Below are 72,089 nucleotides of genomic sequence, written 5' to 3' on the forward strand. Positions count from 1 at the left end.
CGCTATTCCTACAGGAACCCAAGTTGAAGTCGCCTATAAAAGGAGGAAGAGAAGACAGAATTAGGGACACTCAAACAAACAAACAAAAGCAAAAACTCTGCTCAAGCCAGATTTGCCTTCAACGAAGCTGTAGTCAGCCCAAGCCTTCATCCCATTCGGGATAAACCTTCCCAAACCCCTGTAATAGCTCTGCTACCTTGTTCATGGTGGTATCGATTCATTTTGTATCCTCTTCTCCCCCGCCAACCCCTCTAAAGCTTTCAGACCTCTGATAGAGCCACAAAGATAGATTTTGTAAGAAGTTCAGCCTTGGCCGATAAGGTTCAAACTTACCCGACTATCTTTGCTCTGTCTTTGTCTTTTCTTTCTTTTAAAAGCACAATAACATGTTATATATTCCCAGTTATATACAAGTTATTTCTAGCAAAGTCATAATGAAAATGAGTCTTCAGCACTTGAATCCGATCTGAATCGCATCAGAGTTCAAATTAGATCTGAGGCTTAAGCCCGCGGGCATGTAATTTAAAGATCAGTTGAAAAAGTCCTTGGTCTCAAGGCAGAAAAAAAGAACTCTATGTGGACTCAACCCATCCACGACAATCCTTGATAAGCGAGAAGTCCAAAGTTACTTGGGGCGCAAGTAATCAATATATTTCTTCGTTTTGTTGCTATTATATCTTGATTCATAGAAAAGGCTTAAACACAAAGTGAATTCTGATAGAAAGCCTCAAGGCCTATACTTAAGGCCCCACGAAGGCATCTATTTAGCTTCATTTTATGTTGCGGTCTAGTTGGTCCGAGTATAAGGATTAATTCTGATGGGAAGCCTCAAGGCCTATACCTAAGGCCCTACAAAGGCACTCATTTGGGTTTATCCCACCTCTTGGATTCAGATAATCAAAGGTATAACAGTGATAAGACTCTGGCAACCATAAAATACCAAATATGATACATCCAAGCGCTGGTTTAGTTTGACAGGAAGCCTCAAGGCCTATACCTAAGGCCCCACAAAGGCACCTGTTATATCTAAACTGGTTTCTCGGGCGTACACATATTCAATCAAAGCTTAACACCCATTCAACATCTGCCATACTGAAGATGGCAGTGGCACGCCTGAGCACGATAAAGTTAATCTTGATTGTGAGCCTCAAGGCCTACACCTAAGGCCCCACAAAGGCACCCTTTCAAATTAACTCTGTCCTTCTCTTTCAGAACTGCCCGACGAGCCTTGCCCGAAGTGTATCTTGCCCGACCAAGATCTGCCCGACGAAGACTTGCCCGAGCAAGCCCGAGAAGAAAGCAGGAGTACGACAGATACCCTCAACCGACGCCATTCTCCCAGGGGAGCTGTGTGCTCGTTCGCCAGGAGATTCCTGCGACGAACACCTATAAACCCAAGACCAAACAGAAGTCTTCTTCTTTGAGATCTGTAAATCTATGCGATGGCTAGCATGGCTTCTTCTTCAGCCAACCTACCATCCTCTTTAAGCCCCACCCCCACCTCAGTAGTAGCCATCTTTCACAACAAAGGACAACCATTCACAATTCTTGCAGAAGAGAGAGATTGGTGGTGAGTCGCTAGAGAAGAGAAGGATTGGTGGCAAGGTTGGCCCGTTGGGGTCACTGGAGAAGAGAAGCCATGCTAGGAATGGCGTGGAAGATTCGCGGAATTGCTAGAGGAGGAAGATGAAGTATATTTGGTCAGGCATTTGAACTCAAGTATACGACCAAGATAGTTTTAGACTGTCAAACTAGAACAGTAGTAATGAAAATGGATTGAAAACTTTAAGTTTTAAGGATAAAGATAAAATAAATGGTAAAGTAAATAGTACTATGATTGACTTTTTAATGTAAAAATATAATTTTTCGTTAAAATGAACAGTACCGGAAGTTTTTCGTTAAAGTTCTCTATTTTTATTGACATACAATGCCAAGTTGCAAAAGCTTTTGCTTAATCAACCAAATTATTATAAGAAATAACTAAACAGCTTGAGCTCAATTTCCAACTCAAATTTCTAAGCTCGTTCAATTTCGAACTCAAATTTTTAAGTTCGTTCGAGTTTGGCTCGTATAAGACACATGCCAAGCTTAACTTGAGCTCGAAAATATAAAACAAACCAACAAACACATGAGCATAGTAATATTTGATTCAGCAAAAACCTATAATTTATTCTCTTTCAACATCAATAATTATTTTATTTATTATGTCGTCTACTATAAAAATAAAATTACTTATTGTACTATTAGTCAATTACAAGTGGTTGTGCATTCAGTGTAGATTGGCTTTACTAGTGAAGATGAAGATGGAGAGAGTCCTTTTCTTCTTCTTTTTTCTTTTCTGAAGAAAACATAGTCCTTTTTCGTGCCTGTACCATCTGCAAACTATATATATATATATATCATTGCAGTAACAACATGACCAAATCTTATAACATAATTTCAAAATAATATAATATATGAAAATCCTTGCTTGCTTTTCTGCCGTCATGCTAATGTACCAATGAGTACCAATCAACCATCATTATAATGGGTACCTATCAATACAGTCATTCCATGGATTATCATCACCACCTTGATCTAAATCCGAAACTGCCTTCCAAACAAGACTTCCAACCTTGAACCCTGTCCCAAACGGCAACATCCACACCCTATCTCCTTTCCTAACTCTCCCCTTAGCCTCAAAATACGCTAATTCTTAAAACACAAGACTACTTGATGTGTTCCCGAATCGGTGCAAACTCGTCCGAGCCGGCTCAGTCAACTCGTCACCCAACCTCAACACCCGCCCGACCTGCTCAATCACCGCTTTCCCGCCCGTGTGAATACAAAAGTGATCAAACGCCTTGGTGAAATCCGGAACTATCGGTTTCGACTTGCTCCCCGACAATGCACAACATATTATGGAGTACACGTAGAGACCAAGTTGACTCAGTGCTAGGACTCGGGGTGCAAGAATTTTGATGTGCTCACATAAAGACATGCTTGCAACCGCTATTAAATCTTTAGCAAGGGCAACCCCGGTATTGCCCTTGTCGTCCTCCTCTTGAAATGCTGCTTTGTAGGCTCGATCACTCGCTCCGTGGTGAGTACGAAGGGAGTGAATGAGTTCCATCTTTGCAACTCGGCGGCAACCCGGGTCGTTTGTCATCAATGCGGCAGTACAACTGATGGGAAAAATGCAATTGGTTACCAGCATTGGCCTGTTATCACCATAGTACCAATTCAAACTAGTAGTCTCGGTTGCGACTACAAGGGCACAACCAATTTTTTTACTTTGCTTCAACACATTGGCGGCTAGATCGATTGATATTACACCGGAACTACATCCCATGCCACTTAAATTGTACGTTTTTACGCTGGGTTTTGTTAACTACATTGCAATATTTGGGAATCGAAGAGAAAATCAAGAAGAAAAGATGGATGAACACAGAGATATTAGAGAGAGAGTTTAGAGAGAGAAATAGGATGTGTATTAACGATACTCTGTTTTTATAAGAGAAATCCTAACTATTTTAACAAAATACTTACTAACTTACTAAATGTATAACTTAATACTCCCCCTCAATCTCAACTGGAAAAACCCAGTTTGAGATTGAAAGAACATCTGCAATCACTACTATGAAACCATAAAACAGAACACAGAGTTGAACCATCTGCAATCTTGCTATCCCACTTCATCCAATTTGAGACATCTGCTTGATCTTCATAGCTGCAATAATGGAACCCATAAGGGATTTGGGCGTCTCTGTAGCACTTTGACTGAGCACCACCTAGAGCTCTTGCCGTAGCAGTAGCTGCAGTAATAGCTATATGGAGACCAATCGGCTGATGTTGAAGAGATTGCCCTCCCTTGCTTTTGAGGGTCAACATTAGCAGTCAGTCCTGGTCCACCACGACCCTGATCTCGACGTCTATTAGTGCCTTTGTCATTTTCAGCAAAATCCACTTGTAATTGCTGGCCATTGATCTCATAACCCTGAAAATTACGACAAGCACTTAGAGCAGTCTCTTCATCCTTGTACTCACAAAACCCGTAACCCTTTGGTTTTCCAGTCTCTCTATCAATAACTAGTCTGAAAGATACAACTGGACCTACCTCCTGGCAAATTTCTACAAGTTGTTCCTCATTCTCATCCTTAGTTTCTTCACATGACCATACGACAGAGAGTAAGCGCATATACTCAAACCATATCACCAAAGCTTCTAACTTTCCCAAGGCTTTAAATCAAACAAGTATACCCCATGACCTCTTTGTAGTTGTTGACCAAAAAGTTAATAACTTAAAAAAATAAAACTTTCCAGTTCTAGTAAAACACGTGATATACCACTTGTGTTCCTATCACAATGAAAAATTTCTCCATGATGTGGGTGAATTTGGTAATGTTGTTAACTCAGGTGCAACATTTTCCTAAGCAATTGTGAAAGAATGAATTATTCTAACCTTAAAAAGTAATTACCTAGGTACAGTTCATTTCTCTTTGAACTATAATAACGTAATGTAATTATGTCTATACACAAATAATTGGAGGATGTTCGTGAGTCTCTCAGCTTGTTCGTATCAAAGTTTCACATTTTTTTACCAAACAGTTTATTTATGACGAAGAAATAAAGAAGCAACATACCCTACTGTCAAAGTGACGTTTTGGGCTTGATTGCAAATTTTGGAGCCCAAGATAGCCTATTCTGGATTTGGCCCCCTTCTGGAGATGTGTTTAGATTGTTCTAATCTTTAAAACAATCTCATGGGCCAGATTTGGTGGAGATTTAGGTCTAAAACATGGCAGATTTGTTAAATGGCAGATTTCTCCATTGTTTGACTAGGAGATTGTTTCCTAGTTTAACTTAATTTATTTTGTTTCCTAGTTTTATTTTAAGACCATCTTCAAATGAGATATCAAAAATACCACAAAAACATATAACAGTAACAAATAACATACCATTTTCACCAACCGAGATGTCAAAGTTGACATATAAAAGAAGGCTAAGCTGACATGGACAAAGAGATGTCAAATTTGAAGTTTCCTTAAAATATGATTTTTGTTATTTCCAAAGGCATTCAACTTACCTCACCTTAAATGCTAGCACATTTAAGTATTATTTTATTATTTTTAAACCAATAACAACCCAACTTTTATTATTTTTATTTAAAATAAACATAAATGAATCATTAAATTTTGGCATATAGGGTGGAAGTGAAATATTGACAGTATGTTAAATTGTCAAGCCAGCCATCAAATTGAAATTTGATGTTTTGAGTTTGACGTCTCATTTGGAGATGCTCTAAGACCTTTTCTGGTAGGGTTCTATTTTGTAGTAGTATAAATAAGGCTATTTAGCCATTAGGGTTTTGGGGGAATGCACTGCTTTGGAGAATTCGGCTTAGAGGGCCTTTGACAATTGAAGTTTATTTTCTAGGTGTTTTTGTCCAAGTTCTTAATAATATTTTGTTTTATGATTGTTCGTAATTAGTCTCTTTTGCTAGGGCCAGACCATGAGCCTTAGCAAAAATATGTAGTTTCTTTTCAATTTACTTATGATATTATACATGCATGTTTTGAATTATTAATCCGTGTTTGAAACTAAGTGTCTTAGTGATTTGCAACCATTAGTATGTTTAGAAAAGTAATTTGATGCAATTTTGGTCGAAAGGGTTACTGAAATTGGCGATAGCTTCTTGTGGTTAATAATTATAAGTTCACTTAGAACGAGAACCACGTCTTAAGAGTTGCATGGTTTTTCAAAGAGTTTTCACAAAACTAAATGAGTCTTTCATGTTCATATTTGATTCGAATGTCCGGACATGTAGCTTGTTAGATATACGTTTTATGTTGGAGGTTCCAAGTAGGACATAAATTAGGAAAACTTAACCTTCAAAATACACATGGGTAATTCTTAAGTAATTGGAAGAACTACGTAAGATTGTTAAGGTGACAGCGGAACCTTTAATGCTTTTACAAATTGATTTTCAAAACCATTTTATTGTAGTTTATTTTACTTACCAATTATTTAATTGTTTTTATTTTAAATTCATTTTTATTATTTTAAGTCACAAAATCAACTTTTTCCAAATCTTATTTTAAATAGTTAATTAAGAATTAGTTTAAATACGAGTTATTCATGGAAAATGATTCTCGCCGGATCCTTTTCCTAGGGATCTCGTGATCGTGACCGTTCATCGTACATCATACGGTCAGAAATCATTTCAAAATTTAAATTTTAAAATTAAATATAAATAGTACCTAACGAAAACTGACTGCACGATGTACGATGAACGATTATGGGATCATTGCATGAGCATTGTTACTACAACTAGCTCATTCTCTTGCAAGTATTTTTAAGTGTTTTTATCCCTACTTTTGCATGTAAAATCCTATCACTTTCCTTAAAAATGAGGTGATCCAGCCACACCTTCCAATATGGCTACCTTGTTACGACTTCACTCTAGTCACTTAGCAGCACATCAATTGGCAAGGCTGAGTTTGACACTCAATATCAAGTAACTTGGTTTGATGAACCTTCAGATGTAATTTATGATATTCATTTTTAGGATGGCAATACTTTAGAGTGAACTGCTAATTTAGTCTCTGAATTATCATCTAAGCAAAAATTAGGTGCCTAAACTATTTTTTCAGAAAAATTAGTCTTTGAATTATAAAAATCTGCCAATTACATCCATAATATTATATTCGAAGCTACTATATTTAATTTTCCGTCAATTTAAATCATGTTACTTGCATGTGATACACATTGGAGGGTAGATTGGTAATTTTTCATAAAAAAATAGTGTGTTAACTTTGGAGGGTAAATTAGACGTTAGATTCGCAACTTATATGAAATGTTAAGGGCTCATAGCCGAGAAAATGACAATATTACACTCTAAAGTGTGTCAAGTTGATGAAAAATAGGATAAAATAGCTTGGAATATAATAGTAAAGATGAAATTAGTAGTTTTTAATGAATTTAGGGACTTATTTTATCCATAAAATAATTCAGGGACCTAGTTTTCACTGAGGTTATAGTTCAGGGACTAAATTGGCACTTCACCCTACTTTCTATTTTGGTTGGAGTGGGACACTCTTTTTCCCTTCGTTCGGATTGGAATCCTAGGCAAGGTTTTTATTGACGCCCATTTTTAGCACCTTATTTCACTACTTGTACGTGTTCCTTTTCATCAATGAATACAGTACTTCGTCTCAAAAAAACTATAACCTTTTCAGCCACTTAGTGCTACAATGTAGTGGGTATTCCCCCTTCACTTGTAAGTTAGAGGTCTAGATTCAACTATCGCCAAAGGTCAATTTGAACCATATAATTGTTAGCCCACTTCTCCACCCTCTTAATATATAACCTTTCCATTGTTATGTAAAATTGGACTGTGTTGACGCACAAAATCGGAGGGGTCTTGGAACAATGTAAATTCGATCGTGAATTTGCAAGAAATGTAAATAACACAAGAGGTATCGTGGTTCACCCCAATGTTTGAGCTACGTCCACACTGATTATTGTATTTCTGAGGGACAAAGAGCTCTGAATATGAGAGTGAGAGCTTTGAGAGAGCTTCTGAGGGTGAAAGAACTATTCCCATAGCCTAAGAAATGGCCTTAGAGGGTGAGAGTGATGCCTCTCCTAATTGTGAGGGTGAGGAGTCCTTTTATAGAATAAGGGCTCCTCACTTATTACATATTTGCCCATTCTTTTATTACATAATTACATTTAAGTCCCACGAGTATTTGTACGAGATCTAAATACGGATGCCCTAAGTATGGTATAAACAGTAGTCCCCCAAGTCTTTAGTCAAGATAGTCTTTTGGTTGGAGACTTGAAATTCAGTCCATGTGTGGACCGAAGCAACTAGATGTTGTCTTGAACTGATGCTCGATATGAGGCAGTGCTCAATCTGAAATTATGCTCAACTAGGAGTATCACATGCTGCGAGGCTGCTCGGCTCATGACTTATGTTGCCTTGGTTGGCTCGGCTTGTGGCGTTGAAGGTGAGAGAGTCCCTTTTATAAAATAAGGGCTCGCTCCTCAATACATGAATGATAGGCTAGAGTTGATGCTCTCTAATGATGGTGAGGGAGTCCCTTTTATAGAATAAGGGCTCGCTCCTCAATACATAAATGATGGGTTATGAGTGATGCTCGCGGTGATGCGGTTGCTCAGCTAGCGGTGCTGCCGTTGCTCAACTAGCGACGATGCTCTCTAATGAAGGTGAGGGAGTCCCTTTTATATTATAAGGGCTCGCTCCTCAGTACATGAATAATAGGTGCTCTCTAATGAAAGTGAGGGAGTTCCTTTTATAGAATAAGGGCTCGCTCCTCAATACATAAGTGATGGGTGCTCTCTAATGAAAGTGAGGGAGTCCCTTTTATAAAATAAAGGCTCGCTCCTCAATACATGAATAATGGGTTAAGTCCCCCGAGTATTTTTCATGAGGCCTAGTTGTGGCCCAATATATGGTACATAATGTAGTCCCCCAAGTTTTCGGTCAATAGAGTATGTTGGCTGGAGACTTCAAATTGAATCCATGTATGGGCCGAAGTGGTGGTTGTTCGAAGGTGATATTTGTTTACCCTGCACTAAAACTTTGTAGGTGAAGCATTGCAAGTGAAGCTTTTGAAGCTAGAGCTTTGTAAATGAAGATTTTGAAGTTGGAGCTTTTGTAAATGAAGCTTTCGAAGCTAGAACTCTGTAAATGAAGCTTTTGAAGTTAGAGCTCTGTAAATGAAGCTTTTGAAGTGAGAGCTTTTGTAAATGAAGCTTTTGAAGCTGATTGACATGAGTGAAGCTCATGAATGTTTATGTTGATTACCATGAGTGATGCTCATGGATGTTGACATGAGTGATGCTCATGAATGTTGACATGAATGATGGTCATGAATGTTTATGTATGATTGACATGAGTGATGCTGATGAATGTTTATGTATGATTGACATGAGTAATGCTCATGTATAATTTTGAAGTACTGGACGTACTTTTAATCATCTGGTTGGTGGTAAGGGTGCCGAATAATTTTAGAGTCATAGGGCTTGGTTCTTTTGGGCGTACAGGCCTTCGCCCTCCACATGATATTGCAGCCCATTATTTTGGACCTTTAGTTTTTTATTTTTTTTTATCACCCTCTGATGGGGTTTATACAGATGTCTCCGAAAGATAAGGAAAATGAATTACATCATTCAAAATAAATAAATATGCCCCTTTGCTCAATGGGTTACGCCTATAATTTTCTTTTCTGCATGCCATCCCTACCACAATTATGTCTGCTTCTTTTTATCTTCTTTTGCTTTCTGCTTTTACTTTGTTTTTTTGTTTTGCTTTTGCATGTAGACGATTAACCTCTTAGGTTTACAAACCTAACCCTAGTTACATGCTCACCATAGCTTACATGATTAAAGCTAAAGTGAACAGTCTACCCATGTGAAGGAATCTGAATAATTTCCTCACTTTTGATGTCGGCATGCCATGTCTCCTTGTATTCTAAGTGCGTGACTTCTTTTTCTAAAATGGCATTGGATTTGCCAACTTTAGCATCCTTGTGATTCTCGGGGTCTTCAAAAGCAAAGCCTCCATTTCTTCGTTGATTTTCCAACTGTTGATGCCTTGAAAAAGACTATCTTCCTCATCTACTCCATCGCATTTGACCTGGTGGTGAAAGATGCCTGTGATCAGGATATCAAGGATGCATACGCAAAACCATTGGAGGAGCGACACTTTCAAAGACTCAGAGGCCTTCTTAAGCTCAATTTTGAGCTCTATCATAGTGGTGGCCTCACTATACCGAATTACAGACGCCAAGGCTCGATGGAGATTGAGGAGGATAATCAAGCTTTTGAGAGCAGAATCCCATCTGGGTTTCGTCATTTTTCTCTTCTCGAAGCTGAACCCTTGAGATCTATCTGGCATGATCTGACACAAGGACCTTTGGATGGTGGACAGTACATCTCCAGATATGCCCCTTGGGAGTATGGCAAATATGTAATTAGATGTCACAGTTCTTGATTCCTCTTATATATGCCCCTTCATCAAAGCTGAAGAGAATCTGGAGCGTTGGAGCCTCGGGAATCTGGAACGCCGAGCCTATGGGTCCGCAGGCGACTCAGCTGCAGACTGGAGCTTCGAGACATTAGCCAGGTCAACTTGGCATTGCCGGCACCAGAACCTCACGAGGCCATGAGGAACGTTGATGATGGCCATGCAATTAGCACAGGGAAGCTGGTTCTTCGAAGGATCAACGCCGTGAGGCGCAACGTGGGGCAGAGGGGGTGGCAGAGGAGGCGGAGCGCGGGTTTGGGCATGCCTGGGCTTGGATCATCAACTCGGATTCTAGCTTCTTGGTAAGATTTGATGCCAGACTTCTAGACGATAGAGTCGGCGAGCAAGGGGTTCTTGAGGATGTGTTGTCCCTTGGACTTGTGGAACGATATGCCTCCTTGGTAGGGCATGTGCCTGGCTGGCCTCGGACGTGTGTCAACTAATTTATTCAATGCCATCCACAATCTTCAACTACAGTGAGTGACTTCCTGAATTATTTTCCAACTCCAAGGTCGAGGCTTTTGATTCTCCTCCCAGCCCAGAATTTGTGCTGCTAATCAATTTTACGATTGACCCAAGTCCTCCAGAAATGAAATAAAAAATTGTTGCTTTTTGTTGTTTCCTTCTCTGGGTTGGAAAAAGGTTTAGGCTTTTGAGTTTGTGGCGTGAGGATTCTGAAAGTTTACAAAGAAATCGTATGAAATGAGGAGATGGGTTTTCTGTAGATTCACGGTGGAGGTGAAAAAATGAAAGAGAACCAACACAACTTTTCGTATCGATTCCCACAGACGGCGCTAAATGTTGATGCACAAAACCGGAGGGGTCTTGGAACAATGTAAACCGACCGTGAATCTGCAAGAAATTTAAATAACACAAGAGGTATCGTGGTTCACCCCAATGTTTGGGCTACGTCCACATTGATTATTGTATTTATGAGGGAGATAGAGTTCTGAATATGAGAGTGAAAGCTTTGAGAGAGCTTCTGAGGGTGAGAGAACTCTTCCCATGGCCTAATAAATGGCCTCAGAGGGTGAGAGTGAGGCCTCTCCTAATTGTAAGGGTGAGGAGTCCTTTATAGAATAAGGGCTCCGTACTTATTACATATTTGCCCATTCCTTTATTACATAATTATATTTAAGTCACCCGAGTATTTGTACGAGATCTAAATACGGAGGCCCTAAGTATGGTATAAACAGACTGTATATTTTAATTCTCATAGTGTTTTGTGTTATTAACTATAACCTTTCCATTATTATGTAAGACCGAACTGTATATTTTATTGGGGTCCTTTGATATGGGTCCAATTGGACTAAAAATTGGACCTATTTCAAAAGTTAAAAGTCACTAAAAATTAGACATATTTCAAAAGATGGGCTATAAAATTGGATCTCTTTCAAATTTTCCCTATTTTATTTATCATAGTGTAACTTTACCTTTCTTGTAAATCCAATGTTAATGTGTTGTAGTTTATTTAGACGAAAATAACAATTACTACGAAAAGCCCAAAGGGCAAGAAGAGCTAGCAAATCTCCTAACCAAGTCGGACTAGCCTCCGTAGGTAAAGAGCGATGCCACACCACTGGATTAAAAGATGACTACCCCACAAAATTAGCCTCATAGAATGCATGAGAGAACGAAATACTCTAAAATCGACATGCCAACTTTTTTCACATTATGGATAATAGTAAAAAGATGCCAAGGAGAAGATTCACCATTTATAGCATCGACAAGGATCTTCAAATCCCCCTCCACCCCAGCTGCAAAAATCCCTTGTCTAATGCCTTCTTAAGACCATCCACATGAGCTTGTCCCTTAACCACAAGAATGTTAGATTTCCCAATTCTCCTAGAATCATCTACCAAGGGAATCCCCACATCATCATGAGTGACATAGGCACAAGCATCTCTATTAGCAGCAATAACCGATCAATCAAAATTGAGCTTCTTCATAGCATTATCAGGATGCCTCCACCTAATTGCAGTAGGTTTGGACAAGGTGGGAGACTTCGAACGATGGTTTTCATGTAAGAAGCTTCTTCTAATAGACAAAGCTTTCAAAAAGGTACCTCTAGCATTAGGCCAAATTTGATGAAAGATCCAGTTATTCTTATCATTCCTATTTTGAAATAGTTATAGAAGAACTTGCTCCTAATGGTGAAGCCATGTATTGTTAGGGTAGGGGCAAATTTAAAAGAGTCAAGGTTAAAAAAATGTAGATAACCAAATTGATGAGTCGATTTCATTCTATATATTTTACCCTATTCTTAGTATAATTTAGTAATTATTTTGGTAAAATTTTGATAGTTTGTTTTATATTTTTAACATAGGACATTCGACTTCTTCTGGAGAGAAACGTAATCAAATGGACGAATTTTGGATTAATTCAAGTTGGAGGACGTTCATGTGTTCCTTAGCTTGTTTGTATCCAAATTTCAGCAATTTCTACTTAGTGGTCATTTTCTGGTGATTAATTAAAGGAGCAGTGCACGTTGCTGGAAAATGACGTTTTTGGGTAATTGCGATTTTTTGGGCCCAATATGACCTTTGATGGGTTTGTGGCCTTCTAGAGAAGTGTTCAAAATAGTCCAAGCTTTAAATCCAGCTATCTTGGGTCGGTTTTGGAGCTAATATAGGTCCAAAATGTGGCTATGCAGAATTTTGGACGAATTTACCAAGTCAATTAGAATTATGTTTCGTAATTTATTTTAATTTATTTGGTTTCCTAGTTTTATTCTAAGACTTTTTACTAGGAGGATTTAGTTAGAGTAGTATAAATAAGCCTTTTGGCCAGCCCTAGGGATTTCAAGATTTATACTTTCAAGGTGTTTTCATACTTTTTCTATTTCAATAAAGACTTTGTGATTTTTATTATGAATGTGCATAACTAATCCTCTTTGCTAGGGTGAGGCCAGCTTTAGCAAGAATATGTTGTCTCTTTTTAATTTGTTTATGAATTTATGCATGCATGTTTTGAATTGTTAATAACTGGTTTAAACTATATATATGTCTTAGTGATTCGCGACCATTAGGATATTTAGAAAAGTAATTTGATGCAATTTTGGTGGAGTGCTATCCCTAAAATTGACAAGGCTTCTTGTGGTTAATATGTATAACTTATTAGGATGGACGGCACGTCTTAAGGGTTACATGGTTTTTCAAAAGGTTTTCACAAAACTTAATGAGTCTTGCATGTTCACATTCGATTTAGCCACCACAAACGTGTTGCATGTTAGATATACTTCTATGTTGGAGGTTTCAAGTAAGATATACTTTAGGAAAGCCTAACCTTCAAAATATGCATGTGTAATTCATAAGTAATTAGAAGAAATACATTGGATTGTTAAGGTGACAGCAGAACCCTAGTGCTTTCTTTTGAATTCAAAAAATTGTTTCCTTTTTCCTTCTTTAAAATTGCAAATTTTAGTTAACGCTTTTAATTAAATTCGTTTTTCTTAATTTAGGACATTAAATCACTTTTTTTCCAAAACTTTGTTCAAGTAATTAGTTGAGAATTTGTTTCGCATTAATTTATTTAAATAAATCCATGTAGAGAACGACCTTACTTGAGCCAACTATATTACGATAATCTTGTTTTTCTTGCAAGTATTTTAGGTGTTTTTAACCTTTTTTTGTACAGGCGGTAAAAATCATATCACAAATCCTTTAGAAAGTAGACAATGTTAATGTCGTTCATAATTTATTAATACAAATAAGTTATAATTGTTGCCAGCAAGATTTCATGTCATGAAAACATCGCATAATTAGACAATATTAATGTCGTTCATAATTTATTAATACAAATAAGTTATACTTGTTGCTGGCGAGATTTCATGTCATGAAAACGCCACATAATAGGCTCATTATCAATAAAAGCAAAGTCATCTCTCTCAATGTAAACAACTGTGCTATCACTCAACCAGTAATCTTTCATTTTGTTGCGCAATGGTGTTTGCACAATATATAGCAAAAAACGTTCTCTCCATCGAAGCAGTTGCAATTGGTAACACCAAAGTCAATGTAAGAAGATTATACACTAATTTGTAGCTTACACACCTCTTGGTCTTCACCAACTCCTTTGAAAGATCACTAATTCCTTTCAATGATGAAAACTCACTATGCATCTTCATATCATGAATATAATTGTCAAGTTGAATTGGAAGATTCATGAGGTCCACACAATCAAACCTGATTATAAAATTGGGCGAAACGAACTATTTTTCGTTGCTCAAAAGATGCAAAATCATTCACCGAATTCAAACATGCCATACACATATGCAACTCGATGTTTACCTCATTGAAACGATTATTCAATGTGTTGCTTTTGTGTCATCAATCTCTGGGTTATTGTGAAGCTTTACTATGAAGACTTCCTGCTTTATCAAAACATATTTGAAAAAATATCAATAACGGCAAAATCCAGCATCTTTTATCATACTATACTCCAACCACTCAAAATTATCAAACTAATGAGTGATAATTGATTGTCTCTCCCCATGACTTTTGTTGGTATTTTGTGGGTTTTAGGTAGACAATGATCCTTTTGTAGTTCACGAATTACTTTGCTGACACACCCTGACCTGGAAAGGTCAAAGCATGTTGGCCATCACCGTGAGGTGACGTAACCATAAAGGTAAGTGATGAAAAAGTGAGTAAATTTAAAACTAATTAGAACTAATTATACTAAACAGTGAAAGAGTGCGCAATCATGGAACCCACTACAATTATTCAGAGCTTAATAGACAGTGAGACTACAGAAGAGTAGTCAAAGTAGCTAAAGTATACTTATTACACAACAGTGATAAGTTCATACGTCTAAACATAAGAGAATGTCAGAACTACTGTGATTCCTCGAGTGCCACAAAGAGTACAGCTATTTAGGTCCTGGAGGGGCGAAAAACAAAGTTGAGTGAGTCAGCAAAACAATGCTTATACGAAATCCTTTATTTTCGAATATACTAACCCCTCGCCGTAAAACAAGTATAGTTTCCTTAAAACATACTACGTAGGTATGTAAACGATAAAACAACAATATTATAACAGTATTATAACCAGAAATATGCCAAGTCATGATGTATCAAATGCCACAATAATATAATCATGTGAAAATCAAGTATAACTAAGTGCTCATCCATCTAGGCTAACACACGAGTTCGAACAGATAATTTCTGACACGAACAGGACTAGGTGTAATCAATATGCTCTAGTACTATGATCACGTGAAGACTGGTGCAGAAGCACGGTCACATATAAGTCGGATTGCCTAATGCAATCTACTTGACAGGACTACCACCTAACTTGGATCCAAGACGAGCGAACGATGCGATGTGAACATACACATGAATGACTGGCCCTAGCCCTGAGGCAAGTACTAACACCAGTGCAGCAAGATAAGCATGTACAAATATATACAAGAATGTCATGACAATAATATCTCAACCATATAGCAGCATTTATCACAATTAATATCACAAGAACGATACTTGGCAAAATAAGCGTAAAAGTGAAGTAAATACGCATTTATGGAAACTATAAATATGTATAGGTATAAAAACAAACTGCCCACTCACAAGTATGTCGCTGGGTTGTAGCCCCCTGAGCTTAGCTTGGCCTCAAACATCCTTGAGATACGTTTCCCCTATATGTGAAATAACTAAAATAGAATTAATTAAAGCACATATACGGAAACTTAAATAAAACCCTCATAGTTTGCTCAAACCTAGGGTTTAAATATACCATCATGACCTACTCGATGTCACGAACATCCCCAAATTTTTAAAATAATTTTTTGGATGGTTCACGCGCCCCCACACGCAGTCAAGGGCACGGCCAGAATCGCCCCCACACGCAGGCCAATGCCGTCAGTTAGCCTGATGCCGTCAGTTAGCCTGATGCCGTCAGGAATATTCTACGGAATATTTCGTTAAATGCTAACAGAAATTAACAGCGTTACCTGACGCCGTCAGAATATTCTGTCACTTTGACCGAATAATCCGTCTCTTTCTCCAGCGAGCCTCGCCGTCTCCGCCGTCTGGAACTCAACTTCGTCCGATTTGTGGAAAAATTTCAAACGCACTATTCTCTATCACTTCTTAACCATTTTTGACGTACTTTATATGGATTTGAAGCTCGTGAAGAGTAGAATCGCATTATACCTGTTTGGAGTCCAAAAATGGACGGAGGTCGCCGAAAAAAGCATAGAAAGTTTCGGCCAAAAGTGAACTCTTCGAAACTCGATCATTTCACTTCCAAATTTCTCCCAAATTGTTGTAGGAGCCTCAAGGAGTTGCGTAGAAGCTTCCCCAAGCTTCAAAACTTCCTAACTTGCTCAAAAACACATCGAACTCAGTTTGCCCGAGTTCGGACCTCACGAGTTCAACGTTGAAAACTCGTCCATTCCAGGTTTCAAGAATATGTTTATGTTTGTGAGGATAAGATGAACACGAATATGAGGTTCTTGGGTTCGATCTGTGAGCTTTGAAGCTCGATTGAGGGTTTGTAGAGAAGAAGAAAGTTTCAAGAGGGAGAGAGAAAGTTCCTTTCTCTGATTTCTTATTGGGTGTTGTGTAAAAGGAAGGGATGGGATTGGTGAGAGATTGAGGGAGTTGATTGGTGAGAAAGTGAAATAATGGAGGATGGTGCACATTTTGGGTTTAAAAGGTAGATAGGGATAGGTTTTCAGATTTTCTACTGTAAGGAAAATCAAAATCTATCCGAAGTAGATATTTCTACACTGGTAGAAATTATCGTACACTCGTAACAACGTGTACAATTTAAATGCAATAACGAGAAATAAAATAAAAGTGATATAAATACGTCCACGTCACTTGCCAATAAGGGCATAACCGTCAATACACATACTAGGTAAGAAATTACATAGGAAAATTAGGGATGGGTCGTCACATTTGCGATAATTAAGCTCATAATCAATCAATCGAGGTCTAAGTCCAATGTCTACAGAAAGATTAGCTAATATTTATCTAACTTAGTGACCTGACTTTGTTGTGAACTACCCAGAATATTTAAAGGAGGATTTGGACTAACCGGAATATTTGAATGAGAACTACTCGGGATATTCAAATGAGGATTCGAAGGAGGACTACCTAAAATATTCGAAGGAGGATTTAAGCATTGCTTCTTATAGTATCGTTCCATTACTGTATAATGAGGAAAAACAATGGGTCTTAGACTTTACTATAACTAATAACTATTAATTAATCAAACAAAAAAATCAATTCAATTAATTAATCAAACAACAATTCAGTTAATTAATAATCAATTCAATTGACCAATAATTAATAATCATGTATATTAAACAACAATGCAATTAATCAATTCAAGTAACTAATCAAACAACAATTAGTTAATCAATAATCAATCCAATTAACCAATAATCATATATCAGTTAAACAAAATTTTATGTTAAATTATCAATTAGGGATTTAAATTTGAAAAATTAGAGTTTTATCTCAAAATTTATGATGGCCAGTGATGGGCCAGGTGGCAGATGACAACATGGAGCCGGGGAGGACTACGGCGCATTGCTAACTTGTTGGGGGTAGTTGTGGGCTACAATGGCTTGGCTAGCTACTGCAGTGCTGCTTCCAATGGCAAACTCAACAGCACTGCACCGCTATAGTGGAGGACTAGAAGGGAGCAGCGCCATTGCAAAGCAACACCAGTAGAGTAGAGGGGCATATTTTTGGGTCTTAGGAGTATTTTACGATGATGGGAGATGTGGGCGCACCTCATTTTTTTCTTGTCTCATAATGCAACAAGGTCTCCCGAGAAAGCCTAGAGCGAAAGAGCCTGCGATTAAAGACAATTACTTAGTGTGACACCTACGAAAATAATGGCATACATGACTTTATCTTTTTATTAAAACTCTAATTTTATTTTATAATGGATATTTTATTTTTTATTATTTTTAAAAATTATTTCTAAAAGATAAAGGAAACATCAATTTAATGTTGCACAACACTTAATTAGGCTAACTATTTTGCATTTTTTGTTTTATGAGTTTATTTTCACAAAACAATGCTTCAACACATATTTTAGACCAATTTTGTATTTGTAAAATGATAAACTATCTTGCAAAACGTTAGACCACCTCCAACTTTTAGGTTAAAACCTAAAATTTTTGGCCCAGAAATAGCTTTTCTGCTCCAACCCTTCTAGCCTAAAATTTTAGCCCCATATTATTAAAGAATGAACTTAGGCTAATTTTTTTCCTTAAATTAACTTTAAAAAAAAATTATGTAGACTATCGTAAATTAATTTTATGAACATTTTAATCTAAAAATATTTAAATTATGATAAATATTGAAAAATTACTAAATCGATACATGAAACTCATGAAACACTATGGAAGAATGTGGAAATCATGATAGAGATGTATAAACACAAAATACATGAAACACATAAGACACATAGAACACTTGTGAAACACATGATAGAGATGAAGCACACATAGAACACATGTGAAACACATGACACACACAAAACACATACCAAATACATACAAAACACATGAAATGCATGAAACACAAACCTACACATATGAAACTTGTCACGCCCCGACCCGCGAATAAAGACTATTCACGAGCTAGGGTGTGCACTATATCTTAGCTATAGAAATTAATTCTACAACCAAGATATGGTGGAAAATAAAATAAAATTATAACAAATACACCATACATCAACAAAATCTTACATAATAAAAACTTGAGTTGACCACATATAATCTATTGAATAAGCAGCAGAAATAAAATATTAGTATACAAAATTAATTCATAGCAAAAGTACCAACTAAAAATAATAATTGAAATGAGTAGCTCTTGTAAAAACATAAAATGTATTCAATGAGATGCATGAATGTACTCACTCCCTTCTAATCCCTTCAACACATACCTAAGGCACCCAAGCCTGCACATCTTATACCATGCTTATACCACTTGACTCCGGATATATCAGAGTACGAGTTAACTCCCATTCATCCCTTAAACCCAGTTTTTGTAATTAAACTCTCAATTTCCACTTTATTATACAGGCATTTTCCCCGATGCCCAATTGTATATTCAAGCCCTACACCCTACGCCTAACATATACAAGATTTCATTATTTTATAATCAACCAATTTTATACTCAAGCCCTTCACCCTACGCTTGACATATACACGGTTCATTATTATTCAAGGCAAACTTCAGCCCTTAAATATCCTCACAACTTAAACACTTTACACAAGTGAGCACTTGACACGACACAACTCTTTTTCTTGCTTTGCAATGCATATGTATATGTCATGTTCACATAGATATCAATACTCACATTTTCTTTAACAAGCCTGTAAGCTTCAACATAAATCAAATTGATTAGTAACAAGAGTAATATAATCATAATATTAATAACAAAATAATAATCTTTAAATGATAAGTAATATGTTACCATTTCCTCATATTTTTATTGTTTCAATTTCATTTCCTCCCTCTTGTTCTCTTTCTTCCTTCACCACTTCCCCTTCCTCTTCTTTAATATAGCTGAAATTCTACACATGTAATAGGAGTCAGATTGCTGAAAAACTTCCATGAAAGTGAGGGAAAGAAACTAGAGATGTTGGCCATGCAAAGAGTTTGGCAGAGAAGGCTAGCTTAACCGAACATCAGCGGTTCGAACTGGGGTACAAGTCAGCACATAGATTGGATTGTCGTGTTTTTTGGATATGTTATAGAGGAGATGATAAGGGACAACATTTGTGAAGGAAGTGTGTCAATCCGAGCTATGAAAAATGGGATTTTGGTGCTCATAACATGGTTGTCCAGTTTTCTGCGGGTTAGAGACTGAGTTGGTATTTTAAACATATTGGAAGATAGCACAGTTGGAATTTCCTGAAATTTTGATATGTCATGGTAGAGAGATATAAAAAAACAACTCTCATGAAGAAAGTATTATGATATAATCTATGGATGATAGTTTTTTGGTCTGTTAAATAGGCTGGACGAATTTCTAGTTTTTGTATATCTTTCTTTTGATAGATGAAAATGATGGTAGTTTGAAGGAGAGATTTGTTGGATAAGGTCTCATGTATTTTCTAAGATTTGTCTCACACTTTTTGTACATCATTCTCAAGGGAAAATAAATGGAGATTTTTGATGGTTTGGTGGAAGTACTTCTCATGTCAATGATCTCAAAATGTAAACGCATAAACATACAAGATTTAAGTGGTTCGCCAAATCTACTACATCCACTGAGGTTTGCTTTCATTGTATTTCACTATATATATGAGAGACTTTACAAATACAATGAAAGATGGCTTAAAGTCTTAACAATATGTAAAAGAAAGGTAATTGGGTAATATGAAAGGGAGGATGGCTTTTTATTGGAGTTGTTCTTTTTCTTCCTTTTCTTCTTCTTCTTCCTCTCTCTTCTCTCTATGTCTTCCATTTGGTGAGTGCTCCTTCCTTTATAGAGATTGTATTGTATCTTCCTCTCCAAAGAATCTCCACAAGTGTGCCAATAGAAAGAAAGCAAATGTTGTGCCAATCATTAGACATAAAATGTGTTCCAATGACAAAGCAACAATTGTTGTCCTAATCTATAGCAATGAAATGTGTTCCAATGGAAAAACAACAAATGTTAGAATAACCATGAATTAATGAATATCATGCAAGGTGTTCCTTGCATCCAAAGGCCACGTCCAAACAATTTGGAGGATGAATCCTCACCAATTATCAACCATGAATTAATGATAGCAAAACAACAAATGTGAAGCTAATCAATATCATGCAAGGTGAACAAAGATTAAAAAACTACGTCCAAAGTCTAAGGGATATGAATCCCACCCATTCTCACCTCATTGGAAGATTTGGAATGATAAATTTAAAGCATTGAAGAGAGAATATGTTGGAATAATTAGGGTCTAATTGCTATATTAAATCTCATGGAAAATCAAGAAATAATTCATGCAATAATCTATCAAAATAATGCATGCACATGAGTAACTAATGTTAAACAAACATGACATAATGGATTAGAAAAACCTGAAAATACGGTCGAGGCAAGTGTTGGACACTTTGTCCTTAAGACAAGTTTACGACCCACTATGGTGCTCATGGTTGATCGGTGCATGTCTCCCAAGATACAACGACCACGTCCTTGTCATAGTAGCACTCCAAATCACAAGGCTCCATGAACCACGATTGTGTTGAATACTCTTTCATATAAATTCAATGAGACTCTCTAATATTTAGTGCACTATATGTATGATTATGTAAAACAATGAAAAGTCATCTTGTGATTATAGGGGGCTTCCCTATTTATAGAATGTGAGATACCTCTTTGGAAAGCTTGTGACTATTCATGAAGAGTCAAAAGTTGCAACACTTCATTTAAGTAGACATATCTTTCTACCAAAAGGCTCCACTTCTAATTTCTATTCAATTAATAAATTTAATATAATAATATTATTATTAAATTTTCCAACAATCCCCCACATGAATGGAAATTGACTCAATACCATGCAAATGACAATGCAGACACTAGAGAGAGAATTCAGTAGGAAAAGTACCGCATCGGGATATGTGGCTTTTGGCTTTGAACCGTCCGTAGTGAATTACTATCGGATTTACTTGGCTAATCAGTGAACGCGATGTCTTGAACTGCTCAGCCGTTTGTGTAAACCAAGACAATAGTAATCACACAATACCCTTCCAGACACCTCGTGGTTGCTCGGTTGTGTTCATTTTGGCCCTGAACAATTCTTGGTTTCTCATGAGTGCTTTTAGATAACTAAGCCCTTCAAAAAAATTCTCACAGGAACGACCCCATTCCTCACTCAAGATAGGTGACTTCCCATTAAGAGTATCCTGCATTAATACCCCACTTGTTATTTCCAAGTATAGGAATCATTAAAAGCAAAGCTTATCCTAAACACGCTGCAAATATCACTGTTTCATCATAGGACATGGGTAGGAGGTAATCTCCGCAGTGCTCCCATTGAATCATCCACAATTCGGTTGTCCCTTTGAACCTAGATCTTGGGATCTCCAGTCAGCTAGGTTGGGTTGCCATTATGGCAATTCTTAAGATGTAGGCTTTTAACCCATTCCCCTCGATGATACAACTTACTCTCTAGTCAAACCTTTAAAAATTAGATCCATTAGGTTGATGACTATCACTTATGGTGCGCACTTTCATTTATGAAATTATATTTCATTTGAGAGTAGTTGTTTTCCAATGTTAAGTCCTTCAAAACATATGTTAGGACTTAAAAAGTAATTTGCTAACACTCGGGTACATTCCCCCACATTTAAGGTATTTTTTTTTTCCGGAAGGTCTCTAACCTTTCAATACCTTAAAAATTCAATTATAAGAGTAATTGTTATCTCTTTCTAGAAGCAAGTTACTTTTACTTTCTTTTAAGTATATTTCATTCTAAAAAATAGCTAAGCAACTCCCCCACAATTCACACACATTGTGGTTGCTTTAATGCTATTAATAACTCTTTCATCATACATCATACTTGAGAAGAAAGCTGATGAAAATAGACATTCTATATCATATCTATCTTCACCTGTTAGGGCTCTGTCTTGACAACTTTCAAAGTTCCCATTGTTAAAGACTCATCTATAGAGTGATTTAAGTCTTTCAAATGGACCTTGCCCCCCACAGTCTAATTGTCATCTTCCAGAGTTGAATAACTCATGCAAAATGAGTTTAACATGCTTCTTAAATAAATCTCATATCTCAAAATTAGATAAGCTTCCCCCACAATTCTTTGATAATTGTGGTTAATTTAACATCATTGTTATCACGTTTTTTTATTTTTATTTTTATGAAGTAGGAAACAACTAAGACCTTATATATCTATCTTCTTAGGCCTTCATGCCTCACTAGCCATTATGGAAAAAGCACTTCTTGGCTTTCATCCTTTCCACACTATGACTAACATACATGACCCAATGGCCATGACCATTAATATGCTTACTTAATAAGTATCATCATGCATGTCTAATACAATTATGCGAAATGCCCCGCACATTTTTAGTGTCGTCTTTTCCTTTGTGAAAGACCCCCAATTTCAAGATTATTTCTCTATATTGATATCATTTTGAATAACACTCAATAATATTCATTTTCTCCATGATTGACATGGCAAATGCATCACTCTCCTCGGCAAAGAAGCAAAACATATAAACTAAATGCTTCTCAAGAAATCTTCCAGAAAGTTAAGTGTTGCATCATATATGACTACAGTCATATAATTGTTCGTAATAATATGATGATATCATTCTAGGCCTCTTGAAATTGATAAATTAATCTCTTTGAAGAAATCAGATAAATGATTTTTCAACATTATTATCACTATATGATAATACATCCAGTCGGTATGTAGAAGTTAAGGTCGTACCCTTTCACTGTCAAAAGCATTACTTCAAACGGCATGCTTTTTCCTTGGAATCTCATATGGCAGATTCCACTTTGTGGTTCCACCACCATACAGAAACTATTCATTTGTCAATTAGTTGCATCTTTTTGCATCTTAACCGTCACATGGTTCTAAAGGTCACAAAATTCTTGACTCAAATGAATATAGAACCGTCAAGCCGCGGTCTCACCGATTTCTCTTTTATCTAGAATCTCCAACTGGTCAATTGTGATGGAGTTCTACATATACCATATATATTTTACAAAACACCCAATGATTCATTTCAGGACTCCACACATATGAATGCAACAAATCAAGTCAAGGCATGCATTTGAATGTCCATGTCTATCTTGACACGAGTTTAAATGCCACAACTTACGACATCAAAAATGAAAGTGGACATGGGTTTGACTGGTTCTTGTTTGAATTCAAACAAGAATTTCGGAAGACATACGATTAAACATATATCCATACTAATGAAAGAGACTCACGACTTCTGAAACCCGCTAATTCATTTGGAAAGAACCAAATGACCCATATTGAATGATCATGCCTTTTCGTTAAATTCTTATCAGGAATATGAACATAGTCATGATATATATCATTGTAAGTTTTATTTATATCTGTTGAACACGAATATCCAACAGTGAGGGATGCAACCGAACACCACACTGAGAATATTACATACCAAATTTGGTAATCTCTCTCATGTCTTTCATGTACCAGTTTTGTACAATACCCAAGACACCAATTGTGTCCTTTGATTAACGATGTAACCTTTAAAAGGGTTGCATTAGTTTCAAAAGGCACTTCGAGACTTCCAATTGGTCAGTCGAAACCAACCAAGAATACATAGATGTCTGTTTATATCTCCAGACTTAAAAGAAAAGAAAAACTGCAAACTTAAAAAGTCAACAAGTGTAAGTAAATCTTTCAAGTATATACATAGTATCCAACCATAAAGCAGGATTTGATACATTGAATCCTGCTTTGTAATAAACATGCATACCATAACCATATATTAATCATGCATTTGCTCTCATATAATCATATACTATTTATAATTTCAATGACAAGCGAACAACATACAAAATAACTTTCCATGTAATCGAATACCATATTTTCTGTCCGTACGTGATTTTCTCACAAGCAAACTTTATTTCACCAACCTTCGGTAGCAACTAAACCTTAAACTTGTCTTAAGATTGTTGGAATAATTAGGGTCTAATTGCTATATTAAATCTCATGGAAAATCAAGAAATAATTCATGCAATAATCTATCAAAATAATGCATGCACATGAGTAACTAATGTTAAACAAACATGACATAATGGATTAGAAAAACCTGAAAATACGGTCGAGGCAAGTGTTGGACACTTTGTCCTTAAGACAAGTTTACGACCCACTATGGTGCTCATGGTTGATCGGCGCATGTCTCCCAAGATACAACGACCACGTCCTTGTCATAGTAGCACTCCAAATCACAAGGCTCCATGAACCACGATTGTGTTGAATACTCTCTCATATAGATTCAATGAGACTCTCTAATATTTAGTGCACTATATGTATGATTATGTAAAACAATGAAAAGTCATCTTGCGATTATAGGGGGCTTCCCTATTTATAGAATGTGATATACCTCTTTGGAAAGCTTGTGACTATTCATGAAGAGTCAAAAGTTGCAACACTTCATTTAAGTAGACATATCTTTCTACCAAAAGGCTCCACTTCTAATTTCCATTCAATTAATAAATTTAATATAATAATATTATTATTAAATTTTCCAACATAATATAGACAATTAATTGAAATTTCCCTAGGCTAGTGAGTAAGCACTCTAAAACAACAACATATTGCCACATGCATGCCAATACAAACACATACCTAGTCTATGGCTCTATATAGACTCACACCTCTCAAATGTTTAGGGGTGAGTAATCTCTCTACATTAACTCAACTTGCCAACTCACTCCTACTTGGTAAAAATATCAAACCAAACTCAACATTTAGCCACATGTATAAGCCAAAGGCTTCCCACATCCACGCCCTAATTATTAGCTTCTATTACTTACCAACTTCCACCTTAACCTATCTAGAGTGGTGAATAACCCCTCCTCTTTATTCTCTAATGGTTGCCAAACGCCACTTAGCCTTTGTGAGATAAGTAAAGCCAAACTCATGCACTTAGACACATGCACATACGCTATATAGACTTCCACTCCACATTTAGAGTGGTGAGTAATCACCAAATCATTAACTCCTAATGTTACAAACTCTCCACCTCACCTTTGAGAGAAATTAACAAAACAAAACTACTCATTTAATCCAACCTCAAACTCTCGGCCCTTTGTGAGGAAAATCAAACCAAACTCATTTAATCTCCCTTCCAATTCAAACTAAAAATATCTCTAATTACATATGAACACAAAATAGCTAGTTTTTGAAATAATTTGTAGCAAAAAATTTTACATTGAAACTATAATTTACATATCGAAAATAGGTTATTGTACGTAAAAATAATTACCCACATACACACATATATATAACCCTTTTTTTTTAAATACGGGGTATTACAAAACTGAAACCTTCAATCATTCTCTATATAAACACTGGTTGAATATCAAACCATCACACAACATATTCACCAATCTTTCAACTTTCAAAGTGTTTTTATTTCCTAAAAATCCTCAATATCTCATCAATGGTTGATAGAAGAAGGCGTAGCTTGGCAATGTAGATGGGACAATACCAAGCAAGCCTTGACAATGTGGATGCATAAATGATCAACGTAGAAGCCGAATTTGCAAACTGGCTTATGTAATATGAGCATCATGCTAAATCTAGTTATTGTGGTTCTGTCACATGACGTTCATTTGTGCAGTGTGGTAAAGAAGAGTGTCATGACCGAATGATGAAAGATTATTTCATCGAGCGTTCGAGATATCCTGCTCATGATTTTCGGAAGCGATTTCAGATGAGGAGAGAACTTTTTGAAAGTATCTTGAATGTAGTTGTTAATCATGACCACTACTTTGCAAGGAAGATAGATGTTATAGGCTGGCAAAATCTATCCCCTCATCAAAAGCTCACATCTACATTTCAGATGCTAGTTAATGGGTGCTCTGCAGACTCAACTGACGAATATTGCTGACTTGCAGAGACTACTGCTATTGAGAACCTGAAGCATTTCTGTAAGGTAATTGAAGCCATATATGGAGCCACATACCTCCGCAAGCCAAATCATGAAGATTTGAATAGGCTTCTACGTAAGGCAGACAAAAGAGGCTTCCTTGGCATGATAGGAAGTCTCGATTGTATGCATTGGGAGTGGAATAATTGTTCTACTACTTGGGCTAGCTAATTCAAGGGTCGTCATAACAAGCCAACCATCATGCTCGAGGCTGTGGCGTCTTACGACACATGGATTTGGCATGCATTCTTTGGCGCCCATGGATCAAACAACGATATCAACGTTCTTTGGTTTTCTCCTCTGTTCGATGATGTTGTCAATGGATGGGCACCAAAATGGAGGTACACGGTAAATGGTAATAGGTATAAGCGAGGTTACTACCTAACTAATGGTATTTATCCTAGTTGGTCCACCTTTGTCAAAAGTTATTCTCATCCTGATAGTGCGAAGAAGAAATTATTTTCGCAGAGGCAAGAGTCTTACATGAATGATGTGGAGAGACCGTTCGGTATCCTACAAGCTTGATGGGCCATTGTTAGAGAGTCTGCATGATTATGGCATACCAAAGACCTCCATCTAATCATGATGACATGCATAATTTTCCACAACATGATTGTGGAAGACGAGTACATTGAAATTGAAGAAGATTCAGACAAAGATGTTGATTATGACCAACCAACACATGCGAGAGCTATGTCAAGAGATGTTGAATATCTCACTGCAACCACATATAAGACCCGACAGGATAGGGGCACATTGAGTGAGAATATGAGAAGTTTAAATAGAATTCAAGCTCCTTAAGGTCATGACACACTCCGCAAGGATTTGATTAAGCATATATGGTGCTGAGAAGGTGAATGTTGATGATGTTGGTGTACTAATGTGTTCTTGTGTTAAATTTAAGTGTGTTATGTTGTTATTTTATGTAATAATTTTAAGTGTACTATGTTGGTATTTTCTAGTAATAAATTGAAGTGTCTTCTTGTGCAAAGTATTTTGTCTAGTACATTGTCAAAATTATTGAATGCCATTTGAATCATTGAAGGCATCTATTATATATCAAAGTGTGCAGTAATAAGTACAATAATTATTGAAGGTGTCTAGATTAATAGAAACAATAATCAATAAGCCATAAATTTAATACACACGACAATTAATAAACTACATAAACTTAATACAAATGACAATTCATAAACCACATAAAGCACATAAACTTAATACAATCGATAATTCATAAAATACATAAACTTAATAATGATATCCACCATCTTGACTTGGTGGTGGATTTGGAATATAGCCTTGAGATGAATCATCATCTTGAATTATACTCCTTGTGGCATACTTTCTCAAAATTTCCTTTTGTTTACCACGTAAAAACTTCTTCCTCTCTGGAGTGTATTTGTTGAGGTCCTCCATCATGAAATTAATTTCAAGCCTCTCTTGCTCCCTATCCTCTTCTTCCTTTATGGCCAAATGCATTCGGGCCACTTCTTCTTGCCAAGAGCTATGACTTTCGCTCAATCTTGCAAATCCGGTAGCAATGTGTGCACTCATCAGATCTTGGCTCTTCTTGGGGGCCTTGCAAAAAAAGAAGTTGGGATCAATTCATGGACACTTTCATTGACACCTTCATCTCCACCATTTGTCGGTACGACTTCACATTGAAATAATCTTCCCCATTGTTGGTCAACATCGATACCCCACCTCAAACAATGCTTGTGGACGTCCCAAACATGATGCAACTTAAAAGGTTGATTTTTTGGTGTTACTCTTATCTTGTAAATTTCCATTGCTTTGTTACCCTAGGCAAAAAATACATAAAAACAATTAGTTGCAAAATAATATTATGTACATGACAAATAAAATATCAACAAAAAAAATTCATAATTTATGCAGCACTCCTTCCATTAGCCATGCCAACCACAACTCTCTCCAAGCTCCCCTTTCATAAAGTGCATGCTTTGTTGATAACCTTCCACCGATCACAAACACACCACCTTCCTTCTCGCCGCCGTTGCAATTTTCATGGAACTTATCAATGATTTTATCCCACAAAACCTTTTTATTTTGATTTGTGTCAACTGCACCATCTTCGCTAATAGAAACTCATGTCAAGCATAAAGCAACATTTTCCTCACAGGTCCAAATACGACCTTTAATATGCTCTCTTGCCATCTTGAAAAATTTGGAAATGGAAAGAAATCGTAGAAAGAAAAATTGGAAGACTTGTAGGAGAAAAGTGAGTTTTATGTAGGTGTTTGAACAAATACATAGGTATTTATAGAGTTTTTTTAGTGAATTTTGAGTTAAATAATTTTTTTTAATTATTTTAGTCGTTAGATTTAAATTTCAACCGTTAAATTTTTTTTTACCATTAGATTTGATTATATTCGATCTCAGCCGTTGGATTTAATGTATTTTAAAATTAGATTTTTTTTATAAAATAAAATTTGAATATGGACCGTTGGTTGATCCAATAGTCCAAATATAACAGTCGTTGGATGAAAAAAAAAAAGTCGTTGGGCTCCTGATGGTGGTCGACAGCAGCCCTGACAGTGGGTCCCACCATGTCTGGCTCTGAAGGCTTGGGCTCGCGTGGGGAGAGTGGGGCGCGTCCATTGGCCAAGACTAGGCTGGGTATCTTGGGTGGTATTTAGGCCTCTTTTGAATTTTAGTTTTTAGCCCACATTTTTAACTTGGGTTGAGTTGGATTTAGAAGGAAAAAAGCTAAAATTTAGCTTTTAGTCCATGGTTAGGTTTGGTCTTAGCAAAGTGCTATTTCCGCAGAACGTGGCAAAGAAGGATTTTCACCCCTAATTGGTGAATGGTGGGTTTGGGGAATAATACAAAACGCGGCGTTGCATACGAAACCGATTAGAACACAAAAATCTATCTGAAGGGATAAACCTGGCCGGGAAAGACCAAGCTGCGTAGAATGGTGGGTTCCAAAAGGTCCGTTAGACATAGCTCAATCTCATGAGGTGCCCAAGATAACGAAACCAGATATGCTACTCCTTGCTCACCCCTGTAAGTCTTTCTCCTTCCCCGACTCGTCACTTCATCTCGACAATTTCAACTCACAAACCTCAGCATCTGCAAAACCTTCAAGTTATAGCTCCTTTTCCCCAATTGGGTTGTCGAAAAGTCTGAAACTTTGTAGGAATTTTCCCGTTTTGGGAAGTACCCGGATTACGTTTTGCTCTAGGAGTGAGGTGTATGATATTTTTCCAAGTACCCATTTGGAGAACAAGTCTGAAGGGGATGGGGTTGGAGAGAATGAAGAGCTTGAGCTGCTGGATAAGCCTTCCCATGTACCTATAAGTAATGGGTCTGCTTTGGAAGTGGATAAAGATTCCGAAAAACCGGATGAAGAATCGGAAATGATTGATAAAGACGAGGCATTGGCGCCTTTCTTGAAGTTTTTCGCGCCGAGAGATAGTGCGGATGGAGAGGGAGTGGAAGGAAAGGGAGGGGAGGTTGGAGTTTTCGAGGAAGAAAGTGAATTGGATGGTGATAATGAGGAGGCTGAGAAGGTTAATGTGGAATACTATGAACCGAAACCGGGTGATTTTGTGGTTGGAATTGTTGTTTCAGGCAATGAGAATAAACTTGATGTGAATGTCGGAGCAGACTTGTTGGGTACAATGCTGACTAAGGAAGTGCTGCCTTTGTATGACAAAGAGATGGATTACTTGTTATGTGATACGAATTATGATGCCGAAGAGTTTATGGTTAGAGGGAAGATGGGAATTGTGAAAAATGAAGCTGTGATGGGGGGACCTGTGCTGGGAGGGCCCGTTGTTGAAATCGGAACTGTTTTGTTTGCTGAGGTTCTTGGAAGAACGCTCAGCGGTAGGCCTTTGCTTTCAACAAGACGGCTCTTCAGGCGAATTGCTTGGCACCGAGTGAGGCAGGTCCTTTTCTCACTTTTTTTGTTCTTTTTTCTGCTCATTGGAACGGCATTGGCAATTTATATGGTGAATATTTGTGCTTGCTGCATGACTTCTTATGTGAATTCTGAATATGGTGCCTCTATTGCTGTTATGTTTGAGACCATATTTATTAGTTAATAGTTATTCGGTACTCTTAAGTCTTTTATTATCATGACTTCATGATACTTGATTTTCTCTATGTAACGGCTACATTGGTGGTAGCATTTAGCTCATTACACTCTGACTGGTGACGTTGGATGAAAAATGTAATCCAAACCTTTTTCTTAAAGCTTTTCGACATATTTTACAGATAAAGCAACTCAATGAACCTATTGAAGTTAGAATTACAGAATGGAATACTGGAGGCCTTCTGACAAGAATTGAGGTTTGTATCTTTGACTTTTGTGCGTGTGAAATTGCGAATATATAATTGTTTGAAAACTAACATTTCACCATTTGGTTCATCAGGGTCTGCGAGCTTTCCTTCCAAAAACTGAGTTAATGAGTAAAGTGAACAACTTCACTGAATTGAAAGAGAATGTAAGTTGCTGGTTTTGAGGAATGAAATGTATATCTTTTTTTATGCAATGTTCATTAGGGAACTTTTATTGGCACTCAAAAAATCTAATTGTGCACTCCCCATAAGAGTATTTTTCTTTTTAAACATAGAAAGTTTGGAGTCCAGAATTAGATTTTTGGAGTGCCAATAACAATTCCCTGTTCATTAATCAATACTGATATCATGCATGATGTATCCGCTGGAACTATTTCTTTCTACGACACTTTATCAGTTTCAAATGAAGCTATTTCTTTGAGATGCCAATGGTATAATTAAGAGATGAAAATATAAGAACAATAATTGGAAAATCTATGTAGTTAGATAGTCCAACCAGCCAGAGTTATCATTAACATCAATGCAGCTTGTGAATACTTGAAGCACTTGAAATCAATGGACACAATCCATTATACCCTGTTTCTTTACAGCCAGTGTTTCATAATGATAAGTGCGTGCTTTAGCCCTAAAATGTAGTACCGGCCAAAGTGGGCAATGAGAATACTTAGACATCCGAATTTCAGTAGCAGCCCCATATCACTTGAGGCTTGAAAAGAAAATATATAATCTTCCTTGTTGATATTTAAACTGTGGTCAAGGATATCTCTACAGATATCAGGAATTTTCATTTAAAAGTCGTTTTCTTGTTTTCATCGAGATTTCACATTTGTTGATACTTTTTGTCATATATTTTCAGCAGATATTGTAGTTAATGAATTAGTCCGTGATGTGTTTGAACTTAAGTGAAATTTTTAAATTCAAGTTTGAAAATCGTCTTTTTGGTGAAGCTATTTGTACAAGTAATGAGGCTAGGAATTGCAACAGGCAGGGTAGGCAGGGTAGGCCGGGTATTCGCATCCCACCTCAGCCTCTAAACAGGGCACCAACAACTTTTCATTGTTTAACTTTTTCCTCCCTTAGATAGTTGCATATGTTTGATTTGTTAATCTGATTCTTACACATGTTGTTTCCTAATGGTGTAGGTGGGTTGCCGGATGCATGTGCAGATTACTCGAATAGACGAAACTAAGAATGACTTAGTTTTGAGTGAGAAAGAAGCTTGGGTCAGTTGGATTTCGACATTAAATTTATTCATGTTTTTTGTTGCTTGCAATGTTCTCTAATTGTTTGTTCTGAGATTCTGTGATCTTATTTTTCATAAGAACTGACATTGGTTTGCCATATAATGTTTCAGGAACTGTTATACCTTAAGGAGGGAACACTTTTAGAAGGAACTGTCAAGAAAATCTTTCCATATGGAGCCCAAGTGAGGATAGGAGAAACTAACAGGAGGTAGAATGACTTTCAAACTTACTTTAAAATCAGACTGGGCGAATAGTTTCCCTGATTTTTCCACTTTTGAAGAAGCGCTGCATGTGTGGAGTACTTTTGAAAGATTAGAACACCACAAAATGGAAATAAAATAGCATGGGACTTTCTCTTAAAAGGTATCTAAATGCATGAAAAAGATGATACATAATATTGATCTTCATAATAGAAATTAAAATTTTGACCTTTAAAATGAAAAGCATGAAATTTTGTACTACTCTTACCCAGCGGTGGCTTCTCAGAATTGCCTCATTCTGGAAGGTTTCAGGACTTCTGCTGATTTTGGAAAGTTTATTCTGGTAGTGAAAACACTATGAAATGTATCACAAAGACCATTGTGGAAAAGAAAGTACGAGCTATTTGTTTTCTGCTTCCTCTAATATAGATATATGTAAGGTGAAAATAACTTGAAATGAAGATAGTATCATCATTCAGAATTATTGAGGCACCTGCTAGGTTTCGTTGTCGTTATATTTTGTTTCAAGACTTCCTTTTCTTTTGTCTGTGTATAAAAGTTCTACGTTGTTGTCCTTTCCTACCTAAACCAATTCTGGTATCCCGTTGGATCAATATTTTATTGAACGCTGTTTGTTGATTTTAAAATGACAAAGTTGGTTGCTCGTCTAGGAGTTAGAGTTTAGATATATTTCTGAAGAGTTTAGATATATTTCTGAATGTCAACAGGACCTTGAAGGAAATGCTGATCCAAAATGATAAAATGAAAAACGCATCGTTTAATCCACATAGCTTTATCATCGCGTTGTCAATTAAATACATAATATAGCTCAGGCTTGTTCTAGTTGACTGTTATTTACTATACCATTTCCTTACCATATCATTTTTTGTCCTAGATTACAGATGTGTTTAACAAGTGAAGTTTATATCATAAATTTACTTATGTTTGTTGTTGTTGTTGTTTGTCACTGGTGGATAATCGTTTTGAACCTTCTTATTGTTTCCCAGTGGCTTGTTGCATATATCAAACATCACTCGTGCCCGAATTACCTCTGTCAGTGACATACTTAAGGTTAATGAGAAGCTCAAAGTTCTGGTTGTGAAGTCGATGTTTCCTGACAAAATATCTCTCAGGTATACAAGGGAAGGGGATTCTTTCATTTAAATTCATCCATATTGCATACATTTTTGGTGGAGAGAATCTCCTTAATTTTTTCTCTTGTAAAGGCATAATCCTTCTGGCTACTACATACCAATTTTTAAAAACCAGACCTAAGTGAACACTCCAATATACTAAGCAGGGAACTGGTCATAATTCCCCATACCTATGAACTATTTTTTATCAAAACATGCATTGAACCGGATTGACCAAGGTGTGACCTTTTAACCTGGTGACTCGTTCTGGCTTTTTATGACCAAGACCAGATCTCTACATGCGACATAATGCATAAGGGGCCATGGGAAATGGCCTAATAAACAACTGAAATATTTCTAATTGTGTTTTGTCATCCTTGATGCACCTCACTTGGTTTAGGTCCCTTGTCTTCTTTTCCCTTGCTCTAGCTAGTTTATAGATATCCAACTCTCCTTCTTTGGTATCTAGTCGTTTATACATATCGTCGTAAGCCGCTAACTTAGCTTCTCTGACAGCTTTCTTCGCCTCTTGCTTCGCTTTTCTATACCTTTCACCATTTTCATCGGTCCTCTCCTTGTATAAGGCTTTACAACATTCCTTCTTAGCCTTCACCTTTGAATGAGGAGGTACAAACAAAGGTGAAGGCTAAGAAGGAATGTTGTAAAGCCTTATACAAGGAGAGGACCGATGAAAATGGTGAAAGGTATAGAAAAGCGAAGCAAGAGGCGAAGAAAGCTGTCAGAGAAGCTAAGTTAGCGGCTTACGACGATATGTATAAACGACTAGATACCAAAGAAGGAGAGTTGGATATCTATAAACTAGCTAGAGCAAGGGAAAAGAAGACAAGGGACCTAAACCAAGTGAGGTGCATCAAGGATGAGGATGGAAAGGTTCTTGCTACAGAGAACGCGGTTAAAGACAGATGGAGAGGTTATTTTCATAATCTTTTCAATGAAGGACATGAAAGGAGTGCTTCTTTAGGGGAGTTGAGTAACTCAGAAGAGTGTAGAAACTACTCCTTTTATCGTCGAATCCGGAAGGAAGAAGTGGTTGTAGCTTTGAAGAGTCATTGAGCATAGATTGAGGCAAGAGACACGGGTTTCGGACAACCAATTCGGGTTCATGCCAGGGCGCTCAACCATGGAGGCAATCTATCTCTTACGAAGATTGATGGAAAGATATAGAGATGGGAAAAAGGATTTACACATGGTCTTTATAGATTTGGAAAAAGCGTATGATAGGGTCCCAAGAGACATTCTTTGGAGGATTTTAGAGAAGAAAGGAGTACGAGTAGCATATATCCAAGCTATAAAGGATATGTATGAAGGAGCAAAGACTGCCGTAAGAACTCATGAAGGACAAACCGAAAGCTTTCCCATAACTGTAGGATTACATCAAGGCTCATCCTTAAGTCCTTACCTTTTTGCGTTGGTAATGGATGAGTTAACAGGACATATTCAAGATGATATTCCTTGGTGTATGCTTTTCGCAGACGATATAGTGTTGATAGATGAAACTCAGGAAGGGGTAAATGCAAAGCTTAACCTTTGGAGAGAAGTGTTGGAATCTAAAGGTCTTCGCCTAAGCCGATCAAAGACAGAATATATGGAGTGCAAGTTCAGTGCAAATGGAGGCCAAAACGAGTTAGGGGTGAGGATCGGAGATCAAGAAATACCAAAGAGCGACCGTTTTCGTTACCTAGGATCTATCTTGCAAAAGAACGGAGAATTAGATGGAGATCTCAACCATAGAATACAAGCTGGATGGATGAAGTGGAAGAGTGCATCCGGCGTGTTGTGTGACCGCCGTATGCCACTGAAGCTCAAGGGAAAATTTTATAGGACGGCAATAAGGCCGGCAATGCTGTATGGCACAGAATGTTGGGCGGTGAAACATCAACACGTACACAAAATGGGTGTAGCGGAGATGAGGATGCTTCGTTGGATGTGTGGGCACACGAGAAAGGATAAGATTAGGAATGAGGATATCCGGGGTAAAGTAGGAGTAGCCGAAATTGAAGGAAATATGAGAGAAAATCGGTTACGGTGGTTTGGACATGTGCAAAGAAGGCCTACTGACGCTCCGATTAGAAGATGCGACTATGGGACAGAGGTTCAGGGCCGAAGGGGTAGAGGAAGACCTAGGAAAACTTTGGAAGAGACTCTAAGAAAAGACTTAGAGTACTTGGATCTAACGAAGGACATGACACAGGATCGAGCACAATGGCGTTCTAAGATTCATATAGCCGATCCCACTCAGTGACTTGGATTTTCCAAGTCTCCAACCAAGAAGTTTTCCTCACTCGGGAAATTAAGGGAACACTACCCCAACCTACATGCTCCACTCAGAAAGCTTCAACATACAAGCTTCAACAAAAGAAAATTCAAAGAACTTAGCGAAGAAGGCTTTGGTGTATTTAACACAATACGTTGAAATGAAGGAAAGCTTATTTATTGATATCCCCGATAAGCTACAAATATGTACATATACATGAGTCAAAATAAACACACAAGAGGGAGCCTTCACAAAGGTTGCTTAGGAGAAGTCTCAGCAGTCGGTAGAGCCCCAGAAAGAGAAGGCACCGGAGGGGGATCATTTGGAGCCTCAGTACTGGACAGAACCCTAGAAGGAGGAGGCATCAGAGGTTGATCATTTGGAGCTTCATTACGCGGTACAGCCCCAGAAGACGAAGGCAATAAATGCCTTTGGAACAAACCCACAAATCTCTGATGATCAAGTAAAACCTGACCATCAGTTTCCTTCATCTGGTCAAGCTTCCTCTTCATGTTTGTAGCATAGTCATGTGCGAGCCGGTGCAACTGTTTATTCTCATGCTTGAGCCCTCTAATCTCCTGTTTGAGACTCATCACTTCAGCCGCCAATGATTCAACTTGGCGGGTTCGAGCAAATAGGCGTTGTGCCATATTAGACACAGAACCTGCACACTGAACACTGAGAGCCAGCGAATCCTTAACAGCTAACTCATCAGACCGTTTGGACAGTAGTCTGTTATCTTTGGGAGTGAGAAGGTTCCTGGCCACCACCGCAGCGGTCATATCATTCTTCATCACGGAATCCCCAACGGTAAGAGGACCAGTTGGGGAGACGAAGGATGGGCGCCATATGTTGTCTGGAGAAGGCGGGGCTGCCTCTTCAACAAGGTTCAAGTCAAAACGACGGTCGGAGGGGCCAGACATTTTCAAAGGTGTTGAAGAGAGAAGAGGTCGGACAAATCAAGATCTTAGAAGTGCAAGAATGAAGCTTCTACTGGTGGAGATTCAAGTGTGCTTTGGAACTTAATGCCAGCCCCTATAAAAATCTGCACTCGACGGAGCTTCAGAAATCAAAGAGGCGCCTGCTCAGAAATCGAAGAGGCGTTTGCTTTCTCAAAAGTTGGGCTGCTTAGAGATCACGAGGGTTGATCTCAGAAATCGAAGAGCCGTTTGCTTTCTCAAAAGTTGGGCTGCTCAAAGACCACGAAGGCCGATCTCAGAAATCGAAGAGGCGCTCGCTTTCTCAAAAGCTGGGCTCCCTAGAGACCACGAGGGCCGATCTCAGAAATCGAAGAGGCACCTACTTTTCCAGCCTTGTCAGCACCTGTCACACGCACACTCAGCTTTGCGGAAATTATGGGCATTCTGTCAAAGACTTCTGGGGAAGTAGAAAACACATGAATCTTACTGTTCAATCACCCACTTCCCACACGCAACAATAGCTCATGGGTACCACAGATAACTTTGCCAAAGTTCTTTGCCAAAGTTGAGCACGTGAAGCTTGCAGCTCCCACTACATCGCTCTGACCAAGAAGGGTAAAAGAATAGCAAAGAAACAGCACTAACAAAGTTTAGACCCATAAATTTTGAAGGTCTAGCTACCATATTATTACCCACAAGGGTAAAGGAACAGTACCACTGCTGGATAATTGGAAAGTCCATGTATGTCAACCTCTGTGCTTCGTGGCAAGGTAGACTAGCAAACATGCCTAACCTTTACTCACATTCGAGAAAACACTCCCAATAAGATTGCTTGCTCCAAAATCGAAGAGGCACCGTCCTCCGAATCTAAAGAGCCAGACTCCCAACATGACTACTTTCTTAAAAATCGAAGAGAGGGTAAAGGAACAGTACCATTGCTGGATAATTGGAAAGTCCCTGTGTGTCAACCTCTGTGCTTCGTGGCAAGGTAGACTAGCAAACATGCCCAACCTTTACTCACATTCGAGAAAACACTCCCAACAAGATTGCTTGCTCCAAAATCGAAGAGGCACCGCCCTCCGAATCTCGAGAGCCACTCTCCCAACATGATTACTTTCTCAAAAATCGAAGAGACACTGCTCCCCGAATCTCGAGAGCCAGACCCCCAGCATGATTGCTTTCTCAAAAATCGGTGAGGCACCGTTCTCCGAATCAATCGAAGAGGCGCTCGCTTTCTCAAAAGCTGGGCTGCTCAGAGACCACGAGGGCCGATCTCAGAAATCAAAGAGGCACCTACTTTTCTAGCCTTGTCAGCACCTGTCACACGCACACTCAGCTTTGCAGAAATTATGGGCATTCTGTCGAAGACTTCTGGTGAAGTAGAAAGCACATGAATCTTACTGTTCAATCACCCACTTCCCACACGCAACAATAACTCATGGGTACCACAGATCACTTTGCCAAAGTTCTCTGCCAAAGTTGAGCACGTGAAGCTTGCAGCTCCCACTACATCGCTCTGACCAAGAAAGGTAAAAGAATAGCAAAGAAACAGCACTAACAAAGTTTAGACACATAAATTTTGAAGGTCTAGCTACCATATTATTACCCACAAGGGTAAAGGAACAGTACCACTGCTGGATAATTGGAAAGTCCCTGTGTGTCAACCTCTGTGCTTCGTGGCAAGGTAGACTAGCAAACATGCCCAACCTTTACTCACATTCGAGAAAACAGTCCCAACAAGATTGCTTGCTCCAAAATCGAAGAGGCACCGTCCTCCGAATCTCGAGAGCCAGACTCCCAACATGACTACTTTCTCAAAATCGAAGAGAGGGTAAAGGAACAGTACCATTGCTGGATAATTGGAAAGTCCCTATGTGTCAACCTTTGTGCTTCGTGGCAAGGTAGACTAGCAAACATGTCCAACCTTTACTCACATTCGAGACAACACTCCCAACAAGATTGCTTGCTCCAAAATCGAAGAGGCACCGCCCTCCGAATCTCGAGAGCCAGACTCCCAACATGATTACTTCCTCAAAAATCGAAGAGACACTGCTCTCCGAATCTCGAGAGTCAGACCCCCAACATGATTGCTTTCTCAAAAATCGAAGAGGCATCGTTCTCCGAATCTCGAGAGCCAGATACCACAGACCACTTTTTCAAAGTGCTCTGACAGAGTTAAAACATGTGAAACTGGCAGCTCCCACTACCGTGCTATGACCAAGCAGGGTAAAGGAATAGCATTACTACTTGTTGTTAGGGAGACTCCTATATATGTCGACCTCCATCCCCAACGGACAGGCAGACCTGCAAAAATGCTCAACCCTTCATCATATCTGAGAGGGCACTCCCAACAAAGCCTTTCGAAATATTCAGCTTTCTTTCCCCCCGATAATACCTCTGCAAACAAGCTATACTAGAGCAAGAATATCTCATATCATCAGGGTTAAAAGCAAGAGTATCCCATATCATGCTTTTTCCCTGTTTTTTCTTTTGGCCTTGTTTTTACCTGCAAGACAAGGAGAAAGAGAGCAATCAGTCAGCACTTGGAATCAAGCTTCCAGCCAGGAACTGACTGCCTGGAACCCCTTACTTGATTACTTACCTGGCATTGCTCTCGAGTACTCATCTTCAACATCTTATGTTTCCAGGGAAGATTCCGCATCTGCTTGAGGAACAGATAGGGCAAGTGCGAAGGATACAAGGAAGCATGTGGAGACAAGCGTAACAGCACACGTGCCGATACATCCATTACTCTGTCAAAAGCAAAAGTATCCCATATCAGCAGGGTGGAACGTACTCTAGATTTGATGGACTTGTTTTGACCCTCAAATTCTTCAGTCGGCCTTATACTCTGGAGGAAACCAGAAAACCCTCCAGCTCAGTTCAAGAATAAGCCTGTGGAAAGTTACTTCTTCAAAAGCAAAAGTATCTCATATCATCTCTTCTCATTTTTCTTCTCTTTATCCTTCATGCTGCTGCAAGATGGGGAGAAGGTGAACAATCAGTCGGAGCTCTGATTGCTTACCTTGTCTGTCACCTCTTTCAGCAGACCCCCTAGCTAGGCGACTTGGGGGACTCCTACTACATGGTTTGTATCGCGCTTGACCAAGCCTGAAACTACAAGTAAGCTTCAAGTGAAATTGATACATTACCTTGTGCATCTCCACCAGTTAAAGATACCACCCCTGGATGGAGGAAGAGTACTTCCAGAGAAGATGCCACATCTACCTATGAGACAGATAAAGCAAGTCAAGACGACACCACACTCCGATACTTAGAAGTTTCGTGATTACGAGATCATTCTCCCACAATATTTCCTAATGTCATTTGTACTAAATCATTCACTCGTACTCACTAAAGGAGAGCTTGAACCTATGTACTTGTGTAAACCCTTCACAATTAATGAGAACTCTTCTATTCCGTGGACGTAGCCAATCTGGGTGAACCACGTACATCTTGTGTTTGCTTTCCTATCTCTATCCATTTATATACTTATCCACACTAATGACCGGAGCAATCTAGCGAAGATCACAAAAAGCGACCGTTTTCGTTACCTATGATCTATCTTGCAAGAGAACGGAGAATTAGATGGAGATCTCAACCATAGAATACGAGCTGGATGGAAAGAGTGCATCCGGCGTGTTGTGTGACCGTCGTAGGCCACTGAAGCTCAAGGGAAAATTTTATAAGACGGCAATAAGGCCAGCGATGTTGTATGGCAGAGAATGTTGGGTGGTGAAGCATCAACACGTAAACAAAATGGGTGTAGCGGAGATGAGGATGCTTCGTGGGATGTGTGGGCACACGAGAAAGGATTAAGATTGGGAATGAGGAAATCCGAGGTACAGTAGGAGTAGCCGAAATTGTAGGAAAGATGAGAGAAAATCGGCTCTGGTCATTTGGACATGTGCAAAGAAGGCCGACTGACGCTCCGGTTCGAAGATGTGACTACGGGACAGAGGTTCAGGGCCGAAGGGGTAGAGGAAGACCTAGGAAAACTTTGGAAGAGACTCTAAGAAAAGACTTAGAGTACTTGGATCTAACGGAGGACATGACACAAAACCGAGCGCAATGGCGTTCTAGGATTCATATAGCCGACCCCACTTAGTGGGAAAAGGCTTTGTTGTTGTTGTTGTTGTTGTTGTTTGTGTTTTGTCATTTTATCATCAATTGTCAAACGATGTATTTGTTCAGTTATGTAAATAAGGGAAAATCTATTGTATGTCCAAGGGATTGAACTTCTGATCAATAGGTCTAGGAGTAGGACACATGATGTCTAATGCCACAACTTCATCTCTTGTTTTTATAAAACATTTTTCCTATTTTGAGAATTGCTCTATGTACATTTTGGTTAGCGATGAAGCTTTGTGAACCATAACCATGAGATTTCAGGTTCATGCCTATTTTTTTTAGTTATGGGACATAGAATCACGTAAATCCATTAGAAGTCATCTATGTCATATGTTATTTGAAATTCTGAAACCTCATTCCCCTGCAGTACGCTCCTTTCTCCTCTCTTTCGCACTCTTTTTTCCATCTCTTCAAGGTCTGTCTCGTATCTGTTCTGTATTTGGCTCTGCAATAGTTTTTTTCTTTTTAAGATAAAGTTAAGTATGATTTTGTTTGTTTGTTGTGAATCATATTATTCAATTATTTGTGGCCTATTTTTCCCCTTCTGGGAAGTACCTTTATGAAGAATAGATTCCCTGGATTAGCAGCTTTCACTTTGTCATTTAGTCCTGAAGTTTCAGCCCTTTTTAATAGCTAGAGTATTGTTTGGCACGCAAGATTCAAAAAATGACTTGTAGAGGATAAATTCCTTTAGGTTAGTTTCAGTTAACTTCATCGCAAAAGGGATTTGCGTTTTTACTATTGTTTCACATAAACTTCATCACATTTTTCTCTGAGTTTCCTTTGTAACCCCAAAGTGTATTTTCACGACCTTAAGCTATTGTCTTCTGATTTTTCTGTTTTGCTTGAAATTAATTTTGTTTGAGCAATCACAACTGATGGCAACTTCAACTTTTCTTGCAGCATTGCTGACCTTGAAAGTGAGCCTGGCCTCTTTTTGTCGAACAGAGAGGTAACACCATTCCTTAAGTATTTGTTTCCCCTAGTTATGAAATTACTCGTTTCGCCTGAGTAGTGCTTCCACAAGAGATGATGAACTTAATTAATAACATTTCTTCCTTTTGACAGAAATTATTTTCGGAGGCTCAAATGATGGCAAAGAAGTATAGGCAAAAGCTGCCTGCTGTTCTTGCCAACCGCAAGTCAGAATCCCCTGAAAACGATGCTCTGCCTTTTGACAAATTAAGCATGTATGCAAATTGGAAGTGGTTCAAATTCGAAAGGTAATAAGAACCAAGCTGATGCTTAAGGTTGCCCTGTGATACTGGTAGTTTGAAAGAGCACTGTTTAACTTTGCCGTCCATCTCAAAGCACACATTCCTCGAGAGTCGACAGGTAAGAAAAGCAAACTATTTTGTTTTGTGATGAGTCTTAGATTAGGGAATTTACCTTGTTATCCATTAGAAAATATGTAGTCTGCAAAAGGAGAAAGCATAAGATGGTTGCGGTACAGCATTTTTCACATGACATTCTGTTTAAAGATTCGAAAAGAACTCGAACCAAACATATTCATTCGGAAATCGAAGTCTCATTTGTTAGTTGGTCATTGCTCTCACATCTTCGATCTTCATCTGTCATTGAACTCAGCTCGAGTATGATCGTACACTCATGTCCTAATTATCTGTGCAATCTGTGTATTCATCACCTAGCGATTTTCCAATGCTTGGTTTGTGTCATATTTCCCTTACAATGCTACAATGCATCATATATTCGTGTCCTAATTAGTATGCATCTTTTAGTAAACCAAATCCATAATGTTTTGTACCAAAACAGAACCAATTCCGAAAAGTTTGGTACAACTTCGGCACACCCTTGCATAGCCGCGAAGCCTTCTTTGTGGAGCAACTTCCTTCAGTTCTAATAAGGTGTGGGCTTGCCTTGGGGGTGCTCCCTAAGGATAAAGTGTAGGAGGAATGTATTGAATGATCATAGAAAAAGTAATGACAGCCTTCACAAATGTAACTATTTAAATACAATTTGTTGATATTATGTTATATACTATTTACTATGAAATAAGTTGGTCTCGCGTTGTTTTGTTGTTATTAAATTAATTAATGGAGATGGCGAGAAAAGATACATATCATAATATTAATAAAATATTAAAAAATTACTGTAAATAGAACATATCAACCCGAATGTTCAATTGCCATATGATGTAGTGATGTACCACTTTATATTACAAGTAGTGTTTAAAATTTCTTTGATACGGGTTGATATTTTTACGGAAAAATTCAAACAATCAAAGAAAGATGAAAATGAGGGTGAAGTCCAAATTTTCCTCCTATTATAAAAACTTTTAAGGTTAGATTAAAATTGACATATATCGTCGATATTTCAGAATACATATTATAAATATCGGAAACTCTCTTATATTTCATCTAAACTAATGTTTGACAATTTCTTAAGTTTCATTTTAAATTTTCATCATTTCCATCGAAATAAACTGATATTAATATCGATGTTCGATATATTCATTAATATTTTTACAAATTTACATATATTGATATTCCAACACTGCTATTTTAAACACTAGTTAGAGGTACACATAAAAATTACTCTAGGGTGGTGGTGGTGGTGGTAGACTAGTTGCGGTATAAATTCACGGAAATGGATCCTCTTTGGATCTTTTCCATAAAATCCATTAATTCGGACTCTTGAAATTTGATTAAACGGTTAAAAACAGAGGCCTCAAAAGTTATAATAACTTTAGTCATTAAATTAAATTTCAAGAGTCTGAATTTATGGATTTGGTGGAATTGATTTGGAGAGGATCCTTTCCTTAATTCACCAGTACTAGACAACAAAAGTACGGATGATAAGTTAAAGAAGAGAAATCAAATCTGAATACATACAAATGTCCTTTCTTGAACCCTAGAATTAACACACACCCCCCCCCCCCCCGGGGTGCGTGCGTACCCATTTCTATTATAGCCGTCAGATCAATCTGAACGGTATGTATAAAGTCTTAAAATTAAGTTAATACTCTCCTAATAAAATTCCCAAATTCTTTCCCACTCTTTCCCCTTCCCGGCCGCCATCAATCACCGCCTCTCCCCGCCATATAACTCCATCGAAACAACCACCTTTCCTTCCATCTCAGACTCTGAGAGAGAGAGAGAGAATGGGTAAGAACGAGAAGACGGGGCTGGGTAGGGCCCTTGTGAGACAGCATAACCAACTGGTTCAGCAGACGAAAGAGAAAGGCCTGATGTACAAGAGGCAGCAGAAGAAGGTTCTCGAATCCGTCACCGAAGTCAGCGACATCGACGCCATCGTCGAAAAAGCCGACGAAGCCGACCGCCTCTTCTCCCTCGACCACGCTGCCCCTAACCTCCTCATCGACCTGTAAGTTTTATTTCCCCCTTTTACCCCTCAACTCGATCAAATTTTAGAAATCCCTCTTTCTTTCTTATTTGTTTTAATGGTTTTTCTGTAATTTTGTTATGCGAGAAGAGATGGGAATGAGATAACCCCGGAGCAGCGGAGGGAGCAGAAGAGGAAAGAGGAGGCCCTGCACGCCGGAAGTCTGCGCGTGCCGCGGAGGCCTCCGTGGACCCCTCAAATGTCTGTGGAGGAGCTGGATAACAATGAAAGACAGGCCTTCTTGACCTGGCGCAGAAGCCTTGCCAGGCTTGAGGAGAACGACAAGCTTCTCCTTACTCCTTTCGAGAAGAACCTCGATATTTGGAGGCAGCTGTGGCGGGTTGTCGAGCGTAGCGATTTGGTAAGATTGGCCAAATGACCTCGTCTCTGTTTCAATTTCACTGTGAATTATTATTATTATTATTATTGCATAATAATATTGTGCGGTATTTTATGTCAGATTGTGATGGTTGTTGATGCGCGAGACCCTCTGTTCTATCGCTGCCCCGATCTTGAGGTAATGTTAGTAATTTGTTGTTCGTTTACATTATCTTGTCGCGTGTGTTAAGGAATGGATGATAAGGGAATGAGCACATTGTTTAACCTTAGAAGTTGGATTAATTGGTGGCGTTGCTTGATAGGGATTTAGGGGTTGTTTGTTATTCAATTTGAAACTAAGTTATAGGTTTAAAAATGATGAGACGTAACTAAATTACTAAAAAGGTCGTACCCAGTGCACAAGGCTCCCGCTTTACGCAGGGTTTGGGAGAGGTGAATGTCGGCTAGCCTTACCCCCATTTAGGAGAGGCTGCTCCCAAGTCTCGAACCCGAGACCTACCGCTCATGGGCGAAGGCACTTGCCATCGCACCAAGTGCGACCTCTTAGACGTAACTCAATTACTAAACAAGAAAATTGAATCCAACAAGGATAAACAAAACCGGCGCTTAATTACCATAATGACTTGTGAAGCTTCAAAAGGATAAGTTGTTACTGTTATTGATGCATTCAGATTGGTTTGTAAAATATAGACTACAAATTGCACACTGGGTTTTTGTTGAAGAAAAACAGGGTTAAGCTGGTTCAAAACTGTTACTAAGAAGAGCCCCATCAATCTTGATGGTGTGAGTCTCTTCCATTGAATTCCCAAGGGACGAATCATTTGTAGTTTTCTCAAGATACTTTGAAATGGAGAAACCTTTGGTTCTTTCCTCTTTAACTAGAGATGACTTTGAATAACAGTACTTATCTTTACCTTATGCAGGTTTATGCACGAGAGGTCGACAAGCACAAAAGGACAATGCTTCTTGTTAACAAAGCAGATCTCTTACCTTTATCTGTTAGGTTTGTACTTTTGTAACCTTGATCCGCTGTTCTGTTCTCCAATTTGACACCCTCCTAAATTAATTTTATTACTTGGCTTTTTCTTCAGGGAGAAGTGGGCACAATATTTCCGTTCGCAAGATATTCTCTTTGTGTTTTGGTCGGCTAAAGCTGCTACAGCAGCTACAGAAGGGAAAAGTCTCAGTTCCCCGTGGACAGAAAATAGCCTGCAGGAGTCAGAAGACCCTGATACAAAAATATATGGGAGGATTGAGCTTTTGGCTCGTTTACAATCTGAGGCAGAAGAGATAGTAAAACTGAGGAAATCAGGATCCAGTGGTTCTCGAAGTGGAAATATTGTTAGAAATTCAGCTTCTAGTAATGTAGTTGTGGGATTTGTTGGATATCCAAATGTGGGAAAGAGCTCGACAATTAATGCCTTGGTAGGCCAGAAGAAGACAGGTGTTACCTCTACTCCTGGGAAGACAAAGCATTTCCAAACATTGATTATGTCTGACGAGTTAATGCTATGTGATTGCCCTGGATTGGTCTTTCCATCCTTTTCAAGCTCAAGACATGAAATGATTGCTTCTGGTGTATTGCCAATTGATCGAATGACTGAGAATAGGGAGGCTGTGCAGGTAGTGGCCAATCGAATTCCACGACATGTTATTGAAGCGGTTTATAGGATTGATCTGCCCAAGCCCAAATCCTATGAACTGCAGTCTCGACCACCTTTGGCAGCAGAATTTCTGAGGGTCTATTGTGCCTCTCGTGGTTATGTCGCCTCAAGTGGGCTTCCTGATGAAACGAGAGCTGCCCGCCAAATTTTGAAGGATTACATTGATGGGAAGCTGCCCCATTTTCAAATGCCCCCTGGAATGACTACTGAAGAAGATGCTGTGGGAAACGGCTTATCTGAGCAGCATAAATCAGACTCCTCTGAGCATGAACACTCTGTAGATGATGAAGGTGAGGACGAGCCAGAGCTTGATCATGTCTTGGAAGACCTCAATTCATTTGACTTAGCTAATGGGCTTGCTACCAAGAAGAAAGTCACTGTCAGAAAGCCAACTGCACCCCATAAACAACACAAAAAGACTCAGAGGAAGAAGGATCGCTCCTGGAGGGTAGGGAATGACAGTGGCGATGGAATGCCAGTTGTAAGAGTCTTTCAAAAACCAGCAAACACCGGTCCTCTTAAGGTTGGATAATTCATTCATGCCCCCTTAACCTTTATTCAGCTTCTTGTGCTGCAATTTAGAATCCATATGCATATGGGCTTTGTGTAATAGCAATCAAACTCTCTTTCCTGTGCATTGTTGCCGTACACTCACCTTCATTTCTGCCCAACCCACGACAACCAAAAAGGTGAGTGATGAAAGTGTAAGGAAGCATTTATGTATTTTCTTATTGACGAGTGTGTACTACGAATTCGACCCGAATAAAACAGGGTTTTCACCTAACATAGCGCCGTTCCACAATTGAAATCCACAATACAGTTATAACAAATGCTAAAGCCCAGACGGGGTTGATGCAAGAAATTGGATACTTGATCCTTCAGTATGCTTCTCTGTTAAATCACATTGCGATTTCCTTCTGAAAAACAGTGCAGGTAGGGTTTTTCAGGCTTATGGCCTGATTTGGAAATCTGAAGTTCCTAACAAAGTGAGGTTTTTACTTTGTTAGTGGCTCATGGGGAAGTTAACACTTTTGAAATGCTCCAAAAACGGAGACCTAGTTCATGTATGCAACCTGAGTGGTGCATTTTACGCAAGAAAAGTTTAAAAGTCAGTTGATCATTTGTTTCTTCACTGTGCGGTGACTTTGAATCTATGGTTGAAGTTGTTTAGGGAGTTTGGTATCGGTTGGGTTTTACCCAGGGATTGTTAATTCTTTGGGTGGCGAAACATAAATTATTAGGAGTGGGGAATAAAATCAAGGTCTCATGGAGCTGTATGGTTTCAGCTACCTTTTGGGTCGGTAGAGATTTGTGATTAGATTGATAACCCATAAATTTGAACTTTCACGAAAGTAGCTGATATACCTTTAGATTTAACAGAAAAATAAACGGCATTAATGAAAAGGAGCAATGGTACAACATATTGTTAAGAAATGGACGATTTGATAAATAAAATGACGGGATTGCGGTTATTTCAAATTGAACAACGTTTACATACGTGTAATTTGGTTTACGTAACATTGGATTGAGATCAAGTTATTGAGGAATGAATCACTAAATACTAGATAGGAGGAATAAGAAATGCTCTTTATGAATTTTCTCCCGTGACTTTATAATGCTCATGGAGAGCATTTATAGTTTCTCTTTTTTAACATTTTTGCGATTCCCCCTATAAGTCTTGTTCCTAATTCCTTAGAACTTGAAAATTTCACATGGATTGGATTGCAAATGTGTAGATCATGGCTTGCCCTTCCTACTCTCAGTTCTCATTAATTTCAAAGTAAACAGTGTAATTACTAATTTCCTCTATCAAACTCATCATAATCCATGGATTTGGATCCTCCTCACATCCTATTCCTTCATCGTACATCGTGCGGTTAGAAATCATTTTGAATTTTTTTATTTAAAATTAAACACAAATAATACTTAACAAAAAATAGTTGTACGATGATAAACAGTAAAATTTGAGGATCCAAAGAAGATCTTCATCCATAATCCATTACCGTGAGCATGTAGTGCTGATTACAGACGCCAACATCTTACAACAGCCATTATTCTAGTCTTTGTATTCCGTTACTTTGGGCTTTTAGCAGCAATAATCTACTTTTGGACAATAGTTGTACTTTTGATCCTGCTTTTACAAAATTGCTCTTTTATCAAATTTACTTGTGAAAAGTCTCTATTCCTCCTCGTTGGTCTTTTATTGGTCAACATGTCCTTCATTGTTCAAAAACCGCCAAAAAACGCTGTAACACCCTAACGACGCACAGCGGTACTCTCATATCCATTTTCAGAATCATTCTTTCAATTGCTCCACCTTAACTAATCAAATTTAGAGAGGTGAAGAACATCTGGGACACATGGAAGCATCTGGGTAAGCTTTTGATTGCTCCACCTCTCAGATCCATTCTTCTTCATCTTCTCCTCCCTCTTTCTCTCTCATCTTGCTTTAGCTCAATTATTCGATTTTTTCGTTTTGAAATTTGGTTATGGTGGTTGTGGAATGAAGGAGAGGGTTCCTTGAATGAACTATTGTGGCTGTGGTTGTTCGAAGGGGGTGTATCGTTGAAGGGTCATCAGATTGTTATTATGGTTGTGCTGGTTCAAAATCATAAGGGAGGAAGTATCATTGGAGTGTCATTGGGGCGTCATTAGGCTGTTGTTCTGATTATATTGGTTTAAAATCATAAAAGGAGAAGTATAGTTAGAGTGTTGTTGTTGCGTAATCAAATTGTTGTTGTGGTTATGTTGGTTCAAAATCATAAAAAGGGGAGTATCGCTAGAGTGTCGTTATGACGTCATCAAATTGTTGTTGCAATGGTGGTTCAAAATCTTAAGAATTTTGGTTTAACTCAAATTGAAATCTAAGTCAACTTTGGTTAAATTGTGTTTTTTGAAAATAGGTTTTTGGTTTGTTAAAAAAAAAAGGAAAAAGGTTTTTGGTTGTTTATAAAATTGTTGGAATGTAGTTGGTCGTTATGGTGGTGTTATCTGAGTGGTGGTTCAACATTGTAAAGGGGAGTGTTGTTGGGTTTCGTTAGAGCATTGCTGCATTCTTAGCCCCTTTCTGATTAATGGAGGGCAGTATGGACTTTTCGCAGACAATTTGATCAAAGAACAATTTTTAAAAAGTGAGATCAAAAGTGCAACCATTGTCCAAAAATGGATTATTCCTGCTAGAAGCCTTATTACTTTCATCCAATTGCAATGCTGCATATTTAAATACTGAGCCAACTAGAATGCCACATCACTTGGTATTAATTAACAAGAATGATTGTCCATTAAGTGAGAGATTTTAAGTTCGAATCTCATAGATAACAAGTTTGGAATTAATTTATTCTCCCCCTTTTGTAAATATATTGTCATATTTAACGGAAGGGATCCCTAATTTTTTTTTTTAAATGGGGATTAGGTGTAGAGCCCACACCATATCAAACTTCAATAATACGAATTGTCTATTTTTCAAGTTGCATCACATAAATCTTCTTTACAAAATATTAACCAATCGGAAATATTTAAGACATCTAATTGAGTTCAAAGAAATTAATGAATACTTTGTTCTATAAGAAACAATGAAATTTCATCGTGATAATTAAATAGGCAAATAGTTTGGATTGAATTGAATTTTTGCAATGATAATCTATGGATCAGGACATACAAAATAGACAGTCTAATTGTTGAAGTTCGACATGGAATGAGTCCCACAACTAATCCCTATTTTTTGTAAAAAAATGAGGGGTCCTTTTGCAAATATACATCCCTTCTGTTGAGTGATTCTTCAAATAATTTATTTGAAAGACACCTTCTGGTGCTCAAATTGTAACAAATTTCAATGATCTAAACTGCCTACTATTTAGTACATCATTCATAGATCATCTTTTATATAAAATTAAACAAATCTAAAACCATTAAGAAGTAGTGAAGAAAAATAGACATATGGTTTTTCAAAACATACTAATATAAATACCATTTAATCCCACAGTCAAATAGTTTTGGATTTTGATGATTTTTGTAAAGATGAATTTTTTTTAAAGAAAACCCTATAAGATGAGCCATTGAATCGTCGAAATATGATGTGGAGTAAGTCTTACAAAATATCTATCAGAAATTTATTTTTGACACATGAGAATTTAAAGCGACGGAGTAAATATGATTTCTTAATTATAACAATATATTAGCCCCAAATAGGCCTAAACATCTACTAAACTAAATAATACACCACAAATTGGCCTATTATTAACTTGATTTGTAATTTCCTTGGACAAAATACAAGTGCAACAACAACACAATAATAAAACTTATCCCACTAAATGGGGTTAGCTATGAATTCTACACGGCCACTGCATTCGGTTTTGCGCCAAGTCTTCTGTTAACTTCAAGTACTCCATGTCTTTCTTAAAGTCTCTTTCCAAGTCTTCTTAAGTTTTTCTCTATCCATTTTTCCTGAGTCTTTGGCTCATTATCACATTTTCTAACCGGAGTATCTGTAGGTCTTTAGTTCACTTGTTCAAATTACCTTAACCGATTTTCTATCATCTTATCTTTAATTGCATCCACACATCCTTTACCTTGTATATACTAGTTCTTAATCATGTCATTTCTAAACATCCAACGAAGCATTCTCATCTCTCTTACACTCATTTTTTTTTGCAAGTGTCATAAGGCATTGTTGACATTATTACCGTCCTATAAAAATTTCCATTGAGCTTTAATGGCATACAATGGTCTTCACAACACACCTGATACACTCTTCCACTTCATCCATCCAGCTTATATTTCGTGGTTGAGATCTCTATTCAATTCTCTATTCTTTTGCAATATAGATCTAAGATAACGAAAACGTTCACTCTTTGACTTTCTAATCTCTAATTCTCACTCCTATCACATTTGGACCCCCATTCCACTGAACTTGTCATCTTTATACTCTATCTTTGATTTACTTAGGTGAAGACCTTTAGATTCTAGCACTTCCCATAAAGCATACACAAAGGTTATCATCTTGAATATGCCCTGTTAACTCAAACACTACCAATGCAAAAAGGTAAGGACTTAAAGTTAATGGCTAAGAAAATATTTTAGTTTGTCCTTGATGGGTTCTTACTGTCATTCTTGCTTCACCATACATATCCTTTATTGATTGCATATATGCTACACATGCTTTTTTTTTTTTTAGAATCCTCCAAAGAATATCTCTTGGGATGCTCACCATATCATATGTTTTTTTCTAAATCTATAAAGACCATGTGAAAATCCTTTTGTATCTCTCTATATCGTTCCATCGATTTTCGTAAGAGATATATTGCCTCCATAGTCGAGCATGCTATCATGAACCCGAATTGATTCAAACTCATGTCTCGTACCTCAATCTATGCTTAATTACTTTCTTCCAAAGCTTCATTGTATGACCTATTAACTTAACACTATAATTCATGCAATTTTACATGTCACCCTTGTTCTTGCATATTGGAACCAAAGTGATTTTGCCACTCATTTGTCATCTTCTTCATTTCTAAAATCTTATTTAAAAGGTTTGTAAGCCATGCTATACTCGTCTCTCCCAAGATCTTCCACACTTCGATCCGTACATTGTTAGGACCCATTGCTTTTCTATGCTTCATCTTTTTCAAAGCTACAACCACTTCTCTTTCTTGATTCAGCGGTAAATGAGTAATTTCTACACTCTTCTGAGTTACTCAACTCACCCAAAGAAGTATTCCTTATGTACCATTCACTAAAAAGATTTAGAAAATAAGCTCTCAATCTGTCTTTAACCGCATTCTTTGTAGCTATAACATTTACATTCTCATCCTTGATGCACCATATTTGGTTCAAGTCTCTTGTCTTCCTTTCCCTTGCCCTAGCCAGTTTATTGATATTCAACTCTTCTTCTTTGATATCTAATCGCTTGTACATATCATAAAAAACCGCTAGCTTCACTTCTCTCAAGGCTTTCTTTGCCTCCTTCTTTGTGTTTAAAGAATGAAATTGAGATTGTAAATGAATTTTTTGATGTGTCCTATAGTATTGTAGAAAGAATCAACGTTAGTTCTTAGGCTGAAAAAATAAAATAAAAATAAAACTTGCATGGAGGGTTGATGTTTGTATTCTTAAGGGATTAATACATCAATGTTAATTGTGTAAATATAAAGTCTTCTACGATAATATTTTCTGCACTAACCTCTACTTCTTCAGGAAAAGTATATGAGCAAGGTTTCGTTTACATATGTCTTTCACCAAAGTGAAAAGACTTCAAGGATTGGATTATCTAAATTATGGTTATGGTTTTAAAAACTCATAACATGTCAATATTCTTTTCCAAAGAGAGGAATGTATGAATGGGTTGAGATGGCTATAACATTTTTAAGAGAATTAAGTTGACAATTTTCTTGTCCAAAGACTTGAAATCTTGGTTGTTTTCTTAATCTTTTACATGACTGTTATACAATAAGGTTACATAATCTATTATCGAGTTATGGAAATTTATGTTTCTTGCCCAGAGTTGTAACATAATCATGCATGAATAATGAAAATTAATATAGCGGAGCAGATGAAGAAGGCGAAGTTCATAGTTTTTAGGTATGTTTTTTTTTGTACCAATGATTCCGCTGCTTTGGTGATCAATTTTATTGGAAGCATGACATAGAAACTGTATTTGGTATGATACTAGACACCGGCCCCTGAAATATGTTTGCATTCAGTTTTCACTTAAATGAGTCATGGAAATAATATGTTTTGACCGTGTGCCAAGAGTTTTCAGTAGAACTCCACACTCCTTTTCCATTTGGGCACAAGCTCTTCCAAAACTCAGTGCAGCTCTCGACATGTGTTACCACTGGTGCAAGTTTTTCCAGCACCGTACTTCCTGCTGTTTTCTGATAATTTAGTATCTGTTGAATATGTATTTTATGAGTAATTTTGGTGAATGAGTGTTTTCCCAAGTTGGAGAATAAAAGTAAAATGTTTTGGGCTACATACTCATTAAATTGTTCCATAGGCATTCTGTTCTAAATGTATGTGGGAGTTGTTCTTGTATTGTCCTAGTCAAGTTGAAAGTGTATTAAAGTTTTTGAATGCATATGTATTTTGTTTTCCTTCTATGATGACAATATGATTAAGAATGCACTTTGATGATTACATGTTGATCCTTATAATGATTTTGCAGGCAATAAGACCTAAAATTATTGATACATCTCCTGAAATGTCCATAATAACTTTTTGTAACCAAGTTCTATACTTGACATTACTTTAGAGACAGTTGCATGAATTGGTTTTGTTCTGTGCAAATGTAACTAGCAAGTCATTTATACATGCATATTAAACAATGCATGATGGCAGCAGCTAGCCTTTCAAGTGATTATAAAAGTTGTATTCAAGGTTGCATTTTGAAAAAGCAAAACCATAAATTATATCTCTATTGGTCTTATTAGCTCTTACTGTTGGATTATTTTTGGTATGATTTTGAGTATCCATCATACATGTTTAAATGATGAATGCTAAGGAATGGAAGGGATATCTTGTGGAGGAAAGATTGTGACATTCTTTCATTGAGATTGTGATTAATTTGCATGCTAAGGAAATTTTATGGTAATATGCTTATGTATAAACTGATTGACGTAGTAAATTTGCTACTAAAGTGTGCATGTTTCAAAATTTTATCAAAAGTGTTGTTCTGCAATCAAGTTTTGATATTGTAGATTAAGATAATTCTATATTGTTTTGCATTATATCTTCCATATTAACCTAATGTACACTTATGCCATAAGGATTCCTTTGGTTTATTTAAAGGATGCGTGCAATAAAGAATCATTGTGGCTAACCAGTTAGAAATTGGCTCATTCCGCTACTATGAGAAAGTCTTTTAGACATTAAGTTGTTGATATGCTAAATTAGTGGGAGTGTTTTTCGCACTATGTTATTTTTGTTTAAGACTATTGTGTTTTCAATTAAATTCATGGTTGCATGTCATGGTTATTCGTTGAATAACTCGTTTAATTGCGTATCGAAGATTTGATGCTTCATTGGAAGTAAATTAGCAAACTCTTGGAGCTTGATAAAGCACCAAAGTAGCAATGTTTAAAGAGCACGTTGCAAGGATGGGAGTACCGAAATCATTTGATTTAGTATATATGTGGGAGTGAACTTCCAATCTTGTTTGTTTACTTTATGGCTGTTTGCTGCCAATGAATGGAACTTGGTGTTTAATTCTATGTATTGTATTGACATGAATTATTGTTTATTGATAAGTTTTGGCTATGGGAATGTTTAGGCATTGTCTCACTCCCTTGTGGCGTTGGTTGCTTGTTTAAAAATTTCGAGTGGTTTTAACTCGTTTTCAGTGTGCAAGATAGCTGAGGGTGGTTTGTTAAAACTGCAGCAACCTTAAGGTAGTGGTTGATGAAGCAGATGAATGACAACTTCATCAAGACAGACATGGTTGTTTTTGTGGGAGTATAATGGCAAAACTCTTGGTTTCATTGACATGTTTTATAGCATCATGTATGGTTAGTGAAGAAGATTGTGATTCCAAAGTGCCTGCACTAACTGTTGTGCAAAGTTTTCTAGAGTTCGACCTTCTAAATTAGCCATGACAGATTTGTGAGGAAGGGTTAATTAACTCAAGTGATCACTAAGGAACTGATTCTTGTTGTAATGTTGATGAATAAACATGATTAGTAAAGTCCAAAGTGGGAGAATGTTAGAATCTTATTTGGACTCTACAAATCATGATAAGGATTAATTGTCACATTATAATTATAATAAGTTAGAGTTAATTATTATGTTAACTTCCTTCTTTTAAAGTAGGACCTTAAGGCAAACATGTTGAAGTGATGGAAAGCCCCACGTCTATAAGGATTGAGTAGTGCTTTTAGTTACCAACTGATGTCCATAATAGGTGGAATGCAGTTTGGATCATCATCTATATATCGAACGGTCCCTGCTCAAGAGGAAAAGGTTCTATACAGAAACTAGCCATATTCTAGTGAGAACATAAGGTCCCCATTAGTAGAAGATTCTTCATTATTCACCGTTTCACGGCTTTATCAGACATATAACAGCCAAAGGTGAGAAGTTATTTATTTCTTTCTATCAAATGCATTTAGGTTGAAATGATAACCAAACTCTTGTTCAGATACATGTATGTGGATTGTGATTTAGGGTTCTTGCTAATTGTAAAGTTCCAACAATATGTGGAGCCAAAAATCATCAAGAGGTGACACGTGGATTTTTGGGTAAAAATGACAAAATTACCCTCGAGGCACATCGGGATTCCTATGCGCAAGCAGTGGACAATCATACCTCAATCAAGTCAAAAATGCCCAAAATAGTTAACAAATTCAAAGTTATTTCATCCATCCTCTTCCTATATTTTCCACAAGGTAATTATTTCATAACCTTCAAAACATTCCATATAAATTGAGTTAATTGGCTAATTAATGGATTTATTCCTAATTAATCTGTTAATTATCAATTAAATAACTCATTTCACACAAAAATACCCCGAAGGGCTGGCCACCTTTTCTCAAAAGGGGGACCAGCCATGCTCTATATATTGAACCCTATTTTCTCTAAAAACCTAAGTCCACACTCTTGCATAACACCAAAAACTCTCTAAACACTTTTCTTTCTAAATTCTAACTTTGGTATCAGAGGTTCTTCGGCCAAAGCCCCCCCTCTCAATTCATCGTGGGCGCGTGAGGCTCTTGACTTTGACCCTAAGGTGTTAATTGTTTTGTAGGTACAATTTTATCCAAGAAGAAAGAGACGGAAATTTACGTCCACAATATTAACAAAGCTATCGTTGTGCTTAAAAAAAACGTATTTATGCAAAGAAATGTTGTTTGACCCAAAAAGTCTTCAAATTGTATTGACCCATAACAGGATTCCAGTAAGATGTCTCTTAAATTTGAACTTAATTTGTCCATCTCAGTGTAAAGTTAAGGGCCCTTACCAACCCTAGCTACCCTAAACCCAATTTCAGAGATTAATTTATTTTCTGCATCAGGCACTCATAGACATATTAGGATTCGATAATAATTAGTCTGCGGCCCATTTTGTCGTCTTCACATTTTTTTTTTCTTTTTCGATTCCATATATATGGACGATTTTCCATTTGACTTAAAAGTATCCCTACAGAGATGAGGTTGTCATGCCCTAACTAAATACTAAATAGGGTTTGGGGGCTCCATGAATTAAATTTTATAATTAACAACAAAATTTAAGCCAAGAAATCTACTCAAAGTCACCCCCTCTCCATGAATTAAATTTTATAACTAACAACACCCTCAAATGTGATATTGAGACGAGCTTATTTTGGCTTTCAAAGATTGTCTAAGGGCCTACTGTGGTAACCAAATCTCATCCGTTCAGAGGGGACTGAAGCAGACTCACTGGATAAAAAGGCTTTGCCAACACTTAAGTCTTGCATGAGTTGAATATTAAATGCAATAGGAGATGTCTTCTCATAAATCAAGCTTAGCAGAGGTGACACGTCCACACGTAAACCAAGGTGATGGACCACGCCCACGTAGAAGGCTTAATGATATAGCCAAATGACATCCACGAACCCAAAGGGGCTCGCATAAGAGGTTAGCCTAGCAGGGTCATGTAAGGAAAGATTCAGCAAGATCTTCAAGGGATAACGATCCTTATAATCATGGTCCAAACATGTGTCATGATCTTCGATGTTACTAAGAGTCATCACTTAACGAGACTCTCAATCGGTGCCTCTCATCACGTCTCTTATAGTCAATCATTATTGGATAAATAGGCGGGATCAGTGGCGAAGATACGTGAAGGCAAGGAGTGGCAGCCGCCCCTCCCCTTGTTGGAAAAACAAGACTGGAGCGCTAGTTCAGCCATTCCCCTCGCCAGAAAACCCAACTATTTTGTTGCTGCGCATCAGAGTTGAGTTGATTTTTTTTTTAAACATCCAAGCCAAAACGACGTCGTTTTGGTCCTGGTAAAAAAATTTTAAAAATAAGACAAAACGGCGCCGTTTTGTATATGTTGGGAAAAATTAATTGGGGGGACCGCTTGTCTCCCATTCCCTTCAGTCTCTCTCTGTATCCTTTTCTTTTTCAATATCCAATCAGAGCAAAGGTGCAGCAGCGCTGCTCCCAATACTCAGCAGCAAACGGAACAGAAATTCCTAGCATCGTTTGGCCTTTTGCGCCGCGCCAACCTCCAGCTGCCAACTTCCAACCTTCAAAGCCATTCTTTAGGTAAAATTTTTAATTCCTAAATTTATAATCCCTAACCCTAGTTAATTCGAATTTTGTTTAATTGGTATAGAATCTTATGGTAATGCACTAATATGGTTATTGGTTATTGATTATTGATATGATTCTATAATTAGTGATATGAAATTATGAAATTATTTTTTAGGGTAAAAATTAAATTTTGAATTCTTGATTATTGGTTAATTAATTGAATTATTACATAATGTATACAATTATTCATATGATTAGTTGAATTGAATTTTTATTTATTGCATAATTTGTATGCGTATTGGTATTGATTAATTGAATTGTTGGTTGGATTAGTTATTATGCATATTAGTATAGTTTACTCTAGGATTAAGAGTCTAGGATTTTTTTTTTCCATTTTACAGTTACATAATGGAACGATACTATAAGAAATAATGCTTAAATCATTCTTCAAACATTTCAGGTAGTCCTTCTCCTTCAAATATTCCGAGTAGTCATCCTCCTCCTTCAAATACTCCAAGAAGTCCTCCTTCAAATATTCCAAGTAGTTTACAACAAAGTAAGGCAACTGAGTTGGATGAAATATTGGCTAATCTTCCTACAGACCCTAGATATAGACGTTGAATGCTTGATTATCTACCTAATTGTCGTGAAGCAATTCGTAGACACTATCTCTAAAATGATCCTTGTCAACCTAGAGACCACATCATGCCAAGAAAAGTTAGCAACAATTGATGTCTCAACCTAGAGACCACATCATGCCAAGAAAAGTTAGCAACAATTGATGTTTTATCACTGGTTTGTTTGATAAGTTTAAGTAGTTGGAGTATAATATATCAAAAATGCTGCATTTTGCCATTATTGCTATCTTTTCAAATGTGATTTCGATCAAATGGGTAGTACTGGAAATGATGTCTTCATTGAGAAAGGGTTTACACATTGGAAGAAATGATCCGAAAATCTTCGAGTCCATGAGGGTGGGGTTGGAAGTCTTCATAATAAAGTTGCACAACAAGCTAGAGATTTGATGACACAAAAGCAACACATTGAAACATTTGTGATTAAGCAAACCGATGAAGCTCGAATTAATTATCATACTTTATTGAGTGCCTCACTTGAGTGCACAAGATGGTTGTTGGGAAAAGGTTTGCCTTTTTGTGGCCATGATGAATCATTGAAAACAAGCAATAGGGATAATTATTTGGAGCTTATGCAATTTCTTTCCAAGCATAATGAGCAAGTTAGGAAGGTTGTGTTTGAGAATGCTCCCAAGAATCTTAAGTGTCCTTCTTCCGATATTTAAAAATATCTTGTCCGTGCTTGTGCCATTGAAACTATAGATGCAATCACTAAAGATATGGAAGGTGCATTTTTTTTTCTCTTTTGGTTGATTGAGCACGTGATGTTTCAACTAAAGAGTAAATGGTGGTGGTATTGCATTATGTGAACAAAAAAGGAGAAGCAGTTGAAAGGTTTTTGGGTGTGCAACATGTCTCCTCTACAACTAGTAGCTCGCTTGAAGAGGCTATTGAGAGATTCTTTGCTTTAACAAATTTGAGTATGTCCAAGTTACGAGGACAAGGGTATGATGGAGCTAGTAATATGAAAGGTGAGCTAAATGGCCTTAAAACAAAGATTTTGAACACGTATCCTCAAACATTTTATGTTCATTGTTTTGCACACCAACTTCAACTAGCTCTTGCAGCCGTTGCAAAGGGAATTGAGGATGTTGCCATTTTCTTCAACAATGCTAGTATTTTGGTCAATACTATTGGATCATCGTGTAAGCGTCATGATGCATTTAGAGAGAAACAACTAGAACAAATTAAGAAAGCTCTTGATATTGGTGATCTCGAAACGAGTAGAGGGTTAAATCAAGAGAGTAGTCTCATGCATCCTTGTGATACACGTTGGAACTCACATTATGGTACTATAGTTAGTATTATTGTCATGTTTGAAGCCGTGTTGGAGGTGCTTGAATGGATTAAAGATGATATCAACCAAGACAATTTCGGTGAAGTAAGTTATTCCATGACATACAAACTTTTGATTTTGTGTTTCACTTTTTTTATGAGACTCATATTGGGAATTATAAATAAGTTATCAGAAGCATTACAAAAAAATGATCAAGATATTGTGAATGCGATGGCGTTAGTGGAAGTATGCAAGCAAAGACTAGAATCCTTGAGAGATTATGACTTTGGGGACTTGCTTGATGATGTACAAAAGTTTTGTGAAAAGCATGATATTGTCGTTCCTAACATGGAGAATTTGCATTTCGTACCCCCAAAATTAAGGCATAAATTTGGACCACATCATTGAGAGGAATTGGTGATCTAGCAAAGGAGTTGGTGAAGATCAGGAGATATGCAACCTTTATGTTAGTAAATAAGCTTCTTACATTGGCTTTGTTGTTACTGGTTGCAACTGCTTCGGTGAAGAGAGCTTTTTTTGCTATGAAGATTGTGAAAACACTATTGCGTAACAAAATGGAAGATCAATAGTTGAGTGATAGCATGCATGTTTACATTGAGAGAGATGTGTTCGCTTTTATAGATAATGAGCCTATTATGCGACGTTTTCATGATATGAAACCTCGCAGGCAACAATTGTAATTTGTTTGTATTGATAAATTATGGAAGACATTACTATATAAAAGGATTTGGTTGTTGCTATTCTTTTGAACCTTGCACTCTGTTGATGCACAAAATCAGTGAGGACTTTGGTACAACAGAAAGTGTTAAGTTTGTGACCTTCGCTAGATTGCTCCGATCACTAGTGTGGATAAGTATGTAAATGGATAGGGACAGGGAAGCAAACACAAGATGTACGTGGTTCACCCAGATTGACTACGTCCACGGAGTAGAGGAGTTCTCATTAATTGTGAAGGGTTTACAAAAGTACATAGGTTCAAGCTCTCCTTTAGTGAGTACAAATGAATGATTTAGTACAAGTGACATTAGGAAATATTGTAAGAGAATGATCTCTATTTATAGAAGAGAGTTTCTAGTTTCATTCTGACATTGACACATGTCGTGTTGTGATTGGCTTCTGATGTTGACACGTGTCACGTTATGATTGGCTTCTGATGTCGACACGTGTCGCGCTATGATTGGCCTCCTGGTTTGAGGGAAACTTTTCTGGGTCCTCGAGGTATAACGTTGACCAGTGCTCAGTAGTTTCGGGATTGGTCAAGTATGGTACAAACAATGCTCCCCTAAGTTCCCGAATGAGGGAAGTTCCTCGGTTGGGGACTTACAAGATCCAAGCCATTAAGTAATCACGAAACTTTTAAGTACCGAAGTGTGGTATCATTTTCACTTGCCTTATTTGTCTCATATGTAGATGTGGCATCTTTTCTGGAAGTACTTTTCCTCCATCCAGGGGTGGTATCTTTAACCGATGAAGATGCACAAGGTAATGTATCAATTTCACTTGAAGCTTACTTGTAGTTTCGAGCTTGGCCAAGTGAGATACAAACCCTATAGTAGGAGTCCCCCAAGTTGCTGAGCTAGGAGATTTGCCGAAGGAGGTAACAAACAAGGTAAGCAATCAGACTTCCAAGCAAGCAACCTGGATCAAAGGTTCGACTTCGGCTTCCGGTTGATTGTTCTCCTTCTCCTTGTGTCGTAAACAGCAACAAGGATAAGGATAAGCAAATGGAGAATAGATGATATGAGATACTTTTGCTTTTGAAGAAGTAACTTTCCACAGGCTTATTCTTGAACTGAGTTGGAGGGTTTTCTGGTTTCCTTCAGAGTATAAGGCCGACTCAAGAGTTTGAGGGTCAAAACAAGTTCATCAAATCTAGAGAACGCTCGACCCTGATGTTATGGGATACTTTTGCTGTTGACAAAGTAGTGGATGTATCGGCACGTGTTCTGCTATGCTTGTCTCTACATGCTTCCTTGTATCTTTCTCACTTGCCCTATCTGTTCCTCATGCAGATGTGGTATCTTCTTTGGAAGCATAAGATGTTGAAGATGAGTATTTGAGAGCAATGCCAGGTAAGTAATCAGGCAAGAGGTTCCAGACAGTCAGTTCCTAACTGGAAGCTTGATTCCAAGTGCTGACTTATTGCTCTTTTTCTCCTTGTCTTGCAGGTAAGAACAAGGCCAAAGGAAAAGATAGGGAAAAAGCATGATATGGGATACTCTTGCTTTTAACCCTGATGATATGAGATACTCTTGCTCTAGTATGGCTTATTTACAGAGATATTATCGGGAGGAAAATAAACTGAGTATTTTGAGAGACTTTGCTGAGAGTGCCCTCTCGGATATGAAGAAAAGTTGATCATTTTTTTTTATTTGCAGGTCTGCCTGGCTGTGGAAGATGGAGGTCGACATACATAGGAGTCTCCCTAACAACAAGTAGTAGTGCTATTCCTTTACTCTTCTTGGTCATAGCAATATAGCGGGAGCTGCAAGCTTCACGTGTTTTAACTTTGTCAGAGCACTTTGAAAAAGTGGTATGTGGTATCTAGAAAGCTGATGTTGCGTGTGAAGATTACAGACAAACTTTATCCAAGGAAATCTGACTCTCCAAGTTCGGAGAGCAGTGCCTCTTCGGTTTTCGAACAAGCAATCTTGTCGGGGATTTGACTCTCGAGATTTAGATAACGGTGCCTCTTCAATTTTTGAGAAAGCAATCCTGTTGGGAGTCTGACTTTTGAGATTCGGAGAGCAATGTCTCTTCGATTTTTTAGAAAGTGATCTTGTTGGGAGTTTGGCTCTCGAGATTCGGAGGGCGACGCCTCTTCGATTTTTGAGCACGTAATCCTGTTGGGAGTCTGGCTCTCAAGATTCGAAGAGCGGTGCCTCTTCGATTTTTGAGAAAACAATCCTGTTGGGAGTCTAACTTTTGAGATTCGGAAAACAGTGTCTCTTCGATTTTTGAGAAAGCAATCCTATTGGGAGTCTAACTCTTGAGATTCAAAGAGCAGTGTCTCTTCGATTTTTGAGAAAGTAATCATGTTGGGAGTATGGTTCTCGAGATTTGGAGGGTGGTGCCTCTTCAATTTTTTAGCACGAATGCCTGTTGGGAGTTTGGCTCATGAGATTCAAAGAGCGGTGCCTCTTCGATTTTTGAGCAAACAATCTTGTTTGAGTGTTTTCTCGAATGTGAGTAAAGGTTAGGCATTGTTTTCCAGTCTGCCTTGCCACAAAGCACAGAGGTTGACACGCATTGAGACTTTTTAGTTATCAAGCAGTGGTGTTGTTCCTTTACCCTTATGGGTAATAGTAGGGTAGCTGGACCTTCAAAATTTATATGTCTAACCTTTGTCAGAGATCTTTGGCAAAGTTATATGTGGTACCCGAGGAGCTGATGTTGCGTGTGGAAAGTGGTGCCTCTTCGAAATCCGGAGAGTGGTGCATCTTTGATTTTTGAACGAACGGCCATATTGCCCTTTCTTTTATAAGGGCACCAATTGTGTGCAAGAAGTACATTCAGAGAGTTATTGCTTGTAGGAATTGTCCCCTTACTTCAGAGATTTATTGCTTATAGGAATTTTCCCCTTACTTTAGAGATTTATTGCACCTCATTTCTCCTTCATCATTTCTGAGAATGTCTGGCCCATCCGACCGTTGTTTTGACTTGAACTTTGGTGAAGAGGTAGCCATGTCTTCTCAAGACAACATATGGTGCCCATCCTTCTTATCCCCTATTGGTCCTCTTACCGTTGGGGACTCCATGATGAAGAATGATATGACCGCTGCGGTGGTGGCCAAGAACCTTCTCACTCCCAAAGATAACAGACTACTTTCCAAACGATCTGATGAGTTGGTTGTTAAGGATTCCCTGTCTCTAAGTGTTCAGTGTGTAGGTTCTGTGTCTAATATGGCCCAACGCTTATTTGCTCGAACCCGCCAAGTTGAATCATTGGCTACTAAAGTCTCAAACAAGAGATCAGAGGGCTCAAGCATGAGAATAAACAGTTGCATAGGCTCGCAGATGACTATGTTACAAACATAAAGAGGAAGCTCGACCAGCTGCAGGAATCTAATGGCTAGATTTTACTTGATCATCAGAGGTTTGTGGGTTTGTTCCAAATGCATTTATTGCCTTCGTCTTCTTAGGCTGTACCACGTAATGAAGCTCTAAATGATCAACCTTCAGTGCCTCCTCCTTCTGCGGTTCTACCTAGTACTGAGGCTCCGAATAATCACCCTCTGGTGCCTCCTCTTTCTGGAGCTCTGCCGACTGCTGAGACTTCTCCTAAGCAACCTTTGTGAAGGCTCCCTCTTGTTTTTTTATTTTGATTCATGTATATGTACATATTTGTAACTTATCGGAGATATCAATAAACAAGCTTTGCTTCATTTCAACGTATTGTGTTAAATACACCATGGCATTCTTCACTAAGTTCTTTGAATTTTTCCTTTTGTTGAAGCTTGTATGTTGAAGCTTTGTGAGTGAAGCGTGTAGGTTGAGGTAGTGCTCCTTTAATTTCCCGAATGAGGAAAACTTCTTGTTTGGAGACTTGAAAAATCCAAGTCATTGAGTGGTCGTGAGACTTCCGAGTATCAAGGTGCAGTAGCATATGGTAGGAGTCCCCCAAGTCTCCGGTCGAAGGAGTTGATGGATAAGGCATTTCCTTTCTAAGTGGTAGCTTTTGTGGTGGGTGAAGCTTTTGTGAGTGAAGCTTTTCTTGGTGAAGCTTTTATGGTGGCTGAAGCTTTTGTGGGTGAAGCTTTTGTGGTGGTTGAAGCTTTTGTGGGTGAAACTTTTGTTAGTAAAGCTTTTATCGGTGAAGTTTTTGTGGGTGAAGCTTTTGTAGTTGAAGCTTTTATGGTGGTTGAAGCTTTTATGGGTGAAACTTTTGTTGGTAAAGCTTTTATCGGTGAAGCTTTTATGAGTGAAGCTTTGGAGTTGAAGCTTTTGTTGGGTACCATGAATTGATTTTGCTTCACACTATCTCGATCAAGATAGTGTGAAGCTTTTGAGAATTTGTAGTTGTCCTCCATTGAAGATTTTGTTGGGTACCATGAATTGATTTTGCTTCACACTATCTTGATCAAGATAGTGTGAAGCTTTTGAGAATTTGTAGTTGTCCTCCATTGATGAAGCTTTTGTTGGTGAAGCTTTAGAGTTGAAGCTTTGGTTGGGAACCATGAATTGATTTTGCTTCACACTATCTTGATCAAGATAGTGTGAAGCTTTTGAGAATTTGTAGTTGTCCTCCATTAATGAAGCTTTTGTTGGTGAAGTTTTTGTGGTAAAGCTTTGTTGGGTACCACGAATTGATTTTGCTTCACACTATCTTGATCAAGATAGTGTGAAGCTTTTGAGAATTTGTAGTTGTCCTTCATTGATGAAGCTTAGTTGAATTTCCTTTTTTTTTTGGGAAACTAGAAATTTGAAAATGTGGAAGAGACAACATATACAAATTTTGCTTCCACACTGTTGAGCAAGAGATTGTGATGCAAGTGACACCTTGTAGTAGTCGAAGGTTTGGATGAACCATATAAATTGAATTTGCTTTAAACAATCTTCATTTTCTTCGAAGGTTTGAGAATTGTGGTTGAACTTTGTTTGTACCATACTTGACCAATCCCAAAACTACCGAGCACCGGCCAACGCTATACTGTCAAGGACCCAGAAGAGTTCCCCTCCGACCAGGAGGCCAATCACTACTCGACACGTGTCAAGATTAGAAGCCAATCAGAGCGCAGCACGTGTCGACATCAAGAACCAATCATAACATGACACATGTCAATGTGACAAAGCTACAAGTTTTTCTATAAATAGGGGTCATTCCCCCACAATATTGCCTAATGCCATTTGTGTTAAATCATTCACAAGAACTCACTAAATTGAGAGCTTGATCCTTTGTACTTGTGTAAGCCCTTCACTACTAATAAGAACTCCTCTACTCCGTGGACGTAGCTAATTTGGGCGAACCACGTACATCCTGTGTTTGCTTCTCTGTCTCTATTCATTTACGTACTTATCCTCACTAGTGACCGAAGCAACCAAGCGAAGGTCACAAAACCTGACACTTTCTGTTGTACCAAAGTCTTCGCTGATTTTGTGCATCAACATTTGGCGCCGTCTGTGGGAAACGACACTTATTCCTACTCTCTTCAGCTGTGTCAAGCTGGTTTCTATCATTCGTACACTTTCTTTTGACCAGGCATCCCTCTCCAACATGGGAAGCGAAGGAAGCCACAGCACACAGAATGACACCCCCCTTGCACATAGTGCGAAACAACTAAAGAAGGAAGGAAAACGAGTTCTTCTTCAAGCTAAAGTCGATGAGTTGGAAGCTCAGAACAACAAGATAGCAATGAGGAATGAGGTCCTCCAGGAGCAATATGAGAAGCTCTTCGAGACACTCCACGAAGCTAGGCAAGCTCAGACACGCGAGCTTGTTGCCCCCGTGGAAGTCAACCATCAACTGGGTGCCCTCCAACATGGAGGGTCACATGCATTCGACATAGATATCCCTGATAGGGAACAGATTACCCCTCGACTTGATAATCAACATGAGGCTTCTCTTAACCCAGTTGCTTCGACCCGAACCATGAGAAGTGGAGGGAGACACCTCTTTGCTGAAGGGGCAGAAGGATCGAAAGCCGTCTTTCGCGATTGTCGGGATTTCCTGAAGCAACGTCGAGAGAATTCCATCCATATAAGCTCAAAGATTAATGACCCAAGAATTTCTGAGAGACTCGGTCCCCTGCCACGGCCCAAGCCGGCCACCAATTTGGGGAAGGGGCAACAAGTCCCAGAGAGACATGAGGGTACAGGGGACTCAGAGGTGTTCCGACAGACATACCCTGGAAGCCAGTACAGCGAGTCCAGGGAAAAATCACATGCCCTTGATCAAACCTTCCTAACTCCAATAGGAAATGGAGATTTACGAAAGAAAGCTCCAGTGACACATAACTCCGCTCAGGACCCTCTTGTCCTACAAATTCTTGAGGAAGTAAACAAGTTGAAGGCTGAACGTCAGGCTGAAATACCTGACTGGAACCAACCCAGGCCTGGCCCTCTTACAAGGAGGATCCTCAACACCCCCTTCAAGCAAAGACAAAGCAAAAGCTTGGCTTGCAACTTTATACTGGAAAAGAGGACCCGATTGAGCACCTTAACCTCTTTGAGTCCACCATGGCATACCGGATGCACACCGACGAAGAGCGATGTCTTCTCTTCCCCTCCACCCTCTCTGGTGGAGCTCTAAATTGGTATTGTCGTCTTACACCTGAGACGGTAGACTCATTTGAAGAATTGAGGAAACTATTTGTGTCCCAACACATTTTCCAAACCGATCGCTTACACTCTGCAGATGACTTGTACACTATCCGCCAGAAGCCAGACGAGTCATTACGTATGTATGCTGGCCGCTTCAGCCATGAATACTCCCGGTGTGCCGAGGCAGACGACAAGACTGCCCTCAAAGCCTTCACGGCAGGCCTACGTGATTGTTTCTTTAAATACATGATCAATGCCAATACTTGGAAGACTTACTCTGAGGTGATGGCGCAGGCTTATAACCATGCCTCCGCCGAGGCAAAGACATATCAGGAGAAACCCCCTACAACCATCCTTTATCAACAAGTGGGAGGTGGAAGCCAGACTCACCTAAATGAGAAGACCTCGACTTCCCAAACAGCAGTGGCACCTCCCCATGCCTTGCATAATGCTTCACCGAATCAACAGACATATCAATTTCAAGGCAAGAGGAAGGATTTCCATCCTCACCACTCTCCTTTCAGTAAAAAGAGTAAGGGACACTATCCCGATAACCAAGGGTATCGCCACAATAACGCTCGCCCCCAGGCAGTCAATGCAGTGGGTCAAACCCGCGTCAAGATACCCCCTACCCCAAGGTATGAGACATACACGCCCTTGAATGCCACATGCTCGGCCATTTACCCCAGCATAGCTCACCTGATACCAAAGCCAAAGCCGAGGCACCCAGATTACACGCCTCCGAATAACGCGGGCATGTTTTGTTGCTACCATGAGCATAACGGCCATGATAGCGAGAAATGTATCATCCTCCGTGATCGTATTGAAGCTTTGGCACGAGAAGGAAAAATTGATCAATTCCTCCTTCACCCTCAAAGGGATAACCGTAACCAACGCCAGGTGAATGTCATATATTCCATAAGCGGCGGCACACCCATATCTGAATCTTCCAATAGGGCCATGAAAAACAGTGAACGAATTCTGAGGCCTGGTCACCAAGTGTTTCACGTGGAAGACATCAAGGGAGGGAAGTATCAAAAGCCTAACTGGGATCCAATATGTTTCTACCCTGAGGAAGAAAGAGGTATAATCTACCCTCACAATGACTCGCTGATCGTGGAAGCTCACATAGCAAATTTTGATGTGAAACGAATCCTGATAGACACAGGTGCTTCAGTCAATATCATGTTTGCTGAAGCTTTCAAGGCACTTAATGTAGCTGAACACTTGCTAGATCGCTCGATTTCTCCTCTGATAAGCTTCTCTGGCGATATCGTGCAACCTTTAGGGAGTATACACTTACCCTTCACCATTGGTACAGGCCCCTACATAGCTACTATTACCACTAACTTCTTAGTGGTCAATTGCCCGACGGCATACAATGTCATCTTTGGGCGCACAAGCATCAATGATCTCAAGGCTATGGTATCCACGCATATGCTGTTGATGAAATTTCCAACCCCCCATGGCAACGGCTACATCAGAGGAGATCAGCTTAGTGCACGATCATGTTACAACACTTCAGTCAAACAACAACACCTGTCTGTCCCCAATGAGACTCTCTCTATACATAACCAAGTCGTAAAGACCAGCCTAGATGAAGCGAACTTGGATCTTCCTGATAGCAACAGTCAACCCGACGACCCTCGAGATGACTCCTTCACCTAGCAAGCACAACCCGCCGAAGAGTTAGAGAATGTCTCTATCTCCAAAGACCATCCAGACCGCATGGTGAAGATTGGCACTACTTTGTCACCACCCCTTCGGTTGTCGCTGATCTCCTTTTTGCAAGAGAACGCCGAGGTCTTCGCTTGGTCATATAAAGATATGCCGGGCATCTCTCCCGATATCATCTGTCACCACTTGAGTATTGATCCCAAGACCAAACCAGTAAAATAGAGGCGAAGATCTTATGATGTTGAGCGATACGAGGCGATGAAAGCAGAAGTTGAAAAACTCAAGGACATAGGCTTCGTCCGCGAAGTCAATTACCCAACATGGGTAGCAAATGTTGTCCTTGTTAAGAAAAATCCGACCAAGGAAAGTCTCCTACTTCAAAAGGTCTTGTGGAGAATGTGTGTCGACTACACCGACCTAAACAAAGGATGCCCGAAGGATAGTTTCCCTCTTCCTCTCATTGATAGACTTATAGACTCTACGGCAGGGTGTGAGCTCTTGAGCTTCATGGACGCTTATTCAGGATACAACCAAATCCTCATGAACCCCTCAGACCAAGAACATACGGCCTTCACTACTGACAGGGGACTATATTGCTATAAAGTCATGCCTTTCGGCCTAAAGAATGCAGGAGCAACTTATCAAAGACTGGTCAATTCAATGTTCGCCGAACAAATTGGGAGGAACATGGAAGTTTACGTTGATGATATGCTAGTCAAAAGTAAACATGCTGACCAACACATCACCGACCTATCTGAAACTTTCACCATTCTAAAGAGGTATCGAATGAGGTTGAACCCCAACAAATGTGCCTTCGGCGTGGGCTCTGGCAAATTCTTAGGCTTCATGATTAGCCAACGAGGCATTGAAGCTAACCCTGAAAAGATCAAAGCAATCCTCGACATGAAAGAGCCAATAACTTCAAAAGACATCCAAAGCCTTACTGGCAAGGTGGCAGCCTTAACCAGATTCATCTCTAAGGCCACAGACAGATGTGCTCCTTTCTTCAAAGCACTCAAGGGAAATAAGAAGTACATTACATGGACGGAGGAATGTGCCAAGGCATTCAGGAACCTCAAAGAGTACATGAGTAAAGCCCCTCTGCTCTCCAAACCAGAAGTTGGTGACACTCTCATCATCTATCTATCGGTTTCGGCTTCAGCAGTCAGTTCTGTTCTTATTCGAATGGACAGTGGTGTCGAACGGCCCGTCTACTACGCTAGCAAGGCCCTACAAGATGCGGAGACACGATACTCCAACATTGAGAAATTAGCTCTAGCATTGGTCATGTCTGCTCGGAAACTTCGCCCTTATTTCCAAGCACACGCCATCATCGTGCTTACCAATCACCCTCTTCGATAGATACTCCAGAGTCCTGACACGTCTGGACGAATGATCAAATGGGCGATAGCATTGGGTGAGTTTGACATCTCCTACCAACCAAAACCAGCCGAAAAAGGCCAAGCAGTAGCAGATTTCATCGCCGACTTCACATATCCTGTTGACATTGCTTCTACACCTGAAGCAGTAGCTTCATTACCATCGGAAGCTCAGAAAGTAGAATCAACGACCTCAGCATGGAGTCTGTATGTTGATGGCTCATCCAACCAACAGGGCTGTGGAGCGGGACTAGTCTTGACTACGCCCGACAAAGTAGCAATGGAGTATGCTCTTCGTTTCAAATTCAAGGCATCAAACAATGAGGCCGAGTATGAAGCCCTTCTGGCAGGATTACGTTTGGCCAAACACCTCGGGGTTAAACAAATTGATATTTTCAGTGACTCCCAATTAGTGGTCAACCAGGTTACCAACAACTTTGATGCTAAGGACAGCTCCATGGTAGCATATCTTGCGCAAACACAACTTTTGCTCAAGCACTTCCACTACCAGATCACCCAAGTTCCTCGAGCGGCAAACAGTCATGCAGACGCCCTGGCTCGCCTCGCCTCAGCTGTGGAAGACAAGATTGGAAGAAAAATTCATGTCGAATTGTTGGCAACACCAAGCACCATGGCCGCAGAAGTATGCAACTTACAACAGAGGGATAGTTGGATCACCCCGATCTATAATTTCCTTGCTCATGGCACCCTCCCAAATGATAAAGTCCAGGCTAAGCAAATTCGATACAAGTCTACCCGCTACCTGATCATCAATGATCAACTCTATAAGCGAGGTTTTAGCCTGCCATACTTAAGGTGTCTTACGCCTGCCGAGGCGGAAATCGTCCTTCGGGAAATACATGAGGGAGTCTGTGGAGATCATGCTGGATCTCGGTCCCTAGCACACAAGACTTTTCGCCAAGGATATTACTGGCCAACACTCCACCAGGATGCCATCAAAGTATCCCGCTCATGTGATAAATGTCAACGATATGCGACTATTCCTCATTCCCCTCCAGAGCCTCTTACTCCTATGATCAGCCCTTGGCCCTTCGCCCAGTGGGGACTTGATTTGATCGGCCCAATGCCGGCAGGGAAGGGCAAAGTCTGTTACGCAGTCGTTGCAGTGGACTACTTCACAAAGTGGGCCGAAGTAGAACCCTTGGCAACCATTATTGTGGCAAAGATAGAAGACTTCGTGTGGAAGAACATCCTTTGTAGATTCGGCATTCCCAATGCGATAGTCACTGACAATGGGCGACAGTTTGACAACAAGAAGTTCAGGTTGTTCTGCTCTAAGTTCAACATCAACTTATGTTTTGCCTCTCCAGCTCATCCCCAGTCTAATGGACAAGTTGAGGCCATCAACAAAATAATCAAGCGCACTTTGAAAACCAGCTTGGACAAAGCTAAAGGCTGTTGGCCAGAATTTGTACCCCAAGTTCTTTGGTCATATCGGACTTCAACAGGAGAAACTCCATTCTCACTTGCCTTTGGCACAGAGGCGGTTGTCCCTGTTGAGCTCGAGCAAGCAACATTCCGAGTCCAGAACTACATTCAAAGTGAAAATGACAAACAACTCACCCTCAACTTGGATTTAGTCGAGGAACACAGAAACCAAGCTCACTTGAGGAATGTCGCCTACAAGCAGCGCATCTCCAACTATTATGACTCTAGGGTCAAGCCTCGTTCTTTCAAAATAGGAGACTGGGTCTTAAAGAAAAGATTACTCTGCGACAGAGTCCCGAGTGAAGGCACACTTAGTCCAAACTGGGATGGACCGTATGAAGTCATTGGCATCAGTCGCCCTGGCTCTTACACACTTAGAAGCTCCGATGGCAAGACCCTTGGCCATCCATGGAACACTGATCACTTGAAGTACTACTACAAATAGACTCACGATGTACAAGTGTTGAGCTATAGCCGTTTGGCATCCTATGTAATGAAGAACGTGTCAAGCGCCAAAAAAAAAAAAAAAAAAAAAAAAACAGCTTCATCCAAAAAGCTTCACCCGAAAAGCTTCACCTCCAAAGCTTCACCTACAAAGCTTCACCTAAAAAATCTTCACCTAGAAAGCTCCCTCTACATACTTTCATCTACAAAGCTTCACCATCAAAGCTTCACCTCGAAAGCTTCATCTACAAAGCTTCATCTACAAAGCTTCACCATCAAAGCTTCACCATCAAAGCTTCACCCAGAAAGCTTCATCTACAAAGCTTCACCTCGAAAGCTTCATCTACAAAGCTTCAACACCAAAGCTTCACCTACAAAGCTTCAACACAAAACCTTGCTCCAAATAAACAAATTTTGTTCACAAAACCCAAGATGCCCTTGAACTTGTACAAAAACACTTGGGTAAACATAAACATTTTTTGTTTTACACCCACAAGGGCC

The 72,089-nt window shown here is 38.7% G+C and overlaps 3 protein-coding genes and 1 long non-coding RNA gene across 5 annotated transcripts in view; 3 read left to right on the forward strand and 1 right to left on the reverse strand.

The window, feature by feature from the left end:
• The first annotated feature begins 29,461 nt into the window (after nt 1–29,461).
• LOC114824747 (protein PIGMENT DEFECTIVE 338, chloroplastic) lies at nt 29,462–42,895 on the forward strand. Of its 2 annotated transcripts, XR_003773055.2 has the most exons (9): nt 29,478–30,556; nt 30,885–30,959; nt 31,043–31,114; nt 32,111–32,191; nt 32,323–32,420; nt 33,420–33,545; nt 41,775–41,823; nt 41,940–42,206; nt 42,645–42,895. XR_003773055.2 is itself a non-coding variant. In XM_029101913.2 (8 exons), exons 1-8 carry the CDS (start codon nt 29,648–29,650, stop codon nt 42,096–42,098), a joined length of 1,569 nt encoding a protein of 522 aa, XP_028957746.1. In that variant the 5' UTR covers nt 29,462–29,647; the 3' UTR covers nt 42,099–42,417. The 2 variants fall into 2 exon arrangements, 1 of the variants encoding a protein (XP_028957746.1); XM_029101913.2 differs by lacking the exon at nt 42,645–42,895 and having other exon boundaries at nt 29,462–30,556; nt 41,940–42,417.
• Nucleotides 42,896–43,618: 723 nt separating this feature from the next.
• LOC114824746 (GTPase LSG1-2-like) lies at nt 43,619–47,021 on the forward strand. The gene is made up of 5 exons (XM_029101912.2): nt 43,619–44,216; nt 44,325–44,595; nt 44,695–44,751; nt 45,497–45,576; nt 45,665–47,021. Exons 1-5 carry the CDS (start codon nt 43,993–43,995, stop codon nt 46,767–46,769), a joined length of 1,737 nt encoding a protein of 578 aa, XP_028957745.1. The 5' UTR covers nt 43,619–43,992; the 3' UTR covers nt 46,770–47,021.
• An 11,845-nt stretch (nt 47,022–58,866) lies between these two features.
• Nucleotides 58,867–59,766, forward strand: LOC139196018 (uncharacterized). Its single transcript, XM_070821681.1, has one exon. It carries the CDS (start codon nt 58,867–58,869, stop codon nt 59,764–59,766), a length of 900 nt encoding a protein of 299 aa, XP_070677782.1.
• Nucleotides 59,767–72,085: 12,319 nt separating this feature from the next.
• The window catches only part of LOC139195872 (uncharacterized), a 2,078-nt gene continuing 2,074 nt past the window's right edge, over nt 72,086–72,089 (reverse strand). The window contains exon 3 of the long non-coding RNA XR_011580940.1: nt 72,086–72,089. This exon is cut by the window's right edge and continues 383 nt beyond it. This is a non-coding gene — a long non-coding RNA (uncharacterized lncRNA).

Source organism: Malus domestica, chromosome 05, assembly GCF_042453785.1.
Source record: "Malus domestica chromosome 05, GDT2T_hap1".
Classification (NCBI taxonomy): Eukaryota; Viridiplantae; Streptophyta; class Magnoliopsida; order Rosales; family Rosaceae; genus Malus; species Malus domestica.

What these genes read in the sequence shown, in the direction of transcription:
- LOC114824747 (XM_029101913.2), top strand. Translation starts at nt 29,648, where the DNA reads ATGCTACTCCTTGCTCACCCCTGTAAGTCTTTCTCCTTCCCCGACTCG. An exon ending in GCCTTCTGACAAGAATTGAG is followed by an intron (nt 30,960 to 31,042) that starts GTTTGTATCTTT and finishes TTGGTTCATCAG; the next exon opens with GGTCTGCGAGCTTTCCTTCC. An exon ending in ATAGGAGAAACTAACAGGAG is followed by an intron (nt 32,421 to 33,419) that starts GTAGAATGACTT and finishes ATTGTTTCCCAG; the next exon opens with TGGCTTGTTGCATATATCAA.
- LOC114824746 (XM_029101912.2), top strand. Translation starts at nt 43,993, where the DNA reads ATGGGTAAGAACGAGAAGACGGGGCTGGGTAGGGCCCTTGTGAGACAG. An exon ending in CCTAACCTCCTCATCGACCT is followed by an intron (nt 44,217 to 44,324) that starts GTAAGTTTTATT and finishes TTATGCGAGAAG; the next exon opens with AGATGGGAATGAGATAACCC. An exon ending in CTCTTACCTTTATCTGTTAG is followed by an intron (nt 45,577 to 45,664) that starts GTTTGTACTTTT and finishes CTTTTTCTTCAG; the next exon opens with GGAGAAGTGGGCACAATATT.
- LOC139196018 (XM_070821681.1), top strand. Translation starts at nt 58,867, where the DNA reads ATGGTGGTGGTATTGCATTATGTGAACAAAAAAGGAGAAGCAGTTGAA.